This window comes from Odocoileus virginianus, unplaced genomic scaffold (assembly GCF_023699985.2).
Source record: "Odocoileus virginianus isolate 20LAN1187 ecotype Illinois unplaced genomic scaffold, Ovbor_1.2 Unplaced_Contig_1, whole genome shotgun sequence".
NCBI classification, from domain to species: Eukaryota; Metazoa; Chordata; class Mammalia; order Artiodactyla; family Cervidae; genus Odocoileus; species Odocoileus virginianus.
The window spans coordinates 4,718,519-4,790,607 of record NW_027224318.1 but is presented as its reverse complement, the minus strand read 5'-3'; the positions used below and the strand labels follow the sequence as shown (position 1 = coordinate 4,790,607).

The window sequence follows — 72,089 nt, the reverse complement described above, 5'->3', positions numbered from 1 at the left end:
CATCTGTGAAAGGTAGAGTTTGGAGCACGTTTCCGTCTTTCTTACTTGCTTATTGTGGGGAAAGATCAGAAACAGTGTTTTGGACACATGGAGATGTCTATTAGAAATCCTGGTGGAGGTTATATTGAGTAGGAACACAAATCTGAAGCTCGAGGGAGAAGTCTGGGAGTCATGGCCATGAGACTAGGTGAGACTACCTGAAAAAAGGGTGGAAGTAGAGAAGAGCTTTAAGGACTGAGTCCAGAGGCCCCAATGCATCAGAGATAGGACATAGCCCACAGAGACTAAGGATTAGTGAAGCTGGAGGAAAAGCTAGACAGTGAGGTGTCCTGAAAGCTGAGGAAGGAAGCGTATTGAGGAGGGAGTGATCCACTGTCTTCAGTGCTACTGATGGGTCAAGGACAATTGTGACTGAGAATTGACCTATGGATTGGGAATGTGAAGCTTATTGGTGACTTCACTGGAGCAGGTGTTATAAATGGTGGAGACAAGAGCCTGGTTGGAGTAGCTCTAAGGAGAAATTGGAGACAGGAAGCAGAGACAACTCAATGGTGTTTGCTGTGACTGGGAAGAAAGAAATAGGTAGTAGATGGCAGACGATCCCTTAGCCCCCTCCTCTGTAAAAAGGGATTGATAATATCGTCTATCTCTTAGCAGGGCTTCCCCAGTGGCTCAGAGGTAAAGAATCTGTCTGCAATGCAGGAGCCACAGGAGATGCTGGTTTGATCCCTGGGTCAGGAAGATCCCCTGGAGGAGGACATGGCAACCACTCCAGTATTCTTGCCTGGAGAATCCCATGGACAGAGGAGCCTGGAGAGCTGCAGTCCATGGGGGTCACAAAGAGTCAGACATGACTGAAGTGATTTAGCACACACACATTGCGTAACAATAAGGACAAAATTAAAGATGATTCAATACAAATTTTTGAGTACTGTGATAGTATGTGCAACATGTCTATCACAAAATCAGCACACAATAAAAGGTAGTTATTATTATTACATTGTTTATCCATTAAACCTTATAACATTAAAATAGAATTAAAAGTATATTCCAATATCTTTTTTTCATTTATTTTTATTAGTTGAAGGCTAATTACTTTATAACATTGCAGTGGTTTTTGTCATACATTGAAATGAATTAGCCATGGATTTACATGTATTCCCCATCCTGGTACCCCCTCTCACCTCCCTCCAATACCTTTTTAAATAATACAGACTTTAGTGTCCTAAACCAACAGATGAGTCTTTGTGTGGGGAAACAAACAAAAAAAATCTTAGAATAAGTTTTGTTGTAATGCACATCAAACCACATCTCACAAGATGACCTCCAAAGAACACATTGGCTGAGTTTTCATCACATTTGTGTTCCCTAGGATGTGGTAATTATATGTAACTACCAGAGGCCTAGGAAAAAAGCTTCTTTCAAAAACACAATCTTCTCTCAAAATGGAACAAGCATCTCCATTAGCAAGCATATTTCTTGAGTGTGACAAGGCCATAAAGTTGGCCTCCATTTTCCCTGTATATACATTATATTCTTCCTCTCTCAGCCCCTAATTGCCAAGTTAAATGTCACAGAAATAAACTGACATCTGAGAATTTTCTCCTGTCCAAGTCAATACTCCTTCTAAAACCTTGTTAAGATAGTGAACAGACAATATTACATAAGCTACAAGTTGGGAAGCCTGAGCAGACCCGAAGAAAATTTAGCTGTGAAATAAAATAAAACTTAAAATGAAGTTGAAGGACTTCCCTGGTGGTCCAGTGGTTAAGACTCTGCACTTCCCCTGCAGGGGGCACGGATTTCATCCCTGGTCGAGGAATTAAGATCCCACGTGTGTGCACATGGTGCAACCAAAAAAAAAAGTTAAGCTGACAAGTATGTATTAGTATATACAATAGTTAGCATGCCACATGCTAATTAGGCATAAGTGGTGAGCTATTAGCATGAGTGATTCAAATTAGTTATTCTTCCACACAGCCAAGCCTGATTACATCTTTCCTCTTTGCTAATTTCCCAGGCACTAATATTTCTATTAATGGTGAAGATGTTCTCCAAAACATTACATTCTATTCTATTGTGCTTGTTTACTTGTTAATTCCTTTCTGTTTCCATGAAAAGGTGTTCCTTTCTAAGAAACACATTTCTATCACCTCCTGAGAGATCTATCTCCAGTACCAAGGACCTGCTAATTAATTGATCTAATTACTTCCTCTCAGCCCATATCCTTTTCAACCTTTTGTAGTGTTCCGAAGTATTGACGACCCCTCCATGCTGAAATTTTGTCTTGCCTCAGCTTCCTTGGCACCATCTTGTCCTGGCTCTTTTCCCACAGTCATTCTCTCCTCAGTCTTTCCTTCTTGTGTTGTGAATTCTCCCTGAGAGAGAGAATTCTCTCTATGGTTTTGTTAGTAACAATATGCTTATAGATTTCATGTCTGTACCTCTAGCCTAAACCTCTCTATTGAACTCCAGCCCTATTTCCAATTTTCACTGAAACGAACATCTGCACCTAAATGACTCCTAGACACCAAGTCAACATGTTCACGCCCCAACTCATCTTCACCCCATCTCCCCAAATGAGAAATCTAAGAGTCATTCTCGTGTCTTGCCAATGTCTGGCCACCCACATTCAATTTGTTCCCTAGTTCTGAAATGCCTCTGGAGTCCTTACTTCCCTCTTTTTCTCCAGGTGAACCATGAACTTGATTCAGTGTCTCTGCATCTTTTACATGAAGTCTCTCCTCCCCCTCCCAGCCCCACCAACTCTACTGGCTTCAACCACATGAAACTACATAGCCATCCCTGAAAGTCCAATCATGTCTTACATTAAAGAGGAGAGACTAACTTACTTCTATTTCTCAAGCATATTTCTTATATTGTAGAAAGTGCCATCTGTGTTCAACCTACAGTATATGCAGGCTCCAAGCCAATTATGCCACATTACTGAATATTCAGTGCAAGGAAACTCTGGGGCTGCTGGGCTGCGATCTGCTTTGTTGTATTAACAGGGCCCAGATGAGCCCCTTTGGGTCCCTGGCTTGCTGGCCTGAGACCCCCTCCCTCTGCACTACTCTGGCAGTATTATGCAGATTATGAAAGATTAATGACCAGATTTCATTCAGGGGACTACTACTGCCTTATTCTGTGCGGTGAAGATCTGTAAAAGGAAAATGCCCATTTTCTCACCCAAAGCAAAATGGAACCCCACGGTGAGCTGGAAAATGCCAGCCTAATTCCTGGTAGCAGCCTTTCCCCGTGCCCTCCACTCAATCCATTTGGAGAGAATGGGTTTGATTGCAGTTTGCTCAGCTCATTGTCAAGGGGCATTCAGATTTGACAAAAGTGTATTTTAAGAATATCTTTGTCTCATTGTCACATTTCTCTTTCAGACAAGAAATACTAGCATAGTACAGTATTTCTTAGATCTTTCCCTCGTTTCTCCAGCCATAGCCCCTGTGCAGATCTTAATCACATTATTCCTGGGCAATTACCAGGTCTCCCCACCTCCCATGTTAGTCTACATGATTCTTCTTTCCAAAGCCATTCATTTATTTACCCAGTCTGCCTGTTGGTTCATCAGTCATTGAACAAGCATTCATTAACAGTTATGCCCTGGCCACTGTGCTAGGCCCTGAAATAAGGGAAGGGGAGGAGGATATAAACTAAACCAGACCCCCGCAGAAGGCCCTTGATTCAATGCAGGAGAGAGACATCTCTGCCTGCAGAGACACTGTTCTCCTCTCTGTGTGAGTAACTAATTTTTCGTGTTTCAACTCAACACTCAAATATCACAGGCAGAGGGGTTTGCTGCTCCTCTGCACTTCCCCCAGCACTTTGTTAACATCTTCACTGGCAGTGCCTGTTGTAGTGGATTGGATATTTTCTTTTATCTCGAGACTGTGACCTCCTTGAGAACAGGGATTATGAGCTTTAGATGAGTAGGGCTTAATGCATCAGAGATGGTTCAAATAACGCCAAAGGAAGTAGTACAAGAAGAGTTCAAGTTTTTTCCACACTGAGTTCCAAGCAGAGTGCCATCTTCTTTATTCTGAGTGCCCTCTTCTGCAACTAGACAAACCTGTTTTCCAGTCCAATGAATAAGCATTGATTGTCCTGTCTCCAACTTCAAGGAATCCTGTTCTTAGCCTGGCTCCTGTTTGTAGCCCGGTGTTTCTCAAACTCTAATGTCCACCCAAATCAGTTAGACATCTTATGATAATGCAAACTCAGTCAGGAAGTCTGGAAGACCTGCCTGAGATTTTGCAAGTCTAACAAGCTCCCAGGTGAAACCCATGCTGCTGGTCCAAGGACCAGACTTTGAGTAGCAAAGATTCTAGCCAGCTTTCCCTATTCTTAAACTTGCTAGTTGCTTAAATTGGGACCATTCCACATGGCTGTGTAGAAATGCCCAGCATAAGGCCCCCAGTGGAGGAGGATAATGAGGTTTCAAGCTAAACTGTGCTCATCAGACCCTGCATCCTGGCACTGGTCACATTGGTGGCAGGAAGGGGTACCCTCCACCACTTTCCCCCTTTTTCTATTTCCCACAGAGGCTCTGTAAGCTCCATGTACCTCCAGGACTGCATCCATCAGAAAGGAGCATCTTTTTTTCTAATTCACACAAAACTGCCCTATGGTCTAGCAGCCTCGGCCATGAGTGACATCTCACCTCACCCCTGTATCTTTTGCTCCTTTCTGACTGATCACTCAGGTTGCTGATTCTGTATACAATTTGACTTTGCTCTACTCCTTTCATAGGTGCCCTGCATTTGTTGATATGTGAGAAGTGACAAGATGTTAAAGAGCACTGTACTCTTCCTCACAGGACTTCCTCTCTAGCCCCAGATCCTTTTTTACTCACCTCAGACAAGGCACATAAATCTTCTGAGCCTGGGTTTCATCATCTATCAAATGAGCATTGGTAAGACCTAGTGTACTGGCTTCTATCGGTTATTGTGAGGATAAAAAGTGATAACCTAGGGGAAAGCCCTTTGTAAATTGTAAGGTTCTGTACAAATTTTAAGGATTATTATGAAAGGGTTAGGTGGCATATCTTTAAATCCGTTTGTAATTCTCCTCAGCTCAGAAGTACAATGCCTTGCACTGTGTTGGAGTCGGAGCCTACTACTGGTCCACCAGCTGACTCCAGAAGAGCGCCCTCTGCAGACTCTCTCTAAAAAGCCCAGAGACCTTGGCGCGTGCGCTGTGGGCCAGCTTTGGAAGGCGCTGTAACTTAAGTCCATCAGCTTGCCGAGTCAGCAGGAAGATAACATCTTTCACGCAATCACATTGGTTTCACAAGAATTAGTCAGTACGGAAACACCAAAATAAAGACACCAAATTCCAGAAAGTTGCTTTTAAAGGTAATCTTTCAGTGATCATTTTTTTTTTTCAGATATGGAAGGTTGACTCACTTGTTTATATGCTAAAAAGAACCCCTTATTTTGATTTCTGAATACTTTCTCTCCTAGTAGTCAAACTTATTATGGAATAAAACATTTTGATAATTGCTTTTTAATATGATGAAAGGTTGGAACCTTTTCCAATGACAAGGAAATGAGAGAATATAATGGAATGATGTCTTGTAATTTTTATAACTTCCAAATAGCAATGAGAGAGTCGTTCATTTATTCACTGAAGTTTCCTTCCAGAATCACAGAATTACTCCTACACAGCAATTAGGAGGGGGAGATGAATGTTTAAGCGTTAGCTGTAACTTGTCTTTCTGGGGAGGAGGGGACTAGGTTTAAGCTGTTGGCAATGGGAAAAGTTAATTAACAAATAGAAAATGTTAGTTATTACTTCCCTATGTTGTGAGAAGGTTTTCCAAATTGAGAAGTTAAATAAACCATCACTGTAATTTTCAATGGTTTTCTTTTTAAAAAGGAACTCAAGGTAAATAATATAAATGATCATATTTTCAGTGTTAATATTTGTTTTAAAAACATGATTCTTTGGAGGAAGGTTTCTTATCTATCACTTGTCAAAGTCCATGACTGGGTGGCTCAGTGGGAGGAGCACAGAGACCAGAGCCAACAATTCCACATGTTCGGAACCTTGTAGACCCCTCAACTTCCCTTCCCTCCTTCTCAAGGTCATAGCCAAACCTGCCACTGTGGGTCACCACTCACAAAGGGCAATGGCTAAGAGAGTGGGAGGGTTTCAAACAGAGCCATCCTCACTCCTGGAGAAACAGAGTTGATAACTTACTCTTGGGGCCATGTTTTCTTTAGACAATGAGAGATTTGTAGCCCCTTGTGTATTATTTCCTTGACTGCCAAGAAAGCCAGTTACTGTACCTTTAATTCTACAGTAACTAAAGGTAACTTTCTACCTTAAGGTCCCAGTCCATTCCTGTTCCTCCTTTCCTGATGGAGTTGCTGATTTTTCTTCCTATCTTTCTTTAATTTATTTATTTTTAGCCATACCATGCGTCATGTGGGATCTTACTTCCCTGACCAGGAATCAAACTTGTGTGCTCCGCATTGGTGGCATGGAGTCTTAACCACTGGACCATCAGAGACGTCCCCTTATCTTTCCTCTTGCTTACTTGGGAATATGTTCTCTCTCTGTCTCTGTCTCTCTGTGTCTTTCTCTCTCTCTTACAGTAGGCCTCTTTAAATCTTCTTTAGAAGGTGGTGGCTGTTAGATTTAAGGACAACTGACTCACTTAACAGCATATCCCAGTGGGCAAAGGTTACTTCACATTTTATCTTGAATCTTTTTTTTTTTGACACTTCTCTTCTTTGTCTCTCCTTGACATTTGTTTTCTCACCTATGTACTTTACTGGTTAGTGCTGAGAAAAGAATAACAAAAAATTAACGAGAAAGGACGTGTGTGTTAGTATCCTGTGTCTTTGAGCTCTTCTAAGAGGGTTACTGTTTTGCTAAAAGTTGTGTGCTTCTGTCAAGAGTGAAAAAGCAGAAAATGGGATTTTTGAAGATGGATTTTTATTTCTTACTGCTTTAAACCAAGAGACTAGCTGCTACCACAAAAGTTGCTCACTTTCTGTTCTCTTCAGCAATGTTCTAACTTTGTATTTGTCCTAATGTAAATATATGTGACTTTCAAGCCATGTCAAGTCCTTTTGGGAAAAAAGATGGAGTATAGGTAAAGTGGGGTGTCTTTTTGTTTTTGTTTTGCCTTGCCAGCTGGCTTAGTATTTTGTATGCTGTAGTTTGTCTCTGGTGTTCATTCATTAACTCCTCATTCATCAGTCATTCATTCATTCCATAAACACTTTGTGCCAGCTCCTTTGCCAGGCCCTGAGGACACAAAGATAAACAGGACAAAGATTAAAAATTCCCTGTCCTCAAGAAACTAGGTATAAGAAAGAAACAAAACTGCTCTCATAGAGCTTACACATTAGTGAGAGATGCAGACATGTTCACAAATAACTACAATATGACACAGAATTTATGTGCTATGAAGGGTACAGGTAAAACTGATAGCATAGAGGATGCAGTGACTAATTTTAACTTGAGGAGGATGAGGAAGGCTTCATGGAGGAGGTGACTTTTAAGTAGATCCTTGAAAGATGAATTGATTTCTGTGGGCCAAGGTGTACAAGAAAGGTATTCCAGGCTGAGGGAACAACCTATGAGAAATCTCAGAGGTACGGAAGAACTTCTGGGATTCATATTGTTAGGTGGGGGGAGGATGGTGACAGAGGAGCCTGGAAAGAAGTGGGAGCACTCAGAATGCTAAGCTAAGGTGTTTGTAAGGACCACTCAGCACTCCTGGGCCTTCTCAACCTGCTCCCAATCTTCTTTTCGTTCTGCTCTCATCCTTGTGTCCCATTTTCCACCCCACTTTTGCTTATGGGAGTATAGTGACTACGCTAGTTTCCCTAGCTTGAGTCTCAGTTCTCACAAGTTGAACTGGTGCTTCTGCCTCTTCCTACTCTTGGGAGCTTTGGGTAATTCCCTGTCTTAGCTTCGAGTCCTTGGGATCCAAATCCAACCACCTTTGTCCTGGTTAATTCTCCTCTCCCAGGCCAAACTTCCCTACACTCAAAAGGAGGGCCAGGGAGCAATGTGATCAGATAGGAATTTATCTAACAGCATGGGACTGTGAGCTGATGACTAGTTTCCTATGCAGCCTAGCTAGATGCTGGGACGGGGGAGCAGGGCTGGGGAGTTTTTGCACCAAAGATCACCCTGAGAGGCAGAATAAGATTGCAATTCATTTGATATTTTAGGAAACTGAGTTTTGAAACCTCAAGATTCTAAATTTACATAAGGGCAAATATCACACCAGTGTGGCACCAGTGAGTGGTGCATGGAAAAGAAAAAAGGAAAATATGGGTGATTGAGAGGAAGTAAAGATGGCCTTATTTTCACCTGAAATATAGTTATTTCATGGGTTTTTCAATTATATTTGGGGTGGGAGAAAGTTTGGAGAAACATTATTGATATCTTCAGGCATTTCCATGTAATAGTTTGTATTCATCCATTCCTGTTTTCCTTCACTTTCTTTTCTTTTTTCCCAGGTTAGCAGAGTGAACAGCCTGTAGTGTGGGTTTAGGAAAGGAAATCTGTATTTGAATTCAGGCTCTGCCACATATTAGATGTGTGACCTCAATCAAGCCATTTAATCTCTTAGGGCCTTAACTTCTTCTTCTATAATATGGAAATAACAAATAGTACTTATTTTATAGGGATGTTGTGAATAAGATAATAAATTAAATAAGATAATGTATATAAGGCATTCAGCAACAATGCCTGACAGAAAGTATTCAATAAGTATTTATTTTTGTTGTTGCTATTGTCATCATTATCCTTGAGTAAGAAGAGTTGGGCTACAGCTTGCAAGAACCTGGGTTTGGTCTTCATTGAAAGAAGGAGATAGTCTTCATTGTATCAGGAAAAAGGAGAGGGCATGTACAGATGAAAGCAGAACTGTGGATTTGGTGATGAGACCATTCATTCACTGAACACACACCAGGCACTGTTCTGGGCTCTATCTCAGGATAATGTGAAATAGACAAAGTCCCTCCTTTCCTGTCATGGAGTTTTTGTTCTAAGGGAGAAGACATATAATGAAGAATTAAAAGCACAGAATATATAATAGAATTTCAGAAAAAGATAACTGTTAGGAGGAAGCATAAAATAGGTTAAGAGGTCACTGAGTAGTTGTGTGTGAGGGGGAATTGAAGTAGTTATTTTTCCAAGTTAACCCAAAAAATGTCCTTTGTGAGGAAAAGAAACCTAAAAGAATGTGAGAAACTTTCAGAGAAATGGAACAATGAGCAAAAAAACCCTGGGGAAGAACCATGCTAGGAGCACTGATGAAAAAGATAGGAGTCAGAGCTGGAAAGGTGCACATGGGAAGTTTATGATCACCCTTACAGACCTTGGGAAAGACTGTGGATTACATTCTAATAGCAATGAGAAGCCTTTTCTTTGATAAAGGATCACTCTGGCTGTTCTGTAGGTAATGGATTGCAGAAGAGCAAGATAAGAAGCAGGGAAACTAGGTAGGAGGTAGTGAGATATGATTGTACCTTGGACTGGGATGGTGCTGTAGAAAGTGAGAAGGAGGTTGGTTGGCTATGACTTGGATAGTAGAGTTGAGTGGCCTTGTTGATGGATTGAGGTGAAAGCAAGAGAGTAACCCAGGATGACTCTTCAGCTTTTGGGCTGAACAAATGGATAAATGGTGATACTATTAACTAAGATGAGAATAACTAGGAGAAGAATAGATTTTAGTAGAAAAATCTAGAGTTGTTTTTTTTTTTAATGTTAAATTCAAGCTCTATATTAGACAACCAAGTGGAAATGAAGAGAGATGAGTCTGGAGCCCAAGGGAGAAGTCATAACTGGAGACATCAATTTAGGAGTCATCAACTGATGGCTGGCACTTGAAGCTATGGGCACTGATACAACATTAGACAGAGAAGAAAAATAATCTGAGGAATGAGCTCTGGAGTACTCCAAAACTTAGGAGTTGAACGGATGTGGAGGAACTAGCAAGAGAGACTGAAATGAAGGGGTTACCAAGATAGGAAGAAAACCAGAAGTGTGTGGTTTCCAGAAAGTCAAGTATAACAAGAGGGAGGGAGCCATTGTGCCAAAAGTGTCTGTGATGCTGGCTAAGATGAGGGCTCAGAAGTGAGCTATTAAGTCACGTGAAGGTCATTGGTGAGATTATTAAGAGAAATTTTGGTGGACCAGTGGAGGTGAAATCCTGATTTAAGTGAATTCAAGAGAGAATGGGAGGAAAGTAACTGAAGACAGTGAAATTCTATAACTCTTGAGTTTTGGTGTAAAGAGGAGAAGAGAAAAACAGTGACAGCTTGAAGGATATTTGACTTTTCTATGATGAATGATACAACACATTTTTGTATGCTGATGGTAATAATCCAGTACAAGAAGAATATTGATGATGCAGAGGGTGGGGGTGTATATGTGGAGCTGTATTCTCCAGTAGACAAGGGAGGATGGGATCCAGTGTACAGGTAGAGAGCTTGGCCTCTTGTTTATGTGTAACTTAATTACAAGGGTAGAGGTAGGTAAGTTGGTAGATTTGGTGGTAGAAACATATAAAACTTTTTATCATATCTATTTACTCATGAAATAAAAAGAAAAGTTACCTTTCAAGAGGTAAAGCAGTAACGAGAGTTTTGGAGGTTTAAGAGGAGAAGCTGTGAAATAATCGTCTGGGAGAGTAGAAGAGTGGCTTGACTAGAGATATGTATACAATAAGACAGACAGCCAGAACTAAGGGCCCACTTGAGGTCTTGGCAAAAATATTAAGTGAGACCACTTAATATGGTTGCATACTTTTCTCCAGACAGCTTTAGCTGCTCAGGAGCCAGCTCAGAATAGGTGGAAAATTGGGTTTAACCACCACTGAGGTTTTGACAGGCAAGAATGATGGTGGGAGAAAGGCATCAGTCCTTTGAGGATATATGCAAGGGGGTAACCGTAGTATTGGATTGCAGAGTCTAAGCTGGAGAGTGAAGCCATGAGAGTTTCAGTTGGTTGGTGAAAAAGTGGTAGGGTTAATGGATTGGAGGTCTAGATAGGAGTCAAAGAATGGTTGGCATAGGGGGACTAGAAAAAGTGAGCTGGAAGGGTTGGAGGTGGCAATCAGAGAGATGCTTGTAAGTCAAAATTTTGCATTTGCTGAATATTTGGATAATGACAAAAGTCAAATGACAAAAGGCTGAAGTGGAATGGAGGGAAAGATCACAAAAAGAGAAAGGAGGTCATGGATCTGAGCAGCAGCTAGAGGGTTGGAGGGATCCTATACTGAGATGCTGAAGTCACCACAAATATCAAGAGTTTGGGCTGAGGAGATGTAATTCAGGTACTGAAGTCTTCAGTGAAAGACTAGGTATTGCGAGGGGTGGGTAATGACTAATAACTGCAAGAAGGAGGGGATTCCTGTATGGGGGTTTCTATTATCTCAGTGAAATATAAAGTGAGGTTATCTGTTGAGAATGAGGAGTATAGCAGGTTTGAGGAGAGAGGAGAGATGTGAAATCAATATTTTGAAGAGTGATAAAATGAATTTATCAGGAAAATGTACCAGAACTGCCTATGCCAATGATATTAATCGGCTTTTGATACTGGGCTTCCCTGATAGCTCAGTTGGTAGAGAATCCGCCTGCAATGCAGGAGACCCCAGTTCGATTCCTGGGTTGGGAAGATCTGCTGGAGAAGGGATAGGCTACCCACTCCAGTATTCTTGGGCTTCCCTTGTGGCTCAGCTGGTAAAGAATCCACCTGCAATGCAGGAGACCTGGGTTTGATCCCTGGGTTGGGAAGATCCCCTGGAGAAGGGAAAGGCTACTCACTCCAGTATTCTGGCCTGGAGAATTCCATGGACTGTATAGTCTGTGGGGTCCCAAAAAGTTGGACATGACAGCGACTTGCACTGCTTTCACTGGTGATCGTGAACTGAAAGTGAAGGCAGGTCTCCCAGTTCCGCAATTATCTCCAGACACATTTAGTGGCTCCAGTGCTGCGTTCAATCAGAGTTGGATTTTTGACAGGTAAATACTATCAGGGAGGAGACGGGGAGAAAAGGTAGAGAGATAGAGAAACCAGAGAGTTGAAAAGAAGTGATTATAATAGTGGTTCATGGAACCTAAGCTGGACAAGGAAGGGATGATGGGAGGAGTAAAGAACTGAGAGAAAGTGATGGCACAATAGAGTGGAGAGCTCAGTGAAGTTACAGAATTTAGCATGTCTGAATCCTAGCTTTGATTGAAACCTAAATGACTCTACCCCACCACACACACACACACACACACACACACACACACACTGTTAACTGAGCCAAATCCTTGGACCTATCCAGACAATTGGATCCATTATGTTGCAATTGATTATAAGACATTTGTATAATGGCTGATATAGTGGAATATTTTTAATTCATTGAATAGTTATATAGCTGTTGATTTTAGCTGTATAATCACAAGTACTAAAGACCCAAAGACCTTCTGGAGTCTACTGAGGAATGGTCGAATCCATTCAGGTTTTGCAAATATTGTTCCCTAAGTTCCCACCAAACTTTAGGACATGCACAAAATTTTGCTCTGAATCCTTGCACAGGTTTGCTACCAAAATTGCATGAGTTAACTCCCTGCTTGGCAGTACACTTTGTAGAGTTAGAAGTTCTTTTAGGATCTGCGCTAGAGAGCTTTTGATTGAGATCACTCTGGGTCCACATGCATTCTTGGATGACTTCAAAGTTGAGACCAAAGACACAAGAATATTCTCTCTCTCTCCCTTCTACCCTTCCTTCCCTTCTTTTTCCTATCTTCTTCCTTAGAGTGTGAGTCCTACATCATCGTGGGGACTTCTTGACTCCCCAGCCAGAGGTTAGGGCACCCTTTGCCTTCTACTTTGTCCCAGAATTTTAATCCTTGTAAAGGAAATGCAATCTCTAAATTCCTTTTGTGATTCCTCTCAAGAGGCCCAGTGGTCACTGTAGAAATAGGAATCCTTATGGTTCTAGCTGATCAGCTCAGAGTTTCTGATGTGCCTTTGCAGATTAAGTTCCTACCATTACTCTTGCTTCACTTTAAAAAAAAAATGATCAAAATACCAAGAGACTCTTTTTAAGCCAGTTCACTATAACTGTATCTTAGAAAGTTCATCGGTTAGAAAGTCCTTATAAGGAAAGTAGTGCAACAATAGTTAACACATGAACTTTGCAAATAGAATGAACCAGGCTCTGCCAATTACTAGGTGTGACCTTTGGTGAGTACCTCACTCTCCAAGTTTCAGTTTTCTCATCTTTACCATAGGGCTCATGACCACTGCAAAGAGTAAAAGAAACAACGACCCATGTAATTACAGAGCATAATGTCAGGCACACTGTAATTGCTCTACAAATGTTTTTCATTGTTATTATGGCACTCTATAGAATGCAAGTACTAGAAGAGCAGGGATTTTTTTTTCCGTTTTGTTCACCGCTGTATCTCTAGTGCCTGGAATACAGTTTGGTATATAGTAGACACACATTAATTATGTACTGATTGAATGAGTAATATGTGTATTACTTTGGCAATTTCCACAGTGTTAGGTACATGTAAATGTCTATCAGCAAGAATCTTGAAATATTATAGCCATTAAAAATCTGAGAGATCAAAACCAACATTTTTATCTTACAGATGAGGAGACTGAGGTTCAGGGAGATTGAGTGAGTTGTCCAAAGTCATAGAATCAGTTAAAAGCAGTGTGGGTGGCTAACAGCTCAGACTTCAAAGTCAAACCAGGTAAGTTCAAATACCTACTCCCACTTACAAGCTGTCTGATTTGGGCAAGTTACTTTACCTCTCTGTACCTCAGTTTTCTCATGTGTAAAGTGAGGATAATGAGTAAAATCCCTAACACATAGAGTTTTTATCAGCATTAGACAAGTTAATATACATGCCTGTGTGTGTGCTTAGCCACTCAGATGTGTCCTACTCTTTGTGACCTCTGAATGTAGCCCCCAAGGTTCCTCTGTCCATGGGATTCTGCAGGCAAGAAGACTGGAGTGGGAGCCATTCCCTTCTCCAGGGACCTTCTTGACCCAAGGATCAAACCCAGGTCTCCTGCATTGCAGGCGGATTCTTTACTGTCTGAGCCACCAGGGAAGCCCAATAGATATGCCTCAGTTCAATTCAGTTCAGTTCAGTCACTCAGTCGTGTCCGACTCTTTGCGACCCCATGGATCACAGCACACCAGGCCTCCCTGTCCATCACCAACTCCCGGAGTTTACTCAAACTCATGTCCATTGAGTCAGTGATGCCATCCAACCATCTCATCCTCTGTCGTCCCCTTCTCCTCCCATCTTCAATCTTTCCCAGCATCAGGGTCTTTTCAAATGAGATATGCCTGGTATATGATAAATGCATTGTGTATTAGCTATTATCATTTATTAGTTATAGAGCTAGAAGTCTCCCTACTTTCAGTCCAAGGGGTTTCCTAACACATTGGTTGGTTGAGTTAGGAATGAATTTCTTCAGGTTTCTAGAAAGTGTATAATTGCTTCTGTGAAAGGCAAAGCAGATTAACCTGCCTCAGAGCTTCATCCTGTCTGGTGGCTTTTCACTGTAACATTTAGATTGCAAATGCACCATTGTTTACCTTGTCATCTGGAATGGGAATATGTACTTTTCTTGGTGCTGAAAGTGTGTCTTGTACAAACATTATTCAGGGTCTTCATCATCTTTTAATTCCTAGTGTCTGGCACATATTCAAGTTTGGTTAAATATTAGTTATATGTTGAAGCAATGTACCCTCCTTTAGATCTTTTGTCATATGATCATGCAGAAATAGCAGGAGTCAGAGAAGTTTTCTCTAAAGGACCAAATAGTAAATATTTTGGGCTTGAGTGTCATACAGTCTCTGCCATAACTACTCAACTTTGCTGTGAAAGCAGCCAGAGGCATAAACAAACAGGTATCTCTGTGTTCTCATAAAGCATTATTTGCAAAAACAAGTGACTGGTCTTGGGCCGTAGTTTGCCAGCTCCTGGTTTCTAGAGTAGCAAGAGATTTAGAGACTGAAATGGATAAAAGTGATGGATCTGTTACAAGCATGTACTCAGATAAAATTTAAGCATTTAATTTTCATTAAACAAGTGAACAAAGGTTTAAACCATAAGCAAATTCATTTGAATTCTAAGCTTTTCTATTGGATGTTGTCTGGACCTGTTTTATCCCTGTTGGTAAGCGAACCAACTAGCAAAGACCAAAATAAAATTAACAAGGTACAAATTAGTATGGGGGCCACGAGTGAACTTGAGCAAACTCTGGGAGATAGTGGAGGACAGGGAAGCCTAACATGCTGCAGTCCATGGGGTCACAAAGAGTCAGACACGATTTAGTGACTGAACAAGAACAACAACACGAGTACAGTGACTCAAAGCTGGGGTTTCTATTCTTCGGGGTTCTTATGCCTGATTCTTTTTGAGAACCAGTAGTTGTCGACCATATGACTTAGGGCATGGCTGGCCAGGGGCTCAGAGGGATAGTTAAGCACGACTGCGGAGTCCTGTTCATCCTCTGCCTGTTACTTCGACTCCAAAACTTGCACAACAAAGTCTCTACTCTAGCTTTTTAAAATGTGGCCGACAACAATAGGGAGAAGGGACTTAGTCATTCATTTGACAACCTACTGAACGTCTATTCTATGACAATGCTTATGAGAATCTACAGAAGGCAGCTAAAAAGATGAAAAGATACATGATTCCAGCCTTTACAGTGCTCCCAAGCCAGTGGGGGAGACAGAACCGCCAATAAGCAATAACACTTGAACTAGAGTGTGATATTGTTAGTGTCATCGGAAGGCATTGACTTGACTACTCCCAGAGTTTTAAAATCATATAGTATGTTATTTGGATGCTAAAGATTTACATGGGACTTTGAGGATGTTCAGACCCAGTAGTTAGTATAAGCAAAATTAATTGCTATTATAACACTTAATTTTATATGCATATGGATGAACTTTCAATCAAATCTCATCCCTAAAAACAATACACTCAGGGAAGAAAGAATTTTTCTCATTTGGTTACTTTATGAAGTGACTATTAAAAAATCCCAATTTGTTTGACATTTGTCTGGAAGGATAACAAACCAAAACAGACCTGAAAAGAAACAAGAGTCCTTCATTGTCTCATGATCAATACTAAACTGCATAGAACAGGGTGCAGAAAATAAGGAAGAAATACCCCTCATTATAAATATGTCATGACTAAATCCTATCTGACATATTTGGCATTGGAGAATAATTGGAAATTCTATTTATGGTCCTATTTACACTTCTGTTGTCAAAATTAATGATTCATATTAAGTGAGAAGTTTTGCCTATATTCATCACCATCAGTGCCTATGACTAAATTAAAATGTGTTTATATTTCCACAAACCTTGATTTTCATTGCAAAGTCCCAGACTCAAATTTTACTATTCATGACCAATGGCCTCAAAAGTCTTCCCTAAATTGACAAATCCTTACCTTTCAAAATAAACATTCATTTTTGATAAGTTTTATTAACTACTGAACAGATAGAAATGTCTAGCATACATCTAAGGAATGACAATGAAACAAACCCTGAATATCCACCATCAAGAAACAGGAAATGGGTACATTTTTAAAAATTAAATTTTCCTTTGTATAAGTAACGCTATAATTCAGAATTTACAAGAGGGTATACATACACTGAAAATTCTATCATTTTCATTTATGTAAAGTCCTTCCTTATTCTTTTTATGACTGCAGAGTATTCTATTTATAGATGCAGTATCATTTATTTACCCAGTCACCTATTGATTTGTATTTTGCTTGTTTATAATATGTTGCTTTTATTTTAAAAATGCTGTGATGACTAACCTTGTGTGTAAATCATTTAACACATATATGAGTATATCTGCAGAATAAATTCCTAGAAGTGAAACGGTTTGGTCAAAAGGTATACATATTTTATTTTCTGTTTTTTAAGGCATGATTATTTTTATACAGAGAAAATGTATGCTTCTATCAGCAATGCACAAGAGTGCTTATTTCCCCGCACTTTCAAGAATGAACTGTGTCATTAAGCTTTGTCAGTGTTACAGGTGGCAAAAATTATATCATGGTGTTTACATTTGCATTTCTCTTATTATTACTGAAGCTGAGCATCTTCTTTTTTTCTGTATGATTCCAGTTATATTAAGTTCTCCAAGAGGTGAAACTAATCCATGATGATAGAAATCAAAATAAAGGTCTGGGGCAGAGATAGACTGGAAAGAAGTATAAGAAGTATAAGAAATTTTTCCAGGGCAATGAAAATATTCTCTATTTTGATAGGTGGTGGGTATGAATGCTACTTCAATTTAGGGGGAAAAAAGATAAGCACTTAAGTACTGTGCACAGTGTCTGCTTTGTAGCAGGTGCGTGTTAAGGACTGCTGAATGAAATGCCAATGCCCTTAGCGATGAAGATGAGGGAGGATGGATTCGTGCTGGACTTCTCACAGGTTCCACTGCCTCCCAAGGGCAAGAACTGGCCCATGACCCAGGGTTGCACTTAGGACCCCTCTGAGTATCTTTTCATATGCCAATAGCCATTTTTATTTGCTCTTCTGTAAACTGTGCATTCGTCTTCACCTATTTTTCTAAGGCTTGTTGGTCTTTTTTCCTATTGATTTGTGAAAGCTATTCATTTGGGGAACTTTGCTCTTTATCTGATATTAATTTTTGTCCCCAGTTCATTTATCTCTTAACTTCATTTAGGTGGTTTTGCCATACATAAATTCTTTATTATTGTGTAGTCTAATGTATCCATCTTTTTTATGGTTGGGAGTTTTCTGAGAAAGTCTATATTGAGAAAGTCCTCTCCAAGAGTGAAAAACAACAGACACTGAAACAGAACTATAATTCTTGACTCTTCCTGCTATCCATTGCAAATACTATTTTACCTGTAGCATCTCTACAACTGACCTCAAGCACTGAAATGGAATGGCTTGGGTATAAAGAATTCTGCATGTTGATACTTCAGAAACCCAGGTGCTATGGAAATTTGACCCAGTTCTGTTGTTTAAAAAACACTCATCAATTGTCTATTATGAGTAAAACACTGTGCCAGGCAACTTGTGGGATACAAAGAGGGGAAAAATGGGTCCTTCCCTATAAAAAGCTTGTGATACAGTGTGGGAGATAGATTTGGTTAGAAATATGAATCATCAATGTTCTTCTTTTTAAAATTTATTTTATTGAAGTATAGTTGTTTTACACTGTTGTGTTAATTTCTGCTGTGTAGCAAAGTGATTTAGTTATGCATTCTTTTTCATATTCCTCTCCATTATAGTTCCCTGTGCTATACAGTAGGACCTTGTTGTTTATCCATCCTATATATAATAGTTTGCATCTGTTAATCCCAAACTCCCAATCCATCCCTCCTCCATCACCACCAGCCCCTTGGCAACCACAAATCTGCTGTCTATGTCTGTGAGTCTGTTCCTGTTTTGAAAATAAGTTTATCTGGGATGATTGATATTCTTATCATGTAGAGCAGGGTCAGCAAGCTTCATTTGTAAAGGGCCAGCTAGGAAATATTTTCAGTTTACAACTATTCAATTCTGTCTGAACAATGAGAGTATCTACGTTCCAATGAAAGCCCATTTATGGATACTGAAGTGTGAATTTCATGTAATTTTTATGTTGCAAAATATTATTCTATTATTTTTTACTTTTTATTCAAGCTATAAAAAAAGTAAAGTGACTGAGTGAAGTCGCTCAGTCGTGTCTGGCTCTTTACGACACCATGGGCTATAGCCTACCACACTCCTCCATCTATAGGATTCTCCAGGCAAGAGTACTGGAGTGGGTTGCCATTTCCTTCTCCAGAGGACCTTCCCGACCCAGGGACTGAACCCGGGTCTCCTGCATTGTAGGCAGACGCTTTATAGCCACCAGGGAAGTCCTAAAATAAGTAAAGACAAAAACACTTAGCTCAAGGACCATACGAAAACAAATGGGAGGCCATATTCTACCCCCTGGTCATAGTGAACCAACCCCTGATGTAGAGGGACAACTGTGAAATTCTATACTAGGAGGAAAGATGATTTGGGGAAACCTGTCAATTATTGAAACCCTCAAAAATAACTCTGTGTGGTATAAACCATTAGGTATAATGAGTTTCCCATATGGCGCTAGTGGTAAAGAACCCACCTGCCAATGCAGAAGACATAAGAGACCTGGGTTCGATCCCTGGGTTGGGAAGATCCCCTGGAGAAGGGCATGGCAACCCACTCCAGTATTCTTGCCTGGAGAATCCCATGGACAGAGGAGCCTGGCAGGCTATGGTCCATAGGAACACAAAGAGTTGGGCACAACTGAAGTGACTTAGCATGCATGCATGCATTACTTTAAGGTATAATGTAAGCTACAAGGATACATTGTACAACACAAGGAATATAGCCAACATTTTATAGTAACTATAAATGAAGTATAACCTTTAAAAACTGTGAATCACTATGTTGTACACCTCCAACCTATATAATGTTGTACAGCAATTATAATTCAATAAAATAATAATAATTTTTAAAACTCTAAGTTCATCCCTTTAAGCTTTGCAAAAGGAATCTGGAAGCAATGAATGGAGAAACAGTGGATATGTGACCTGCTGCTCAGCTAAACTCTGCTTCAAGCTGGAGAGGATGGAGTTCTCTGAATCGAATTCACCGATTCCTTCCGTTAAACTGCCTTTCACCTAATATTTCTGTCAGAGAGTCTAGAAACTATGGTGATTGATGCCATAGAAACACACAGCGAGAGAGCAGGGTGATGAGCTTGTGGATTGTGGCATGGCTGAGAGGCAAAAAGCTTTTTAGCTGCCAATCTCTAGGTAAAGTAATAGAATAAAATACAATGCAGCTAGCATCAGAGGAGCTTTGCTGTTTACAAAGCACTCTTCATGTATATTATCACCTTTAATTTTACACAGAATTCACAATAACCCTGTGAGGTCATTATTTTGTTGATTTTTACGGATGAGAATCTGACTTCTTTCTTATGGCCCTATTCAGATTGCCCTAAGCATAAGGACCAGATGTTTCTCAATACTAAAGGTAAGACCACAATTAGTAAATACATATTTTCCTCCATTTACAATGGGGTTGCATCCCGATAAGCCCATTATCAGTTCAAAAAAATCAGTAAGTCCAAAATGCATTTAATGTACCTAACCTACAGAGCATCATAGCCTAGCCTACCTTAAACATGCTCAGAACATTATGTTAGCCTGCAGATGGGTAAAATCATCTAACACAAAGCCTCTTTTATAATAAAATGTGGAGTAGCTCCTGTAATTCATTGAATTCTAGGAATTCCCTGGTTATCCAGTGGTTGGAACTCTGCACTTTCACAGCCGAGGGTGCAGGTTCAATTTCTGTTTGGGGAAATAAGATCCAATAAGCTACTCGAGGTGGTGCCCCCTAGAAAATAATAAAATGATTTTTTTCAAATGTATTGAATAGTATCCTGAAAGTGAAAAACAGAATGGTTGTCAGGGTACAGAGTGGCCGTAAGTATATTGGTTGTTTACGCTCTTGATCATGCGGCTAGAGAGTTGTGGTGGCTGCCCCTGCTCAGCATCACAGAGAGTCTCCTGCCACATGTCCCTAACCCGGCAAGAGATTGAACTCCAAATTTGAAGTAAGATTTCTACTGAATGCACATCGCTTTTGCACCTTCCTAAAGTTGAACCATTGTAAGTTGGGGGTCATCTGTGATGGTGAAGATGATGATAGTCAAAGCCTGCAGGTCATGGGATGTTGGTTGTGTTCCAGACACTAAGGCAACTGACATATGTCTCATTTTAGCCTCACAACTGACATATGCCTCAATTTGGCGTCATTATGGCATTGTGCTTTTCATCACACACTTTTGGAGTCAGATAGATCCATATTCAAGCCTTTGTTCTGCCACTTAAAGCCCTGTGACCTGGGGCAAGTTACAGGATTTCTCCAATTTGCAGTTTCCTGATCTATAAAAGGTAGGTGACATGATGCTACCCATTTCTTCTGGCTAGAGCATGAATCAAATCGGATAATGAATGTAAAATGCTTAGCACAGTAGCTCACACATACTAAGTGCTTGATAAATTTTTATTATTACTACACAGAGCTTATAATAACTCTGATGATCCTGCAAAGATGATGAAGATAATTTAATGGAATCCACACACCTGGTATTCAGACGATTAACAAAGCTTTGAAATCATTATAGACTCACAGGAAGTTGCCAAAATAGTAGAAAGATCTGCACACGCTGCCCTCAGCTTCCCCCAACAGCAACATATTATAGAACTGTAGTACAATATCAAAATCAGAAAATTGACATTGGTATAACATTGTTAACTAAAGACTTTATTCATTTTCCACAATTTTTAAAACTGCAGTCACTTATGTATGTATAGCTCTTTGTAACTTTATCCGAAGTATAGGTTTGTATAACCACCACCACAATCAAGACACAGAACTGTTTCCATTACCACGAAGTAACTCACTGGTGCTCTGTTTTTGGATTTGCACCTCACCCCCATCCCTCTCCCATGGCAACCACTAATCTGTTCTGTATCTCTGAAGTTTTGTCATTTTAAAGTATTGTATAAATGGAGTCATACGGTATATAACCTTTTGAGAATAATTTTTTTCACTAAGCATGATGTCATTGAGATCCATCCAAATTGTTACATGTGTCAATAGCTCATTTCTTTCTTTCTTTCTTTTTTACTGTATTCCACCATATACCAGAGTTTGTGTAACCATCATTCACTGGAGAATATTTGAATTATTCCCAGTGTTTGGCTATTGCAAGTAAAACTGCTATGAACAGTAGTGAACACTTTTTTGTGTGGACATAAGTTTCCATTTCTTTATGCCCAAGAGTCTGATTGCTGGGTTGTGTGGTAAGTGTACATTTAAAATGATAAGACACTGCCAAACTTTTTTCCAGAGTGTCTGTACCATTTTATATTCCCACCAGTGGTTACATGAGTGATACAGTTTTTCCACATCCTCACCAAGTATTATCACTATTTTTTTCTTTCTTTTTTTATTTTTTATTTTTTCCCCAATTATTTTTATTAGTTGGAGGCTAATTACTTTACAATATTGTGAGTGGTTTTGCCATACATTGACATGAATCAGCCATGGATTTACATGTGTTCCCCATCCTGAACCCCCCTCCCACTTCCCTCCCCATCCCATTCCTCTGAGTCATCCCAGTGCACCAGCCCCAAGCATTTGTCTCATGCATCCAACCTGGAGTGGCTATCTGTTTCACACTTGATAATATATATGTTTCGATGCTGTTCTCTCAGATCATCCCACCCTCACCTTCTCCCATAGAGTCCAAAAGTCTGTTCTATACATCTGTGTCTCTTTTTCTGTCTTGCATATAGGGTTATTGTTACCATCTTTTTAAATTCCATATATATGCATTAGTATACTGTATTGGTGTTTATCTTTCTGGCTTACTTCACTCTGTATAATGGGCTCCAGTTTCATCCATCTCATTAGAACTGATTCAAATGTATTCTTTTTAATGGCTGAGTAATATTCCATTGTGTATATGTACCACAGCTTTCTTATCCATTCGTCTGCTGATGGGCATCTAGGTTGCTTCCATGTCCTGGCTATTATAAACAGTGCTGCGATGAACATTGGGGTACACGTGTCTCTTTCAGATCTGGTTTCCTTGGTGTGTATGCCCAGGAGTGGTATTGCTGGGTCATATGGCAGTTCTATTTCCAGTTTTTTAAGGAATCTCCACACTGTTCTCCATAGTGGCTGTACTAGTTTGCATTCCCACCAACAGTGTAAGAGGGTTCCCTTTTCTCCACACCCTCTCCAGCATTTATTGCTTATAGACTTTTGGATAGCAGCCATCCTGACTGGTGTGTAATGGTACCTCATTGAGGTTTTGATTTGCATTTCTGTGATAATGAGTGATGTTGAGCATCTTTTCATGTACCACTAATTTTTAACTGTTCTAATAGGTGTGTAGTAACAACTCTTGGTGGTTCTAATTTGCATTTCCCCAGTAGCTAATGATATTTAACATTTGTTCCTATGCTTATTTGCCACACATATTCTGTTTGGTGAAATATCTGCTGATGTTTTTTACCTGTTTTATGATTGGATCGATTCGTGTTTTTACTGTTGAGTTTTGAGAGTTCTTTTTATATTATGAATACAGAGCTTTTGTTAAATATATGATTTAAGTTGTGGGTTTAATTGTGTTCCCGCCAAAACCCCAGTACCTATGACAGTGAGCTTATTTGGAAATAGGATCTTTGCAGATATAATCAAGTTAAAATGAGGTCATGCTGGAGGAGGACAGACCCTAATCCAATGACTAATGTCCTTATAAAAAGAGGAAAATTTGGGCACAGACACTTAAGGAGAACACCGTGTGGCAAAGAAAGTTGGAATTAGAGCAATGCATCTGCAACCAAGGAACAACAAGGATTGCCAGCAGCCATGAGAAATTAGGAAGAGGCAAGGAAGAATTCTTTGCTTATAGTCTTCAGAGAAAGGCTGATACCTTGATATTTGAGTTCTGGCCTGCAGAACTGTGAGGGAATATTTTTCTGCTGTTTTAAATCACCAAATTTATGATGATTTGTTATGGCAGCCCCAGGAAGTGAATCCATCTTATAAGTTCTCCCAGTCTCTACCTGATCTTTTCACTCTCTTAATGGATCTTTCCAGGGAAAAGTTTTAATTTTTATGATGTTTAATTTATTAATTTCAAAAAATTTTATGGATCAAGGTTTTGGCATCGTGTCCTAAGAACTCTTTCTCTAGCCCTAGATATCAAAGATTTTGTCCTACGATTTCTTCTGAATTTTTAAAATTAATTTTGTTTTTATTTAAATCTGTTATCATTTGAAGTTAATTTTTGTAAATGGTGTGAGGTTTAGGTTGAGGGTCATTTTGGTTTTATATATGGATGTCTAATTATTCTAGCATCCTTTATTGGAAATGGTTTTCTTTCTCTATTGGATCACTTTTGGGTCTTCATAAAAAATCAATTGAACCTATTTGCATTCATCTAGTCTAGGATCCTTATTCTAGTCCATCAATCTATAAGTCTATTGTTCACACACTGTGACCCAACTATTTTTTTGATAGTCAAGATGCAAGGTTGCATAGATCTAGTGGCACATATTCAAGGAGGAACTATCAGAACTATTGATATACTGCCTTGATTACTGTAGGTATATAGTTAAGTCTTAAAATTAGGTAGAATAATCCCTTCCACTTTATCCTTTTTCAGAACTGATTTAGCTATTCTAGTTCCTTTGCCTTTCCATATATATTTTGGAATAATCTTGTCTACAGGTATAAAACATCTTGCTGGGATTTTTGACAGGAATTGCATTTAAATCTATAGATCAATTTGGGAAGAATTGACATCTTTACTATGTTGAGTCTTCCAATCCATGAACAAGGTGTGTCTCTCCATTTATTTAAACCTTTGATTTCTTGCATCAGCATTTTAAAATTTTCAGCACAGATATCCTATACTCATTTTGTTAGATTTATACCTAAGTGTTACGCTTCCTTCGGAGTGATTAAAAAAATGGCTGTATTGTTAATTTCCTTCCACATGTTTGTTGCTACTTTGGAGAAGGAAATGGCAACCCATTCTAGTATTCTTGCCTGGGAAATTCCATGGACAGAGGAGCCTGGCGGACTACAGTCCACGGGGTCACAAAAGAGTCAGACGTGACTGAGCGACTAAACAACAACAATTGTTAATTTCCTTCCACATGTTTGTTGCCGTTATGCAGGAATGCAATGGAATCTTGTGTGTTGCTCTTGTATCCTGCATCCTTGCTAGCTCATTAATTTTACTAGTTTTTTTTTTACTAGCTTTACTATTTCTTGGTATTTTTTATATACTGTGACCAAACTATTTTTTTTAAATAATCAAGATGTGAACTTTCACTGATCTAGTGTAACATATTCAAGGAGGAAGTATCAGAACTATTGATATACCAGCTCAGAGTTATAACTCTACCTCCTCTTCACTCACTGAAGTCTTCTGAGGGTGCAGCACATATGAAAATTCTTAGTTACAATAATTTACTAAGTTAACATTAACTTACTAATATAGACAAAAGACTTGTCTCACATGTATGCAATCCTAAGCTAGACTATGTCTTAGCAGCTGAGCTCAGTTCCACTAATCAGTCTGGGGAGCCATGTTCATTTCCTTCCTTCCTTCATTCATTCATTCAACAAATAATTGCTGAGAACTTACTTCCCTGGTGGCTCAGTGGTAAAGAATCCACCTGCAATGCAAGAGACCCGGGTTTGATCCCTGGGTCAGGAAGATCCCCTGAAGAAGGGCATGGCAACTCACTCCGGTATTCTTGCCTGGAGAATCCCATGAACAGAGGAGCCTGGTGGGCTACAGTCCATGGGGTCACAAAGAGTTGGACACGACTGAGCGACTAACACTTTCACTACTTTGCATAAAGTCACTGGAATAGATGCTATGAACCCAGAAATAAACAAGATACATATATTCTCAAATGTATTTGCCAAACAACGTCTTGAGCTCAAAGTCGAAATTTTATAAAAGGATGTTTATGCTGCTTCTGTTTATTCTGCTTCCCTGGTACCTCAGCTGGTAAAGGGACCGCCTGCAATGCATGAGAGCCTGGTTCAATTCCTGGGCCAGGAATATCATCTGGAGAAGGGATAGGCTACCCACTCCAGTATTCTTGGGCTTCCCTTGTAGCTCAACTGGTAAAGAATCTGCCTGCCATGAAGGAGACCTGGGTTCAATCCTTGGGTTGGGAAGATCCCCTGGAAAAGGGAAAGGCTACCCACTCCAGTATTCTGGCCTGGAGAATCTCATGGACTCGAAAAGAGTCAGAAACAACTGAGCAACTTTCACTTTCACATGCTGCTTCTAGTTTGCTGAAGATTGAATTATTCACTCAATTAAGCAGTGAGTTCCCAAAGTGTTTTATGATGTGGCGTTTCCTTTAGGAAAAGCATGAGTAAGAACATTGTAGTAATAGTTCTATTGTCATAAAGCTATATCTTTTTTTTTTAGATTTTATTTTATTTTTTTCTATTTTTTCCATTTATTTTTATTAGTTGGAGGCTAATTACTTTACAATATTGTAGTGGGTTTTGCCATACATTGACATGAATCAGCCATGGATTTACATGTGTTCCCCATCCTGAACCCCCCTCCCACCTCCCTCCCCATCCCATCCCTAATGCTATATCTTTAAAAGCAAAAAGAAAAGGGAACAACCACCCACATTGTAGTTTGATCAATGTGGTCATTTACCATTCATTCCAAGGGTCTTCAGGCCTCCCTTCTTGCCAGGTGATGATAATTTGACCTTAAGTTCCAGACTTAGCAACATCTCCAGGCCCTAATATTGGTCTCAGCCCTTGTCACACATTAGGAATCAGCTTGTGAGATTTTTATAATACAGGTTTAGGGAGTCAGTTTCTCTGGCAGTCCAGTGGTTAAGACTCTGTGCTCCCAATGCAGGGAACAGGTTCAATCCCTGGTCAGGGAACTAAGATGCAGTGCGGTGCAGCCAAAATAAAAAAGTACAGATTTTAGGGATCCAGACCAGACAAACTGATTCAGAGCCTCTGGGCCTGAGGCCTAGGCACAGGTGTCTCTTAACAGCTCTTGAGATGATGCTGTGGTGGTGTGAGAGCTAAGAATCAGTGTATATCTAACACGAACTGCTGACTACGGTTGTATAAGTCAAGTCTTTGTAGATCAAGTTGTATACTTATATTTTATTAAAGTTCCACTTACTATGTTCCAGATACTGTATTAAACACTTAACACACATAATTTTGCTTTATCCTCATGAAGTATTTGAGGTGGCTTGAAGGATATCTGGGAAAGGAAAGTTTTAGCTTTCTTCCCATCTCCATCATATTTCTGAATAGCAACTCCAAATAATTATATGAACATAAAAGGGTTAGTTGCTCAGTCATGTCCGATTCTTTGCAACCCTGTGGACTGTAGCCCGCCAGGCTCCTCTGTCCATGGAATTCTCCAGGCAAGAATACTGGAGTGAGTTGCCATTTCCCTTCTCCAGGGGATCTTCCTGATCCAGGGGATCAAACCCAGGTCTCCTGCATTGCAGGCGGATTCTTTACCAGCTGAGCCATCAGGAAAGCCCAAGAAAAGGCCCAGAGAGGTTGCGTAGGTGGGACCAGGGTACCAGTGTTTCCCTTTCTGTTCCCACCATCCCACAAAATACTTCTAGAAGTCCCTAAACATGGCCATCCTCTGGCCAACCAGCCTGAGCTGTCTGCCAGCCCAGCACATGTGGCAAGGATCGCTACTGATGCAAAATTTTCTACCACAAATCACGACCACACTGCTCCCTTCCACATAGCTTAAGCTGAAACATGATAGAAATGCTATGAGTAATTCCAGGCACCTGCTTCTGCACAGGCAGGAACACAGCTGCTGTGGCCCAGAAAAGGGATCTCCCACACTCGCTGGTTCAAGGCCAGAATGTGTTCTCACTGATTCTGCCACACTCTAGAGGAGCGATATCAGAGTTCCCAGGCTGAGTGTTCACACTGAGCCTCTCTCTCATAGGGGTAACTCTTGGGAAGGAGTACTAACGTGGACAGGGCAGCAAATTTGTCCCTGCTATTGCCACCATTTTTTTTTTTTTTTTTTTTTGCCTAACACCAAATTTCCTTGTCTGGGCCATCCAACCACGTCTCCCTCTGGGCTTCCTCCCAACCATCTAGTAAGGAGAGGATGTCTCTTGATCCGTGGCCCTTCATCAGTGCACAACTGCTTCTGTTGGAAATAGATCAGACTCTGAAAAAACTGAAAAGCTGAAGCTATTTCCAGTTCCGTTCAATCTCAGAGGACAGGGGTCTGCAGAGACCCCAGGCACATGGCAGCAGAAGCTTGTGAGTGAAGCTCCAAGACCTTACAGGGTACGAACATTTCCTCCACTGTTAACTTGCTTTCTCTGGACCAGAGCTCCCTTTCATTCTCCCTTGGGGCTGTCTTCTACCCAACAAGCAAGGGGAAGCTGACTTTTGACCTATCCCCTAATGATCAGTGCCCACCTGCTTCTATTGGAAAGAGATCCGACTCTGGGAAAATGGAAAAGCTGAAGGTGTTTCCTGGCTCCCGGCTCTGTAAAGACACAAATCCAGCTCCTACCAATGCAGGAGACACAAGAGACTTGAGTTCGATCCCTGGGTGGGGAAGATCCCCTGAAGGAGGAAATGGCAACCCACTCCAGTGTTCTTGCCTGGGAAATCCCATGGACAGAGGAGCCTGGCGGGCTATAGTCCATGGGGTCGCAGAGTCAGACACGACTGAGTGACTGCACACACAGCAGTGAGGTGAGACAGACAGCTCCACACGCCAGCCTGTGAGAAATGGAGTCGGGACCCTAAAGGACCCTAGAGTGGCTGTGTTGGCAAATCTTGTTTCAGGCTCTTCAACTTCTCCCCCTTCCATACTGGGGACTATTGTTACCAGAAAATCTTTTGAAAGTCTTCCAAGAGATCATCTTTGAGAATATGTAAGTAATTTTGCTTATTGATGTGCGCTCAAACTTGTGGTGTTTGTGTGAGAGAGAGAGATGTATAAAACAGTTCATTTCATTACCCTGGCATAAATATTACTAATGCAGGCTTGTTACATACTCTTAAAGACAGGAAACGTGGAGGTGTTGTGGAGAGTCTTGCTTTGGCAGCATTTTTGTCATCTTGCTTCGCTTAACCAACCTCAGGTTAATCTGGGGATGTTTACTCCCCAACCTCATAGCCACCATGAACCCCTACTTCGCTAAGGGCTATGAGACTCAGAGATTTGGTGTAAGTCCACACCCTCACCCAAATAGGCAGCCTGGAACACGGAACCTTCTCTCCACCTCACACCACTTGAAGTGGGCCTGCCCAGTGCCTCTGAGGATCTGTCAGGGGTGTCTGAATTCCAAACAGGGAGGAAGAATGAGAACTTTGGTCTGTCTAACAAACTGCATGGGAAATTCAGCTCCTGGGTGAGGTGGGCTCTGGAGGGGAAAGGCCAGATGTGCCAGGATCTCCCAGAGTCCTCGCTACCCCTGCTGGTGCCGAGATCACATGCTCTCCCCTCCCCTGCTATGGCAGGATCTGGTCCCCTTGCTCTTTCTTACTCTTGCCAAGTGAGGCAGGGAGCTATTTTGCACAGCGCTCTGCTGGAAAGAAAGTGGATAGTGTGGAACAGAGGAAGAGCATCTCAGAAGCAACAAAAGAAAGAAAACGTGAACTGAAGCACCGTCCTGTATTTACAAAGCCATGGTGGTCTGTCTTGCTTGCCAGGAGTTCACGGTCTACCTTTTATTATTATTTATGTGCCTCTCCAGAACTTCAAATTATCATTATTACTCACAACTATTAGCTCCTCTTTATGTTTATGTTCCAAGGGTTGATATTTGCTTTGTCTTATGACATGGGACATTCTGTTATGCAGGTTCTCTGCACTTTAATGCTCAGTAGTAAAGATGACATGGACCTGGTCCCAAGAGACAGATGGTCTCGTCGTAAACCCTGCCCAGGAAAGTCACTAGATTCTTGTACCAGATGCTAACGCACTTCCTCTGGCCTGTGAGAGGGGCAGTGTGGATCCTGTCACATTCTCAGACTGTGACATCCTCCTATCTCCATTTCTGGGACCATAGGATGCTCACCTATGTATTCAGTTCCAACTCTCAGTTCATACCTCGGCAAAGGGGTATGTATGGAGCTTGAGCCAGGTGTTGGGGGCTCAGCTTCAAGCTACCTTTTTCACTTTCAAGGACTCTAGAACCAGCTACCTGGATTCAGCAACCTCCTCATATACAAATGAGGGAGAATTGAATCAGTCAACCGAGAGTGGCAAGTGGGACCACCTTGATGTGAATAGTCATGAAGTCCATTTCAAGAGTCAAGATTAGGTTGCCAAAAATTTAGGGGACCAGATCAAACAAATAAAGAGAGGACTGATTCATGTATATAGGGAGACAACCCTAGAGATTCTCGGGTAGATTTAAGGAACCGTTAGAATCCTTTCTAGAAAAACATGAGTGCGCATGTGGGGGGGGGGTGGTGTCAGTGCCATTGTAATCTGGATATTGGAAGATGAGAGACTTTTTTTATTGAGGTATCATTGATCTACCACATTATGTTAGCTTCAAGAATATAACATAATGGTTTGATATTTGGATATATTATGAAATGATCACCACAATACCTTGAGATAATGTCCGTCACTATGCATACATTTTTTTCTTGTAATGAGAAGTTTTAAGATTTAAGAAGATCTTATTTTTAATGTGCATGCTTATCCTACCCTGTGATTCTGGCAGCACCTCACAGATCAGTTGTGCTCCTTGGAAATGGACTGCTATGCTCGGTGGGGCAGAGAGGTGGGGCACCCATTGGAGCAGCCACAGGACTGATGGTAATATATTAATCATGAACATGATTAATGTTCGTGAGCACAGGGAGGACACTAGAAAAGACCTTGAAGGGTTAAAAAATTGCCACCGGCTCTAGGACAATCTAAGTCCCAAACGATAGCTAAGACCCCCATCCTTAGGGGCTGCAGGAAATACTTGAGGTGCAGGACTTTGCAAGAAGCTAAACCTCCTGTGTGACAAGTGTCTGAACGTGCCTGAGAAATTCAGGTGTCCTGGTGGTGTCTTTACCTCCTCTCCCTCATCATGTTCCTTGAGGACAAGTGGTTTGTGCTACTCATTCCTGTGTCTCCTCAAACAGGAGCCCTAGTCCTGGCAGAAGGCTGCAGAGTGGAGTCTGGTACTGGGTGTAGCTGCAGTGGTACCAACCAGAGCAGCCTCAAATCCTCTGCATCACCATCCCTCGGGCGGGAAACGGCATACTCATCTCTATCCCCCAACAGCACCCAGCCTGGGACTTCCTATTTTTTTTTCTCATTTGTCAGCTTTCTTGAGGTACAATTTACATACCATGAACTCACTTATTTCCAGTGTACAATTTGAGTTTTAATAAAGGTATGTGTGCACGGGCTAAGTCATTTCAGTCGTGTCTGACTCTGTGCAAAGCTATGGACTGCTGCCCGCCAGGCTCTGCTGTCCATGGGATTCTCCAGGCAAGAATCCAGGGGATCTTCCCTACCCAGGGATCAAACCCATGTCTCTTAAGTCTAATCTGCCTTGGCAAGCAGGTTGTTTACCACTTAGCACCACCTGAGAAGCCCTAATAAAGGTATGCCATTACACAAACATCATCACACCACATCATTACAAACACTTCCATTAGCCTCAGTTTTTTCCTTGGACTCCTTAGCAGTCATCCTTGCCCCAGCCTCCAGACTCAGGCAAACACTAATGTGCCTTTTCTCATCATAGCTTTGTCTTCTCTAAAAATTTCATATAAAGAATCATACAGAATACTGTTCTTCCCCGGTGGCACCAGTGGTAAAGAATCTGCCTGCTTATGAAGGAAACCTAAGAGACACGGGTTCAAACCCTGAGTCAGGAAGATCCCTTGGAGAAGGGAATGGCAACCCACTCCAGTATTCTTGCCTGGAGAATCCCACGGACAGAGGAGCCTGATGGGCTACAGTCCATGGGTCACGAAAGAGTAGGACATGACTGAAGTGACTTCACACACACACACACACACACACACACACACACGGAATATCTAGTGTCTTTTATTGAGTATGTTTGCGATTCATCTCTGTTGTCACATATGTTAATAGTTTATTCTTATTTGGGATCAGTGGCCACTCTGAACTCATGAAAAGTTAGGTCCTAATTTGTAAGAAAACTAACTCTCCCAAGTTATTCCAATCCTACGGTAAAGGTCAAGGAGGGAATAGTCAAATGCATTTAATATACAATTTCCAATTTGTAAGAGTCACCATTTTTATGCGAACGATTCCCTCTACAGACGATAGATCATGAAAGGGTTTCGTGTTGCTAACTAAATAGCTACAAAATGATAATTTCTGTCTCATAAAAAGTAAAATTGATAATCGATAAATTGGATTTGAAAATAATATTGTTGTTTTAAAATTTCTGATTAGTATTCCACGATATGGATAAGTCACATTATGTTTACCTGATTGCTAACTGATGGACATTTAGTTGATTCCAACTGATGGACTGGAAACTGATGTTTCCAGTTTGATTTTATGAAAAATGCTTCCATGTACATTTGCATTCAAGTCTTTGTGTGGACATATGTTTTCATTTATTTGGGTAGATATACCTAGGAGTGGAATTGCGGGGCCATATGGTAAGTGTCTGGCCTTTATTGACTTGACACGTGATTAAGGGTATGTGAGAGAATTCTAGGAAAAAGGAGAAGGTTATTGAGAGGCAGAAATGCACTGAGAGATAAACTCATTACTTCATAATTTGTACCTCAATATTTAGGAAGCCTAGGACTTCCCTGGCAGTCTACTGGTTAAGATTGTGCTTCCAATGCAAGGGGCACAGGTTCGATCCCTGGTCAGGGAACTAAGATTCCACATGCTGTACAGTGTGACCGAAATTATATGTGTGTGTGTGTGTATTTGTGTGTATATATGTATATGTATATACATATATGTATACGTGTGTGTGTGTGTGTATACTCAGGAGATGTAAGAAATGGGAGTTCGATCCCTGGGTCAGGAAGATCCCCTAGAGGAGGGCATGGCAACCCACTCCAGTATTCTTGCCTGGAGAATTCCATGGACAGAGGAGCCTGGCAGGCTACAGTCCATAGGGTCACAAAGAGTCAGACATGACTGAAGTGACTTAGCATGCACATATAATATATATGTATATATATGAAGCCTAAACATTTTGTATAATGCAAAACTTCCTCCATCTATTATAATTGGAGAATTTCACACTGACCACAGCAAAGAATATGAGGCACGTGTGGGCGGACAAGTATCATATCCTTTTGCTTTTTCAGACTGTTCATGGGGTTCTCAGGCAAGAATACTGAAGTGGTTTGCCATTCCCTTCTCCAGTGGACCACTTTTTGTCAGAACTCTCCACCATGACCCATCCATCTTGGGTGGCCCTACAAGGCATGGCTCATAGTTTCACTGAGTTAGACAAGGCTGTGGCCCATGTGATCAGTTTGATTAGTTTTCTGTGATTGTGGTTTTCATTCTGTCTGCCCTCTAATGGATAAGAGGTTTGTGGAAGCTTCCTGATGGGAGAGACTGACTGTGGGGGAATCTGGGTCTTGTTCTGATGGGTGGGGCCATGCTCAGTAAATCTTTAATCCAATTTTCTGTTGATGGGTGGGGCTGTGTTCCCTCCCTGTTGTTTGGCCTGAGGCCAAACTATGGTAGGGGTTCAGTTCAGTTCAGTTCAGTTCAGTTGCTCAGTCGTGTCCGACTCTTTGCAACCCCATGGACTGCAGCACACCAGGCCTCCCTGTCCATCACCAACTCCCAGAGTTTACTCAAACTCATGTCCATTGAGTCAGTGATGCCATCCAACCATCTCATCCTCTGTCATCCCCTTCTCCTCCCACCTTCAATCTTTCCCAGCATCAGGGTCTTTTCAAATGAGTCAGCTCTTCACATCAGGTGGCCAAAGTATTGGAGCTTCAACTTCAGCATCAGTCCCTTCCAATGAATATTCAGGGCTGATTTCCTTTAGGATGGACTGGTTGGATCTCCTTGCAGTCCAAGGGACTCTCAAGAGTCTTCTCCAACACCACAGTTCAAAAGCATCAATTCTTTGGTGCTCAGTTTTCTTTATAGTCCAACTCACATCCATACATGACTACTGGAAAAACCATAGCCTTGACTAGACAGACCTTTGTTGGCAAAGTAATGTCTCTGCTTTTTAATATGCTGTCTAGGTTGGTCATAACTTTTCTCCCAAGGAGTAAGCATCTTTTAATTTCATGACTGCAGTGATTTTGGGCTCCAAATGGTAGGGGTAATGGCAGTAATGGCAACCTCCTTCAAAAGGACTTATGCCCACACTGTTGTATTCAGTGCCCCTGACCCCACAGCAGGCCACTGTTGACCCATGCCTCTGCTGGAGACTCCTGGACACTCACAGGCAAGTCTGGAATCAAGATTGCCAGGAGAAATAACAATAACCTCAGATATGCAGATAACACCACCCTTATGGCAGAAAGCAAAGAGGAACTAAAGAGCCTCTTGATGAAAGTGAAAAAGGAGAGTGGAAAAAGCTGGCATAAAACTCAACATTCAGAAAACGAAGATCATGGCATCTGGTCCCATCACTTCATGGCAAATAGATGGGGAAACAATGGAAACAGTGACAGACTTTATTTTCTTGGGCTCTAAAATCACTGCAGATGGTGACTGCAGCCATGAAAATTAAAAGACACTTGCTCCTTGGAAGAAAAGCTATGACCAACCTAGACAGCATATTAAAAAGCAGAAACATTACTTGCCAACAAAGGTCTATAGAGTCAAAGCTATGGTTTTTCCAGTAGTCATGTATGGATGTGAGAGTTGGACTATAAAGAAAGCTGAGCACTGAAGAATTGATGCTTTTGAACTGTGGTATTAGAGAAGACTCTTGAGAGTCCCTTGGACAGCAAGGAGATCAAACCAGTCCATCCTAAAGGAGATCAGTCCTGAATATTCATTGGAAGGACTGATGCTGAGGCTGAAGCCAATACTTTGGCCACATGATATGAAGAACTCATTTGAAAAGACCCTGATGCTGGGAAAGAATGAAGGCAGGAGGAGAAGGGGACGATGGAGGGTGAGATGGTTAGATGAAAAGACCCTGATGCTGGGAAAGAATGAAGGCAGGAGGAGAAGGGGACGACAGAGGGTGAGATGGTTAGATGAAAAGACCCTGATGCTGGGAAAGACTGAAGGCACAGAGGAGAAGGGGACGACAGAGGGTGAGATGGTTAGACGGCATCACTGACTTGATGGACATGAGTGTGAGCAAACTCCAGGAGTTGGTGATGGACAAGGAAGCCTGTCTTGCTGCAGTCCATGGGGTTATATAGAGTCAGACATGACTGAGTGACTGAAATGACTGAACTGACTGGGTGGACAAGTAAGGGCAAAGAAAGGCATCAAAATCTGAATAGCCTACATGGTTGTTCACTTTTCAGGAGCCACTATGTTTAACCATGACAAGAATTTGCTTTAACAAAAAATTCCACTTAAAGATTCGGGTGGAATTTCTGCTCTTTGTAGAGCCCACCATTTCATAATTTGTATTTTTTTTAACCTGTCTCTGAAGAGGCCACTCTGGATAGTAGTCTTCCCTTGAAATATAAAATTAGACTGATTATGTTTTGGAGCAAGAAATTATGAAGGAGATCAGAGAACTCTGTGATGACAGGAATCCCTATTACATAGATCCAAATACACCCACAAGTCAAATTTGTCCTCTTTAAGTTGATCTAACCCAGTTAATTAATAACAAAGAAATCTATCCTGTTTCCCAGCCCAAGAGCTTTAAAAAAGTGGGGAGGAGAACCTCTGTTGTTGGAGACTTACAGATTGAGAGTTCTAGTTATTCATTTTTCACTTCTCAAATATGCAGACAGAATTTGAGCTTGAGTCAGGCCAAAATCTAAACCATTTCATCTTTCTCCCATTGGAAGATCACCCCTAGAATCCTGAGTAATTTGAGTACAGGTACCCGATGGTTCACTAGATGTCGTTTACCTAGGGCTGAGATACTTAGGATTTTTTTTTAACTTTAACCCACTCCAGTATTCTTGCCTAGAAAATCCCATGGATGGAGAAGCCTGGTAGGCTACAGTCCATGGGGTCGCAAAGAATCAGACACGACTGAGCGACTTCACTTTGACTTTTTAAAAATTTATTTATTTTTTAATTGAAAGATAATTGCTTTCCAGAATTTTGTTGTTTTCTGTCAAACATCAACATGAATCAGCCATAGGTATACATATGTTCCCTCCCATAGGGAGGATTTTTGAAGTATCCATCACATCACAGAATTCCTTCTTATTTTTATAAAATTTATTTATGTTTTCTTTTTTAACTTTTTATTTTATATTGGAGTATAGTTGATTAACAATGTTGTGTTAGTTTCAGGTGTACAGCAAAGTGATTCAGTTATGCATATACCATACATATATATATATATACCATGTATCTATTCTTTTTCAAATTCTTTTCCCATTTAGGTTGTTATATAATATTGAGCAGAGTTCCTGTGCTATACAGTAGGTCCTTGTTTGTTATCCATTAAAAAAAAATTATTTGGCTATGTCAGGTCTTAGTTTTGGCACGTGGGATATTCCTTGCATGAAGCAGGATCTTTTCATTGTGGCACATGGATTTTTATTTATTTTATTTTTGGCTGTGCTAGGTCTTCATTGCTTTGTGCAGGCTTTCTCTAATTGTGTTGAGCGGGGCTTGTCTTGTTGCAGAGCACAGGTTCTAGGCGCACGGGCTTCAGTAGTTGCAGCAAGTGAGCCCAGGAGTTGTGGCACACGAGATTAGTTGCTCCAGAGCATGTGGGATCTTCCCAGACCAGTGATTGAACCCTTGTCCCCTGTATTGTCAGGCAGATTCTTACACACCAAACCACCAGGGAAGTCCAGAATTCCTCTTTCTTTAATAAACACCCACAGAAATCTTTCTTTGATCTCAACTGGTCAACTGGATTATTTTAATTTTTATCACATTAAGTGATTCTCAGAGTGTGGTCTCCTACCAGCAGAATCAGTTATCACCCAGGAACCTGTTAGAAACACAGATGCTCAGGCTCCACGCCAGATCAATCAAATTAGAAACTCTGGATATGAGACCCAGCAATTTGTGTTTTGACATGCCTTCCTGGTGATTCTGAAACAAACCAAAATGTGAGAGCCCCTTTCCTGTTTAACGATGGCTGAGGACATTAGAGCAAGTTTGCAGCCTCTCTTGAGCAACTGTCTTCTAATCCCTCTCACCGCCACTTTAGAGGTAGAGTAGATTTCTTCAGCACCCTTAGATTCCCAGTTCCATGGAGATTTTTTTTTAAAGATTTTCCTAACATTAACTGAATTTGAGTGAAACCATGAAAACTAACTTTAGAAAATCGGTAATTTATTTGTTCAATGTGTAAATGGCAACCCACTCCAGTATTCTTGCCTGGAGAATCCGATGAACCAGGAGCCTGATGAGCTACAGTTGAGGGGGTCGCAAAGACTCAGACACAACTGAGCGACTAAACAACAAATCTACAAGATTTTGAAAACCTTGGATGATAATATTGACCTATTGTGTACTAAAGACAAACAAAAAGGGACTTAATCATTTTGTTCAGGCTAAGTGCCTTGCAACTTGAACTACAAACAATTAACTAGACATGGTTATGCTTTGTGGGCGAATTACAGGGTAAAGTTCAACTCAGTCACTCGGTTGTGTTCGACTCTTTGCGACTCCATGGACTGTAGCATGCCAGGCCTCCCTGTCCATCACCAACTCCTGGAGTTTACTCAAACTTATGTCCATTGAGTCAGTGATGCCATCCAACCATCTCATCCTCTGTCATCCCCTTCTTCTCCTGCCTTCAATCTTTCCCAGCATCAGGGTCTTTTCAAAGGAGTCAGTTCTTCACATCAGGTGGCCAAAGTATTGGAGTTTCAGCTTCAACATCAGTCCTGTCCAATGAATATTCAGGACTGATTTCCTTTAGGATTGACTGGTTGGATCTCCTTGCAGTCCAAGGGACTCTCAAGAGTCTTCTCCAACACCATAGTTCAAAAGCATCAATTCTTCAGCACTCAGCTTTCTTTACCGTCCAACTCTCACATCCATACATGAGACTGGAAAAACCATAGCCTTGACAAGATGGACCTTTGTTAGCAAAGTAATGTCTCTGCTTTTTAATATGCTGTCTAGGTTGGTCATAACTTTTTTTCCAAGGAGTAAGCATCTTTTAACTTCATGGCTGCAGTCACCATCTGCAGTGATTTTGGAGCCCCCCAAAATAAAGTCTGTCACTGTTTCCACTATTTCCCCATCTATTTGCCATGAAGTGATGGGACCAAATGCCATGATCTTTGTTTTTTGAATGTTGAGTTTTAAGCCAGCTTTTTCACTCTCCTCTTTCACTTTCATCAAGAGGCTCTTTAGTTCCTCTTCACCTTCTACCGTAAGAGTGGTGCTATCTGCATATCTGAGGTTATTGAAATGTCTCCTGGCAATCTTGATTCCAGCTTTTGCTTCATCCAGTCCAGTGTTTCTCATGATGTACTCTGTATATAAGTTAAATAAGCAGGGTGACGATATACAGCCTTGACATACTCCTTTCCTGATTTGGAACCAGTCTGTTTTTCCATGTCCAGTTCTAACTGTTGCTTCCTGACCTGCATACAGGTTTCTCAAGAGCGGGTCAGGTGGTCTGGTATTCCCATCTCTTTCAGAATTTTCCAGTTTGTTGTGATCCACACAGTCAATTTTCCACAGTTTGTTGTGATCCACACAGATGGGTCATGATAGAGAGTTCTGACAATATGTGCTGCACTGGAGAAGGGAATAGTAAACCATTTCAGTATTTTTGCCTTGAGAACCACATGAAGAGTATGAAAAGGCAAAAAGATAGGACACTGAAAGATGAACTCCCCAGGTCGGTAGGTGCCCAATATGCTACTGGAGATCAGTTAGGAGAAATAACTCCAGAAAGAATGAAGAGATGGAGCCAAAGCAAAAACAACACCCAGTTGTGGATGTGACTGGTGATGGAAGCAAGGTCTGATGCTGTAAAGAACGGAATGTGTAGGTCCATGAATCAAGGCAAATTGGAAGTGGTCAAACAGGAGATGGCAAGAGTGAATGTCGACATTTTAGGAATCAGAGAACTAAAATGGACTGGAATGGGTGAATTTAACTCAGATGACCATTACACCTACTACTGTGGGCAAGAATCCCTTAGAAGAAATGGAGTAGCCCTCATAGTCAACAAAAGAGTCTGAAATGCAGTACTTGGATGCAGTCTCAAAAACAACAGAATGATCTCTGTTCGTTTCCAAGGCAAACCATTCAATATCACAGTAATCCAAGTCTATGCCCCGACCAGTAATGCTGAAGAAGCTGAAGTTGAACGGTTCTGTGAAGACCTACAAGATCTTCTAGAACTAACACCCAAAAAAGATGTCCTTTTCACTTATAGGGGACTGGAATGAAAAAGTAGAAAGTCAAGAAATACCTGGAGTAACAGGCAAATTTGGCCTTGGAGTACAGAATGAAGCAGGGCAAAGGCTAATAGAGTTTTGCCAAGAGAAAGCACTGGTCATAGCAAACACTCTCTTCCAACAATACAAGAGAAGACTCTACACATGGACATCACCAGATGATCAACACCAAAATCAGATTAATTATATTCTTTGCAGTCAAAGATGGAGAAGCTCTATACAGTCAGCAAAAACAAGACCGGGAGCTGACTGTGGTTCAGATCATGAACTCCTTATTGCCAAATTCAGACTTAAATTGAAGAAAGTAGGGAAAACCACTAGACCATTCAGGTATGACCTAAATCAAATCCCTAATGATTATACAGTGGAAGTGAGAAATAGATTTAAGGGACTAGATCTGATAGAGTGCCTGATGAACTATGGATGGAGGTTCATGACATTGTACAGGAGACAGGGATCAAGACCATCCCCAAGAAAAAGAAATGCAAAAAAGCAAAATGGCTGTCTGAGGAGGCCTTACAAACAGCTGTGAAAAGAAGAGAAGCAAAAAGCAAAGAAGAAAAGGAAAGATACACCCATTTGAATGCAGAGTTCCAAAGAATAGCAAGGAGAGATAAGAAAGCCTTCCTCAGCAATCAGTGCAAAGAAATAGAGGAAAACAACAGAATGGGAAAGACTAGAGATCTCTTCAAGAAAATTAGAGATACCAAGGGAACATTTCATGCAAAGATGGGCTCATAAAGGACAGAAATGGTATGGACCTAACAGAAGCAGAAGCTATTAAGAAGAGGTGGCAAGAATACACAGAAGAACTATACAAAAAAGATCTTCACAACCCAGATAATCACGATGGTGTGATCACTCACCTAGAGCCAGATGTCCTGGAATGTGAAGTCAAGTGGGCCTTAGGAAGCATCACTACAAACAAAGCTAGTGGAGGTGATGGAATTCCAGTTGAGCTATTTCAAATCCTAAAAAGATGATGCTGTGAAAGTGCTGCACTCAATATGCCAGCAAATTTGGAAAACTCAGCAGTGGCCACAGGACTGGAAAAGGTCAGTTTTCATTCCAATCCCCAAAAAAGGCAATGCCAAAGAATGCTCAAACTACTGCACAATTGCATTCATCTCACATGCTAGTAAAGTAATGCTCAAAATTCTCCAAGCCAGGCTTCAACAATACATGAACTGTGAACTTCCAGATGTTCAAGCTGGTTTTAGAAAAGACAGAGGAACCAGAGATCAAATTGCCAACATCTGCTGGATCATCAAAAAAGCAAGAGAGTTCCAGAAAAACATCTATTTCTGCTTTATTGACTATGCCAAAGCCTTTGACTGTGTGGATCACAATAAACTGTGGAAAATTCTGAAAGAGATGGGAATACCAGACCACCTGATCTGCCTCTTGAGAAACCTGTATGCAGGTCAGGAAGCAACAGTTAGAACTGGACATGGAACAACAGACTGGTTTCAAATCCAGGAAAAGGAGTACATCAAGGCTGTATATTGTCACCCTGCTTATTTAACTTATATGCAGAGTACATCATGAGAAACACTGGACTGGATGAAGCACAAGCTGGAATCAAGATTGCCAGGAGAAATATCAATAACCTCAGATATGCAGATGGCACCACCCTTATGGCAGAAATTGAAGAGGAACTAAAGAGCCTCTTGATGAAAGTGAAAGAGGAGAGTGAAAAAGTTGGCTTAAAACTCAACATTCAGAAAACAAAGATCATGGCATCTGGTCCCATCACTTCATGGCAAATAGATGGGGAAATAGTGGAAACAGTGACAGACTTTATTTTGGGGGGCTCCAAAATCACTGCAGATGATGACTGCAGCCATGAAATTAAAAGATGCTTACTCCTTGGAAAAAAAGTTATGACCAACCTAGACAGCATATTAAAAAGCAGAGACATTACTTTGCTAACAAAGGTCCATCTTGTCAAGGCTATGGTTTTTCCAGTCTCATGTATGGATGTGAGAGTTGGACGGTGAAGAAAGCTGAGTGCTGAAGAATTGATGCTTTTGAACTATGGTGTTGGAGAAGACTCTTGAGAGTCCCTTGGACTGCAAGGAGATCCAACCAGCCAATCCTAAAGGAAATCAATCCTGAATATTCATTGGAAGTACTGATGCTGAAGCTGAAACTCCAATACTTTGGCCACCTGATGCGAAGAGCTGACTCACTTGAAAAGACCCTGATGCTGGGAAAGATTGAAGGCAGGAGAAGAAGGGCATGACAGAGGATGAGATGGTTGGATGGCATCACTGACTCAATGAACATGAGTTTGAGTAAACTCCAGGAGTTGGTGATGGACAGGGAGGCCTGGTGTGCTGCAGTCCATGGGGTGGCAAAGAGTCGGACACGACTGAGTGACTGAACTGAACTGAACTGAACACAGTCAAAGGCTTTGGCATAGTCAATAAAGCATAAGTAAATGCATTTAGAGTATCTATCATGATTTGTTTGTTAGCCTGGAGATCTCTTATTCTTTAGTTAACAAAACAGATGGAAAACGTAAGTCCACAAGGTGAATGAGAGAATATGGTTCATGGTCAGGAGCTGAGGGTTTTTCAGCACTTGTCACTGATTTTTGATCTTCAGAATCCAGAGGGTTTTCATGTTTACTCTGCTACAGAATGCTTGTGTGACCTTGCATGAGAAACTGTCCCCCTCTGAACCTCATTTTTGCCTCTGAAAAAAATGGAGGATTTGATGTCATCGTCTCTAAGATCACTTCCATCTCTGATCTGCTTGGAGTCTGGAATTCTAGAGAGCCCAAAACACCAGCAGCACCCGGGACATCCCTGCTCTCTCCTGACCTCTTCAGACCAGAGGGCAGAGGAAGGAGGGAAGACACAGTGGTGGCTGCAGCCCAAGGCAAGTGTGCCTGAGATCTTTGGAATTCAGCTAATTTTAAAACTCACACACAAGGGTTTGTTTCTTACTGAACAGTGCTGTGCAGCCATCAGCTGAGGTGTGGACTGGGGGATACTGTTTGCTCGCTGCTAAACGCTACATAGGAATCCCAATGAGATTTTATCATTAGCTTTGTGAGAACAAGATGTGGACAGTATAGAGAACTGTTTTCTTTTTTTCTTTATTTATTTTTTAATTGTTGGAAAATGGCTTTACAATTTTGTGTTGGTTTTTTGCCATATAATAAGTCATATATATGTATATATAATCATGACATTCATGTTGTTGTATGGCAGAAACCAACACACACACATATATATATACACATACGAAAGGGTGAAGGTGAAAGGGTCAGTCACTCAGTCGTGTCCAACTCTTTGTGACCCCATGGACTGTAGCTCACCAGGCTCCTCTGTCCATGGGATTCTCCAGGCAAGAATACTGGAGTGGATTGCCATTCCCTTCTCCAGGGGATCTTCCCGACCCAGGGATCAAACCTGGGTCTCCTGCATTGCAGGCAGATTCTTTACCATCTGAGCCACCAGATATAACCCTTCCCTCCAGAGCCTCCCTCCCTTCTCCCCATCCCACCCACCTAGGTCATAACAGAGCACCAGGCTGGGCTCCCTGCATTATTTATCAATCTCCCACTATTTTACACATGATAGTGTGTATATGCTGATGCTACTTTCTCAATTCCTCCCACCCTCACCTTCCCCAGCTGTGTCCACAAGTCCGTTCTCTACTAGGTTCATCAGTACCACTTTTCTAGATTCCATATATATGTGTTAATATACAATACTTGTTTTTCTCTTTCTGACTGACTTCACTCTGTATAAGAGGCTCTAGTTTCATCTACCTCACTACAGCTGACTCAAATTCATTCCTTTTTATAGCTGAGTATTATTCCCTTCAGAATGGGAGAAAATAATTGTAAAAACAACTGACAAAGGGTTAACTTCCAAAATGTATAAGCAGCACGTACAGCTCAATGTCAGAAAAACAAAAAACCCAATCAAAAAACAGGCAGAATACCTAAACATATTTCTCCAAAGAAGACATACAGATGGCCAATAAACACATGAAAAGATGCTCAACATCGCTCATTATTAGAGAAATGCAAATCAAAACTACAATGAGGTACCACCTCACACCAGTCAGAATGGCCGTCATCAAAAAATCTACAAACAATAAATGTGGGAGAGGAAACAGAGAAAAGGGAACTCTCTAGCACTGTTGGTGGGAATGTAGACTGATACAACCACTGTGGAGAATATTTTGGAGATCCTTTAAAAAACTAGGAATAAACCTGCCATGCTCCATGCTAAACCACTTCAGTTGTGTCCAACTCTTTGCAACCCCATGGACTATAGCCCACCAGGGTCCTCTGTCCATGGGATTCTCCAGGCAAGAATACTGGAGTGGGTTGCCATGCCCTCCTCCAAGGGATCTTCCCAACCCAGGGATCGAATCCGGGTCTTCTTATGTCTCTTGCATTGACAGGTGGATTCTTTACCACCAGTGCCACCTGAGAAGTCCAAACCTACCATATGACCCAGCAATCCCACTACTGGGCATATACCTGAGAAAACCACAATTCTAAAAGACACATGTACCCCAGTGTTCATTGCAGCAATATTTACAATAGCCAGGACATGGAAGCAACCTAGATGTCCATCAACAGATGAATGATACAATGGAGAGCCATTTTCTGTAGAGCAGATCTTAAAGGGGCAGCCCAGTGCCTGAAATTACTTATGGGTATGTACATCAAAGTTCAGGGTTTTGGGTTTATCCAAACATCCCTCCTCCTTATTCCCATCAAAAAACAGTTATTTTGGGTAATTCAGGCTGTGAGGATAATTTCATAAGGGGGTGGAGAATAGGTGTGGTTTAGGTTGTTTAAATTAACCAGATAATTGATTTGATTCAACCAATTCACTTTCCCTGTAGAATTTATCGTGCTTATTATTCTGTCGGTATAAAAGCAATCTTTGTTTGCTGCTTCTGTTCATTGGATAACCAAATATATTATTGTCTTTACAAAAAGTTTCTTCTAGCTGAGAGATTACCCTCTGAGTTTGATCATTTCAGAGAATATTTCTGAGCAGGTTAATATTATCCAATGCCTTTAAACTGCTGGCCTCCCACTCCCAAACAACCCCCCACCCCTCATATACACACAGAAATCACATACATTTTCTGTAACAAGGGGCATTTCTTGGTACCAAGAGGATTGCTTTTATTTTCTGCTTCCTTGGGTTAATGTAAATATTATCTACATGCCCATAATTTCTAGAATAGCCTGAGGCATTCCCTCACTTGAAAAGAATGGTTTTCACTCTTACAAGTCCTTTTGCGTCAGAACCTTGAGCGGTGTTCTCCATTATTTTATTTTGCAACTAGGCAGGCTCCTTTTAACCATTTCTAAAGGGAGAAACCCTAAACAACATTTACAAAAACGCATGGCATTAAAAACAGCAAGTCAAACAGTAAATGGTGTTTTATTAGGACATTTAGAGACAAAGCAACTGGTGGTTTGCCTGGATTTGACATCTCTTAAAGATTGCTTTGATATTGTGTAGCAGGGCCCTGGTAATATGCAGGATTGGGAATTACCATGCATCAGAGTCAGGTGATAAGCCCAGGTCACCTGAATTATCCCTCCTTGGTTGTGACATGATTTGTTTCTTCAGCACCTCTCTGATATTAAACCTGGAGGAGTGGATTCAAGTTTGTGCTTCAGGGGACATACATGTTTATTTCCTGTAAAAGAGGGCACACTGGACCACCTGCTGAATGCAGAGAAAAGGATGAAAATTGCCGAAATCCATGCAGATCTTCGTGGCTAGATATGGAAGCAGAGTGATTCTAGTAAACAGTAAGTATTATTTAATAACACCTGGGTAGTCCTAAGACTCCCCAACAGGAAAGAATAAGCAACTGCAGAGCATTTCCCATACCCCCCTCCTTCTGTCATGGAAACGTCAATAAAACTCCTCCACCTCCCACCCTCTAGTGCCAGATCGGTAAGCATTTAGCCAAGCATGCTGGGAGACACAGAACAACTGAAGGAAAGGAGTATCTGAGTGTCTTGGATTTGCCTGCCACTCTGCTCTGTTCCTCTGCCATCTCATTACTAGACGTAGGCATTCGACGTGACAGTCAACTACATTTGAACTGAGCAGAAGAAATATTCAAGGCATAAGCTTTAGAAGAAATGTCTCAAAGGCAGCCTCAGTCACCTAATCAGACTTTAATTTCAACCACAAATGACACAGAATCATTGAGCTCCGTCGTCCCTAATGATTCTACAAATAAAAGAAGGACCGGAGACAACTCTCCAGGAATAGAAGCATTATGTGCCATCTATATCACTTATGCCGTGATCATTTCAGTGGGCATCCTTGGAAACGCTATTCTCATCAAAGTCTTTTTCAAGACCAAATCCATGCAAACAGTTCCCAATATTTTCATCACCAGCCTGGCTTTTGGAGATCTTTTACTTCTGCTAACTTGTGTGCCAGTCGATGCAACCCACTACCTGGCAGAGGGATGGCTGTTCGGAAGAATTGGATGTAAGGTGCTGTCTTTCATCAGGCTCACTTCTGTCGGTGTATCAGTGTTCACGTTAACAATTCTCAGTGCTGACAGGTGGGTTTCTTTTCTCAGTTCTATTTGCCAGGATGTGAAATTAGACAAAAAGAAAGGAAAGCTTATATGTAGCGTTCACTGGCTACTCTGTTGCTTTTCTCCCACTCTGTAACCTGGATGTAAGATTGGAAAATCGGGAGGCATTTTAAATAAAAGTTGATATGAGAATGTTAAGATTTCTGTGTTAGCATCGGAGGAGAGATTGAAACTGTGTGCTTCAGGGGTCGTTTATTTTCTTTGAACTGTAATTGTTTGTTTGAAAGAATACCGAACGGTCTCCCCCCTCCCCTCAGTTTATTAAGGCAAATTGTTCCAGGTGAAAAAGAAAAACAATTTATGCTTTATGCATTAGTGCAGCCTAGTGGTGCAATATTGTCAACATTAAAACATCAGCATAGGTGTGAAATTGACCGCATATAAATCACTGTCTACCGGAAGAATGGTAAAAAAGATACATGCATCTAATTTACTTGAAATGAATCAAATTAATTAATGGTGAAGAACCGGTGAGGCTTTCGGCTTCCTGGTAACTCAGTATAATGTCGTGACTTAATTGTATTTGTTTTTTTCTATAGGCGTTCAATGACATTCTCGTTTCCAGAGACATAAATTAATCCCAGTTGACTTTTAGAGCTGTATGAATGAAGCGTGTGAGAACCTCTGGCAGTCAGGGTGTTTGGACTCTGTTAGGATATTTTCAGCCTAAGTACTGTGTTTTTCTGTGCGCCTATTGTAGAATAATAACTGTGAAAGCATAAAAAAATTGAGGCTCCAAATGTTTAAAATGATGCTTTAAAAAGCCTGCAAGAAGCCGGTAACTAATCAAGTCTGGCAGTACCAGAAGGAAAAGCTTCTTCAGATTCCAGGATCTGAGAGGAAGAAAAGCTTTCCTTGTGTCTTTTATGAAATTTTTTCTTTGACTGGTTTTATATTCTGTTTGAGGACAGATTTACTTAAAGGCTCTATAGATTTTGAGATAGATTTGTCAGAATAAGGAGGCATCTTTGCATGGGAATAGGGTTTTTCGATTTCACCCTTGTCTTGCCCTGAAACTACCTACAGATTGGCTTGGGCAAGAAATTAGCATTTGAACAGGGAAGAAATTAACCCTCTCCTCTTTTCTGCATAAACTCATAGAATTCTTTTCTAGTAAGGTTGATGACTGCTCAATGAAAGAAAGGAGAATTAGATTTAATATCAGTCACTTACTTAAAAATGAAGTCTTCTAGAACACTTAAGGTAATACACAGGTAATTACTCTCCATCACACACAAAATCATGCCTAAAAAGATTTATTTGCTCTAAATAGAGGATCTACAGGAAAATCATATAAATTGCAAATCTGGAATATCTCAACAGTGAATAAAAGGGAAAAGTGATTAGCATAAATAAAAATTATTGGGATGTATTATGTGTATTTGAAATCCTAGCCAATTTCAGCTGGTTGATGTTGACTTGGTTATATACATATGGATAGGAGGTACGACTGGATGATCACTAAGGTCACTTCTAATTTTTAAATTCTGTCATTTTGATATTGATTTTGCCTTTTGCTGTGATTATGTGTTTCTAGATACAAGGCAGTTGTGAGGCCCCTGGAGCGTCAGCCCCCCAATGCCATCCTGAAGACCTGTGCCAAAGCTGGCTGCATCTGGATCCTGTCTATGATCATTGCTCTACCGGAGGCTATATTTTCAAATGTATATACTTTTCAAGATCCTGACAAAAATGTAACATTTAAAGCATGTGCCTCTTACCCTGTTTCTGAAAGGCTCCTGCAAGAGATACATTCTCTGCTGTCCTTCTTAGTATTCTACATTATTCCACTCTCGATCATCTCTGTCTATTACTCTTTGATTGCTAGAACTCTTTACAAAAGCACCTTGAACATACCTACTGAGGAACACAGTCATGCCCGCAAGCAGGTATGTATTCATCAGGATTCATGCATGTATTTAGAAGGGAAAATGCCTCCTTTCGCACCTTTGGATAATAAATACAATAGCAGTATCTTATTTTTGCTATGATCATGGGCTCTGGAGTCTGTCAGACCCAGGATTTCATTCCATACCAGCTGAACAATCTTGAGCAAGCTACTTAACCTCTCTGAGCCTCACTTTCCTCATGTATAAAGTGAAAATGAGGACTGGATGATATATATGAAATGCTTAACATAGTTCCTACTGCATAGTGAATGTTCAGTAAATGGTAGGACCGCTATTATTAGAAAAGGGGCAGCTGAAGTTTGGGGTAAGTCAAAAATCACCCCGTAGAACCACGAGGAACATCACACAAGGTGAGACTATAAAGTGAAGCATCTTTTGTTTTAGAAAGTATAACAGAATGATAGGAAAACGCAGGGTGGTAGAACTGGCAAGAAGCCATAACATTATTCAATGCAAACCACTTCCACACAGATGAGCAGACTTTGGGGGGGGGGCAGGTCTCGAGGGACCCAGTGCCAGTGGCAAGAGAACACAGTGACTCACAGTAGCTTGATTAAGACCCTTGCAAGACCCAGGTGTGCTCGCCTCTCATAAATATGAATGGAATAAAAAGAATATTGGCAAAACATTGTTCCACTTAATTAAAAAAAAAAAACCCAACAGGATTTCTATCTTTCTTGGGTAGGAGATGATTTCATTCACCTCTTGACCAGTACATGGAGAACTCAATGTTTTTTTTTTTTCAAGCTAATCCTTTCAGTTGGTTCAATAGTGGTGCTTAGGAGGCTAAAGTTGTATTTTATTTATTCATTCACCATTTTATAAAGTTGCATTTGCATGCCCACGTGAACAGTTTTCTTTGCTCTATCTGTGACTACAGGCAATGTCTTCACTTCATTTAGGTCATTTCTCTTATTAAGAGGTGTAGTTAGGATTATTTTCATATATGAAGGATGGCACATTGGTTTTTATTCCTCTGGCTATATGGGTAGATTTCCTATACATTAAAAACAATTTTAGGAAAAAAAATAAAATAAAAACAATTTTAGGTACAAGTTTGTCAACTTTCACAATCCCCATAAGACTGTTCAAACTTAGTCTGCCTCTGCTGATGCAGTTAAAAGTTTTGTACAGCATTTATTTCTTAATAAAATTAAATCTTCAATGGTTCCACAACACTCCTTGAGATAGTTAGAGACACCCTAGAGTATCTCAAAACCAGGGATAGGAGTCTGAATTAGAGCTAATCAGAGACCAACATTACAGGATACTATGTCAATTCACCTGCTGTATTCTCTAGCCACAGGCTGCCTTCCCACACTTGCATGTGCAAAGAGACACCAGCCTGTTAACTATAAATTTCTCAGTTAATCTAGAAAATGGCTTTTTAAATCTCTTCCAGCTCAGTGTTTTCTTTTTGTGGGTATTTTGTTTGTTTTGTCAATGGGTTCTTGGTTTCTGGTTGTTGTTGCTGCCATTTTTCTTCTCTCTCTAGATTGAATCCCGGAAGCGAATTGCCAGAACAGTTCTGGTACTGGTGGCTCTCTTTGCTCTCTGCTGGTTGCCGAACCATCTTCTGTATCTCTACCACTCATTCACTTCTCAAACCTATACGGACTCCTCTACCGTTCACTTAATTGTCACCACCATCTCCCGGATTCTGGCTTTCAGCAATTCTTGTGTAAACCCCTTTGCTCTTTACTGGCTGAGCAATACCTTCCAGCAGCATTTTAAAGCTCAGTTATGCTGTTGCAAGGCAGGGGTGCCTGACCCTCCTGCCGCTAATACCCCTCTTGACAACCTAGCAGTGACGGGAAGGGTCCCGGGTGCTGCAAGCACTCAGATGTCTGAAATTAGTGTGTCCCTGTTCACTGGCTGCAGTGTGAAGAAGGAAGATGACAGAGTCTAGCTTTTCAATTAAAAATGGTAGTTTTTCCTCCCAGAGTGTCTATTCAACTCTGAGCTATGTGTAGGTATATGGTGTCAGGACTTTCAATGGTTTGTAAATTGCGGTGAAATCTTAGGAGGGAAGGATCAGACAAATCATAGTTTTCATCAATGTAAGCATTAACATTACTGGGCTTTCTAAATAAAATGGAGCCTCACTAGCTATAGTGACACATTTGTCTATGTCAGAGGCCAAATAGGAGGTGAAGTGAAATACACATGGCACTTAAAAACCTAATATGTTTCCATCACATCTCTGATGCTTATAATTTCTCATATACTCTTGTGATTTACATAAAACTGTTTGTGTTTATTATGTGGTGTAAATCTAGAGATTATACTTTGCATATGAAACAGGGATCAAAGAGAAGTAAAACATCTCTTCTGCAATTTTCTTTAAAAAATGAAGTCCTAAAAAATAAAATTTCACACAATTTGTTCTTGACTACCCTTTTCCATTAATCTCTGTTCCACTGGAACTAAAGTTGTGCACTGGCAATGACAGCGTTGAGGGGTCATTGTTAAGTAAGGATCTGGGACTGGGTGTTTGCCTTACTAGGTCAGCACTTACTGACTTAAGGTAGTTCTGGAGTTACACCTCCCATTAACTGATAATTGGGCAAAGTTATCTTTCACAGATACTGTGAAGAACCTATCTCCTTCATAGGCAGAATCACTGGCCATGTTTAGTGTCATTTGAGGGCTCCAAAGAAGGATCCCTGTCAAAAAGTCTGTGAGGTTGTCACTATCTGAAATTCATCTTTTAAGAAACTTCATTTCTTTCTGGTAAGCAGTGCCCTCTTTCTAAAAAATGCAGAAGTACCACGTGAAATCCCTAACACCTGGGTGTTTAGTTGTTATCAGATCATCTTTCTGCTTGACTATCTTAACGCTGATGTGTGCCTAAGTCCTCTAATAAGAGTGTGACCTAACTAATCTCTGCTCTTGGAAATCAGATGGAAGGTTCTGATTTTCTATCCTCTGTTCCTACTTGCTAACACTATAAAGTTGTAATAAATGTTATTTCAAAAACTTGTCAATAGATGTGTCAGTTTTAGATCTGTGGTTTCAGAAAATGTTTTTCTGGGGCAAATTAAAGCCTTTAACTGTCAATAGTTAAATTCGTATTTTAAAAAACTTGACTTTGGGGTGTGCTTTTGATAGCTTTGAGCTTTCCTTAAATGGCTTGTGTAACTGTGAATTTTTGCTTAAAGATGTGGCTTGTAAAGGGGATATAATATTAACACTAGAGTTTGCATTTAAGCAAAATTGGTTTACTTAAAGTAAGGGGTGTTAGAATTGTCTTAATATTGTTTTGAGTTGGATGTTGTAATAAGTGGGGAGAAAAATAAATATGAAATAAAGTTTTCAATGACTTTGTGTAACTTTATATTCTAAAAGCAGTACTTCTAACTGAATATCACTGAGAACCCATTTTAACTCCAAAGGGTATTTTCAAGTCCCCAAACTCCAAAATATCTTACTATTTTCCTTACTCTGGGTAAAAATTACACCTTTCCTTTCCTAAGGATAACATTTTAGAAATAACTTGACAAAAGTACCAGATAATAAAAGCTAAGCAAGCTTTTTAGCAGTTGATAAAACTAGAGCTCGAAAAACTTTGATTTTTTCATCCTGAGTAATCCCTAGGTAAATTAGGGATCTGATAGAAACTGATTTAATTGGGGTTAAAATTCATGGCTTTGTTTTTTGTTTTGGACGGGGTGGTCTTTAAAAAAAAAACAGATTATCCTTGTCAGAGCTAACCCTACAAGAAATCCACAGTTTGTTTCACACTGACTATTGTGTTCAGAAAAGTTATATGGAATATTTCTTTTATTTTCTTTTCGGACAGGGTCCCAAATTGGGGGTGGGGTGGGGGAAGGACGCATGAAAAATAAATTTTGTATACTTCTCAATTTTGCTCAGAGTCTGCCCTGACCCAAGACTTAGAATAATGGACCATAATAATTTTTTCCTGCCACAAAGCAGGAAAACAAAGTCACAAACTTAGATTAAGATTTTGTCATTAAGGTTGACAGTACCACAAAACATTGAACACTGGCATTCCTACTGACAATAGCAAATTTGGGTTTAAATAATTTCTGCAATTATAACCATCTTAAGTCAGGGGGTCCATCACTTTTTTTGTCACAAGAAGTTACTTTTATTTGCACTAAATCTTGGGATTACAGAAAGTGGGGAGAGAAAAAGCCCCCAACAGAGTGAGCCTGAATGGGCCATTAAAAAAAAACCCTCTAGTTTGGTATAACTCAGTCATTTTCCAGAAAGATTTCCTAGGCCAGGTAGGTGACTTCTCTGGCCAGGTAGTCTCTGCTTCTGTAGGTTAATGAATTTTTATACACCAAGAAGCTGGTGGCCTATTATGCCAGGAATACTGCACAGATCACCCTTCACAGAGAACAAGAGAAGGATGAAGAGGATAGTCAGGGAGAAGCCAGCTGACTGGGTTCTGGGTTCCTGGGTCCAGCAGCCCCTTGTATAGCCCTGTCTACATTCCAGTCCTGGAGTTTCAGGAGGTACCTGCTATCTCTATAATAACAAAGGACCCACCCCTCCCCGCTTTTGCTTGTTACCTGGACTATTTCTTGCAAAAAAATCTTGCAGGGGTGAGGTGGGGTGGGGGTGGGAACAGGTTATAAAGAGATACTTCCAGATTAACTCAGTTACTAGGGGTTTAATTCTAGGAATCCACAAGGAAATAAAAACAGGAACCAGGTCTCACAGGGACAAAAGCATTCTTTAAAACAGTAACAACGAAACTGTGGGGCCCAATGGCCAAACAGGATGCTATCGTAGATACAAGCATGTTTAGCTCCCAACTCCACTACAGTGGTGACTCAATGACCCTCTATCACTGCCTAAGCTTCTCTCACTCAGACAGAACTTGGCCACAGAAGACTACTCTGACCATGCCCCCATTCCGTACTCATGCCTCTTTCTGGGAGAGGCTTTCTGGCTCAGTGAGACAAACTCAGTCTAGAATGCGGGGTTACCCTACCAAGTCACCTCACAGGCCTCCAACTGGATCACACAGGAGCTAAACATAAACTTTTGGCCACCTGCTCAGAAGGGCCTGTGGATACAGCAGGAGCTCAGAGAGTCACGTGCAGCAGGGCTGCTTAGTATATTATCACCTGTGCTGTGAACCTACTCAGGAATGAAATGGAAGCCCAATAACACATTGCTGAAAACAGCTATATACTATTTTTGGATCCTAAAAGAAATATTTAGCAAAACTTATATGAGCCTAATAAAACTCATGTTATCTATACTATAAATATGCATGCAAGTTCTATTACATGCACTTTTTCCCTAAAAAAAATCAAAAAACGACGTTAGTGGGCCAGTAAAGGTGGTGTGAGCGGCGAAGAACTGATACTTTTGAACTGTGGTGTTGGAGAAGACTCTTGAGAGTCCCTTGGACTGCAAGAAGATCCAACCAGTCCATCCTAAAGGAGATCAGTCCTGGGTGTTCATTGGAAGGACTGATGCTGAAGCTGAAACTCCAATACTTTGGCCACCTCATGCGAAGAGCTGACTCATTGGAAAAGACCCTGATGCTGGGAGGGATTGGGGGCAGGAGGAGAAGGGGACGACAGAGGATGAGATGGCTGGATGGCATCACCGACTCGATGGACATGAGTTTGAGTAAACTCCAGGAGTTGGTGATGGACAGGGAGGCCTGGCGTGCTGCAATTCATGGGGTCGCAAAGAGTCGGACATGACTGAGCGACTGAACTGAACGGTGGTGTGTACACTGGTTGTTACAGTGTAACATATTTGTAACATATCAGATTTGGAGCTTGAGCAAGTCTGAATCATGGAGAACAAGGGACAGGCAACTGTTGCCCTTCCTTTCCAGAGTCATCTCCAGCCTGAGGAAGGTACCGCAAAGATAAAGGAAGGAGCAGAAGCTTGGAGAGAAGGTTGGTCCTTCCACTCACCATTCGTTCGTTCATTCATTCACTCACCAGACACATACACTATACACCAGACCCTGTACTAGGAGCTCGGGCTAACCCGGCTCTCCTAGGGAAATCTTCACGAAACAAGTTAAAGACTTGTTTCCCACGCGGAGGAGGGGCCTCCGGGAGAAGGAGGCGCATCTTTCTGTCGCAGCGCGACCTGTCCCGCCCGCCCCGTCCACTCCCCCAAGATGGCGGCCGCTTCGACGCCTGCTTCGGCGCTGGCCGAGTGGGAATCTTCCCACGCCTTTGGGCTACCGGCTCGCTGCGGAACCCGCGGAGCCCAACGTTCCCAAGAGGCCGCAGGCCTTGCGTTCCCCGCGGCCCCCGCGCCAGGACAGCCCGGCTGAGCATCACCGCTCAGCAGCAGCGCAGCCCCCAGAGCCCCGCCCCCGGGGCCCCACGCCGCTGGCCCGCGTCGGCCCCTATTGACGCCACTGGGGGCGTGTCGGCGCGACCCGCGACGTCGCGACGCGCCAGCAATGGCGACTGTGTCATCCTGAGCGGGCCTCGGGTTTCCAAAGTGGTTTCCAAACGTTGACGCGGGAGCCGCAGCTGCCTCAGACCCGATCGGCGGCGGCGGCGCGCCTGCGCGCTCCCGCCTCGACCCGGATCGAGCGGCGGCTGCGAGGCCCGGCGGGGCGAATCAGGTGGGCGGTGGCGCGGCGGGGCCGGAACCTGCGACGCGCGCGCGCGCGCGGCGGGCGGGCAGCGGGCGGAGCGGGGGGCGGTGCGGCCGGCGAGTGGCCCTGACTTCCCGGGGGCTGCTGGGGCGCCGCGGGGAGGCGGGCCGGGGGGCGGTGGGGAGCGGGCTGAGTGTGGCCAACCTCCTTTTCTCTGTTCCCCTCCAGCATCAGCTTGGCCTCTTCGCTTGACCGGACCTTGCCTCTAGGCTAAGTAGGCAACATGAGCGGCAACAACTTGGATGCAAACGATGAGCTTGATGAGCAGTTGCGAATGCAAGAGTTGTACGGAGATACCAAGGATGACGACACAGAGAAAGATCCCGGTGGAGAAACCGATTCTTTCGGGCAGCAGCCGACTGACACCCCGTACGAGTGGGACCTTGACAAGAAGGCTTGGTTCCCCAAGGTAAGAGTCGCTCGGGCGCCGCTGCACAGCGGGCCCACCTGGCCAGCCTCGCGGGGCGCTCCTTTCACGTTTTCTTTGCTGAGGTCCTGGGTTAGAGCCCCTCTGGCTAGTGACGTTTCTTTTTGTTGTATCTGTGGCAGAACCGACGTGTAAAGGAATGGAAATCTTTAGGGAGATGTCTTCAATGTAATGTAATTCTTAAGTCCTTTTTATGCCTTATTAATTTTATCTATAACGGTTGCAGTTGGTTTTTGTCAGTGACTGCTTTTTATTGCAAAGAGGAAAAACACCAAGAGCAAATTCAATCGATATTAGTCTCGGGTAGTCTCAATCTTACTTATCCTGGGAATTCAGATGGTTAACTGAAGTGGTAGGTGCAAAATGCAAGTTCTTGAGTTGAAAGAAATTGATAAATTGGTAAATTTTTACTGGTTGAACTTTGAATCTTTTTTTTCTTCCCTACTAAAGTTGGTCCTAGACACGTATATTTGAACCATATCACTACAGGAATATGACAGGAGGAGCACAGAATTTGGATGGAAAAGATCTGTGCGTATTTATTTAGAGTACCTGTAAATTGTTAAGCATTCTGTTTAAGCTTGGAAGTAAAATGACCGATGTTAAACTTGGTTCTGTAAACTTTTTGGTCAGAGTACCCTGTTAATCAAAGTCTCGTGGTACAGGTGGAAAACAGGATACTTACCACCCACCAATAGACTTGCAAGCCAGTGATGCAAACCGTGTCTGCATTGTGTAATTTGAGTGTTATTTTTTTAATTATTTATTTCAACTATTTTTTTCCCCATTTTTTGTGTGTATGTTCCAATCCCTCTGAATTGTTAAACGTAACATTTCACTTGGGTACTGGTGGTGCCAGCTAAAGTGCAGATTTGGTTTCTTCAGCCTTCTGAGTACTTCAGCAGTCATCTGCTAGTAGAGTCATTTTTGGCTCTATCTTTTTATGTTATGGAACCCATACCACTTCAAACTTCTAAGTTTTAAATTTTCCTCATTCCTATGTGTTCCTCACATTGACTGGTATGAAGATATAACTACGTTTGTTTCATTGTGCAATTGTGTCTTTTTCTTTAAGAGCCAGGAGGATGGATGTGAGTTGGATTTGTTCTTGATTTGTTTTGACATTAAATGATAATGTGATTTAATTTGTAATGGTGTTAAAATAGCATTTAATTTTGTAATTGTTAGCCCCATCCTTTATACATCAAATCAGAGTTCTAGTCTTTGTGTTCTCTGCCTACAGGTATTTAAATATTTAGAGTGCATACACTTATGTTCATCTGTGTAATAAAAGAAAATTTGATTCTGTTGTTAGATTATTAGTTGACTGTTGGTTTTTATTCTGTTTATTGTTATCAGGTACTTCCTTTGATATATATATTTGTAGTCTTAGTCAAGTAGACTACAGAGATAGTAATTTACAATTGAAACAACTAGGACAGGTGCCAACATCACTTGAAATGCCTTTAATAGTATCTCAGACTTTTGTGTTGATAATCCGGGTACCCATGTCTTAATTTTTTTATTCTCTTTTGCAGTTTTCTATGTAGGTGACTATTCTTCATATATGCTTTAATTACTGTTACCCACAGAAACACTCAAATGTGACATTGTATAACTGAATATACTGTTATTTAACACAGTGTAGACTTTTCCCAGTAGGAAATCATTTTTTAATTTCTGTGTGTGTGTGCACTAAACTTCTTATTTAGATCACTGAAGATTTCATTGCTACATATCAGGCCAATTATGGCTTTTCTAACGATGGTGCATCTAGTTCTACTGCGAGTGTCCAAGATGTCAGTGCTAGGACTGCAGAAGAACCTCCGCAAAGACAACCTCCTGAACCCAGTGATCTGAAAAAGAAGGGAGAAAAGAGAAAGGCTGAATCAGGCAAGTAGATTTAGCTTGAAAAACATGAATATAAAAGTTAAAAAATATGAGCATGTGTATATGTATTTACTTTTTGGAGAGTTAGAACTTCGACAGAATCATAAGATGGGTATTTTTAATTATTATTATTATTTGGGTTCATGTGTTGACTCTCCCACTAACCTGTAGGCATCAAGCAGATTGTTTCAATTCAGTTCAGTTCTCAGTTTCTTCCTTTGCAGGACAGAATTCTTATTAGGAGATTATTTAAAGTTCTGTTTATATGGTTGGTTTTTTTTTTTTTTTTTGTACTTCTAAGTAAATTAAACAAGTCAATTTTGCTTCAGCTTGGCCAGGTTTGACACAGTAGATTGGAGTCAGAAGCAACCTATGCCAAGCTTATAGTCAGAGCAATGGTAAGGTTTTTTTCTTAAGGTAGTATCAGATGCATAAAGAACCAAGATAAGCTAGCCATCTTTTTTCAGACAGGGCTCTGAAGTGAATTACTTGTCCAAAGATCCAAATACTTTGAAAACTAGCCAGTGATTTGATTAAGTCTGTCTTATTCTAAGGGTAAGAAAAAGTTTCTGGAAGTTTTGAGAAACTGCCACACTGTCAGGATTTCATAATGGGACTCTTACCTTTTCTTGCATGTGTTTTATTTATTTACTTGATTTTTATTTTTAGGATGGTTTCATGTTGAAGAAGACAGAAATACAAATGTTTATGTGTCTGGTATGTATACCTTTTAACCACATTTAGAATAGAAAATATTTGATTTTGAGGTTTTTCACAAAGTTATTTTTAGATTTCCATTTCCCTGAATTCTATTTTGTATCATTGTGTCATTTATTTGTTCAGCCATTTACACTAGTGAGGAATATGTTGTTTTTTTTTTATAAAACTAAGAAAAAGTACATGTATATAACTTTGCATGCCATCCTTTCTGATGGCTTTAGGTAACTCAGCAGTTTGCCCCTTCAGATTCATTGATACAAGGCCTAATCAAAGCATGATTTTAATGTATATTTGAATACATTAAAACATGAAATTTCTTCAAGTCTACAGATGTGAGATTTTTACACACTTTTAGAAAACCAAAATTTTGGTGCACTCATCACTCATCCAAATTACAGATTTTGAATTAGTAGAAACTTAAGTAACCCTCACCTTTGTTATAAATGCCTTTATAATTTTTTTCCTTAACATCACAGGTTTGCCTCCAGATATTACAGTGGATGAATTTATACAGCTCATGTCGAAGTTTGGCATTATTATGAGAGATCCTCAAACAGAAGAATTTAAGGTCAAGCTTTACAAAGATAATCAAGGAAATCTTAAAGGAGATGGACTTTGCTGTTATTTGAAGGTTAGTTATGTGGTCATGTAAGTTTCTTCTATCTCCATTTCAGCTCAGGAACCAGGGCTATAATTTTGTATAGTTGATAACCAAGGGTGAGGGCTATTCAAAACAGGATGGGAAGAAAACTCTTGATTCTGATTGTGCTTGTGTGTGTCGCATTGATAAAGTTACTTACTTGCTCTTGTAAGAAACTATGTTACCAAGTCAAGGTATTACGCAAGTCATAGGATAGAGGTGCTTCTTTTGTCTTAAAAGAATTCTTGCTACAAATATATCTTTAGGAGTGTATGGATGTAATCAACACAGAACACATTCAAAAAATCCACAAAGAAAAAGTCTGTGTAACATTTTATTCTCCCATTGGAATGAGTTAGACCAGGGTTTGGCAAACTTCTGCCCACTGCCTATCTTTGTGAATGAAGTTTTATTGTAACACGCCCACATTGATTCATTTATACATTTGTCTATACCTCCTTTCACATTTCAGCAGCAAAGTTGAATAGTTGTAACACAGACCACATGACCCACATAGCCTAAAATATTTACTCATCAGCCCTTTACAAAAGAAGTTTTCTGACCCCTGAATTAAACCATAAAGGAAGTGATAATTTAGGCTTAGTGCTTTGAAATATATTTTGAATGAGAGAGAAGAGAGTGTGGTATTAACAGACATTTGCAGAACTTTATGTATTCATGGTACCATAAATTGCACAAGGGAAAGTTCAGTGTCAAGGCAGCCATTATTTTTGGAACACCTGTCACCTTAGGAGCATGTGTTACTATGCATTATTGCAGGGTACAAAAGAAACGGGCACAATGATGGCATATTACATATGTCTTGGAACCTGAAAATAATTACAAAGTGAAATCAAAGTGTTAAAACAACAGTACCAACGTCACGAGTGTGTTGCGAGTATACAGCATTTCAGTGAAATCAGAGGAGGCTAAGAGTAAGCTGACAGCATTGGGAAAGATAGGTTTTTGACCTTGTTCTTGAACATGATGGGGATCATACAAGACTATGACCATTATAGGAAGATATTTATGTAATTTTCAAATGTAAGGAGCTTGAACACTTAGTAAGTTCTTCAGGGTTTACTAAAAATCTGTGAAGAGTCTTAGGGGATTTCATTGGGTTTTAAATTTTTTAAAGAGAAAAACAGGGTTTATATATAAACTTTATATATAAAATTATGACCCATGAAAGTACAAGATTATCAAACCAGTGAATTGAGTTCCAGAATAACATAGTTAATTGTTCTAGGATCCATATTTGATTGTGTGGCTGAATTCAGCTGTCCTTTTGAGTTTTCCTCAGATCTTTGAATCAGTGCGGAGCTGACAACTGCCCCCTCTATAGGACCCAGAATCCACAAATGTGTGTAATGTTCAAGCTGTCAGATAATCATCTTCCTAGTATATCACAGACCTACATTTTAATTGATGAACAAAAAAAATTAAAGGCTGACCAAGCTATTCCCAGTTTCTTCAGTCATTTAGTCTTTTAAGTAGGAAACTTTTAGAATTTTAAAATTGGAATGCACCTTAGAAATCAGGCAAGTCCATTTGCCTCATTGTACGGATGAGAGATTGAGACTCCAAAAGGCAAAACTGCAATTCCAGTAATGGTATAACTTTAATTTTGTCAAGAACTCTGCAAAGAAGGCAATTCCATTCACATTTTATAGATGAAGAAATTGGGGCTCAGGAAGCTTGAATAACTTGCTTAGCTTCATATAACTGGTTGGGGACAGTTGTGACTTAAATACAAATTTCCTGATAGGCATTCTGGAGTTCTTTATTCCCATGTAGGTAGTTACATTTACATTTTTATTTTGTGTATAGTCATCATTCATCTAAAACACTCCTAAAGTTTCATTTCAGTTTGTAAATTACTGATTGTAACTTGTTTTCACTTTACAAAGAGAGAATCTGTGGATCTGGCGTTAAAACTTTTGGATGATGATGAAATTAGAGGCTACAAATTACACGTGGAGGTGGCAAAATTTCAGTTGAAAGGAGAATATGATGCCTCAAAGAAGAAGAAGAAGTGCAAAGACTACAAGAAAAAGCTGTCTATGCAACAAAAGTTGGTTGTTTTTTTTTCCCCCCATTTTGAAAGATTTTGTATAAATGTTCTAGAGTATGTTTTTGGTAATAACTGCATAGTTTTATTTCATCAAATATGCCTGCAGATTATTTTTAAAGAATTTTCATTTACTATACACCTGAAAACAACACATTATAAATCAACTATATGTCAATATAAAGTAAAAATTTTTTAAGCTTTAATTAGATCCTCAGAAGCCTTCAGTAATCTGTGTAATAGGCTGTTTGGCAGTGATGGTGTTTTTCATTTTCTGGGGTGTTCGTTTTTAATACTTAAAACTTGTTAAATACTTGTTAAATACTTAACAAGGACTTAAATAAAATAAAGCCATCTCTACAGAAAATATTGAATATCAAATTAAATAAGATGGTTCAGGTTTATATACGAGAGCCATTAGTTCATTTTTTAATGTGGATGGAATCAGCGTACCAGGAGCTAAATTTTTACATTCATACTAGTTAGTAGGAGTTAGAACTTAGAAATTATAAGCTTTATCATTTTTCGTGTACTGTGTGGTTGTATATAATATACACATGTCATCAAGTTTCTATTAATTTAATGTTTTTTGAAATATACTGGTTTTAAGAAATGAGCCAAAATGATGGGCACTTAGATCATGGTGAATTCTAATAAAGCTTCTAACACTATGCTTAAACTAATGGTAAAATGGTTATAAAAGAATTTAGTTGTGATGCCAATAGTTTTTATAGGAATAAAGTAGATACCTAAGCATTTTATAGACAAATCAGTAAGATTTAAAATTGTAACAGAGTAGTTTTATATATTTCAGTGCAGTTGTTCTTTATAATTATAAAATACCTAGAAACTAATACAATTTGAACATTTCCTTGGCCTCTAAATGTCTCTTCCTAGATAGTCATAGATACTAAATAATTACCAATTTTCCAGAAGTCTCATTGGAATGTTTGTAACCAGACAGCAGTTCTGAAAAATATACTTACTCTGGGCATTTCAGATACTGGGTCCGTCTTTCACCTGCCCATTATTTTTATTTCAGAAAACTGTGCAGTAACTGTGACTAAAATACACATTGTTTTGGAATCAAATAATAATCATTATTAAGCATTCAATAAAGGATTATATTTATAGCTTGTTTTTTCCTCTCTCCAACAAGTCTGAAATGAAATTCACAACTTCTTGTTCCTACTTTGTCACCTTAGGCAGTTGGATTGGAGACCTGAGAGACGAGCTGGCCCATCCCGAATGCGCCATGAGCGAGTTGTCATCATCAAAAACATGTTTCATCCAATGGATTTTGAGGTAGGAAGAAGTATTCTTACAGTTAGAAACACAGATATTCTTTCAAGATAACCCAAAGCTTGCCTCACCACATCTTTCTCATGTCACATCCTGCATGTTCATGAGTTGGCATGGTTGGAAAATGGAACCAAGAATCAGTTGAAGGTTTCAGATTTTCCCAGGTTTATTCCAGTGTTCTTTTAGTCATATCCCAAGTAAACCAGTCTAATACCCATACTGTGGCCCCAAATGGCAGCTGCTATATTAAAAATATAGTCTTGAAAAGATTTCTGTGAGTCACTTGTGGATGTTAAGTACAGTTCAACAATACAGGCTTACTTTGGTGGGGAGGACCAGTTTCACAATTGGAAATGAAAATCTCACTTTAGTGCTGAAAGTTTGATCCTTAAAAAACCTTAGGTTAGTGAAATACTGCTGCTGCTGCTGCTGCTAAGTCGCTTCAGCCATGTCTGACTCTGTGCAGGCCCATAGACGGCAGCCCACAGGCTCCTCCATCCCTGGGATTCTCCAGGCAAGAACACTGGAGTAGGTTGCCATTTGCCTCTCCAATGCATGCTAAGTCGCTTCAGTCATGTTTGACTGTGCGACCCCCACGGACAGCAGCCCACCAGGCTCCTCTGTCCACGGAATTCTCCAGGCAAGAATACTGGAGTAGGTTGCCATTTCCTTCTCCAAGTGAAATACAGTCCCCAACATTTGAGTAGTGGAGGTGGTTTTTCAGAATCTAATTTTTACAAAACTCTTTAGTGGCTATTAGGAGGACTTCGTAATACTTGATGTCCATGGATGATTCTAGGAACAGCAAATAAAAGTGAATAAAGGAAGCAGAGCTACCAGAGAGGATTAAGGAATATTAATTGCCATCAGGGTACCTTGTGTTACATTCTGCATCTTGTTCTTTTCTGTGTGTTTTGGCCTAGACTCATGGGATCATTCATGGAAGAACAATTCTTTATTCTCTGCCTGGATTCTGAAATTAATGATAACAAGTTACACATAAGAAAGCAATGTTCCTAATGTAAAATTCCAGACAGTTTGCATATGTTCTTGTTCCTACCAAAGCCCACTCTTGTTCCTTCTGTACACTGAGAATCAGAGTAGAAATATCATTTTTTTTCCCAATTATTTTTATTAGTTGGAGGCTAATTACTTTACAGTATTGTAGTGGTTTTTGCTATACATTGACATGAATCAGCCATGGATTTACATGTGTTCCCCATCCTGAACCCCTGTCCCCCCCCCATCCCATCCCTCTGGGTCTTCCCAGTGCACCAGCCCCGAGCACTTGTCTCATGCATCCAACCTGGACTGGCGATCTGTTTCACACTTGATAATATACATGTTTCGATGCTGTTCTCTCAGATCATCCCACCCTCGCCTTCTCCCATAGAGTCCAAAAGTCTGTTCTATACATCTGTGTCTCTTTTTCTGTCTTGCATATAGGGTTATCATTACCATCTTTCTAAATTCCATATATATGCGTTAGTATACTGTAAAAGGCTGAGAAGTGATAGCAATATCATTTTAGCCTCCTTTGAGAGAGCTCCAAAATGGTCTGTGAAGCTCCATCTCTGTAAATAGTGAGGTGATAGGATTTACTGTGCATCTGTGGAGCCTGTATCTTTTGAGGTCATTGAGAAGATACATGTGGTCTACTAGTACTGTGTGGTGTCTCTTCTGACTTGAATCCTGAAGAATCTTGAAATATGACAGAGCCAGTTTAGACTTGCAGTGATAATGAACTATGTTGTTTTTTTTTAAATGCATGTAGGGACTTTCCTGGTGGTCCAATGGTTAGGACTCTGAGCGCCCACTGCTGGGGGCCCCAAGTTCAGTCCCTGGTCAGGGAACTAAGATCCCACAAGCTGCAAGGATGGCCAAAAAAACCCCACACATGTTCACATGCACACTAAATGCTTTTTGCAGTGCTGTCCCTCCCAGCTGGGTCTTTGAAAGGCATGTATAAATGGATCATGGTATCTAGTCTACTTAATGCAACTCCAGAATTCCCTGTGATTCATCTACATTTTGTTTCCTTGGCATATAATTGTGTTTTTAGTTAGGTGACCTATTAATTTCTGTGACTCGAGACCTTAGATTCACAACATTCTATACTCCTAACACTTGAACATGAACATAAATGTAAATTTAATTTATTAAGTATGTGGGATCTCTGCAAGTTGAAGTCTGTTGAGTAATTACCTTTAACCTGTTTCTGCCTCCTGCCTTGCTCATTGAGACACTTAGGTCTAGCTATCACCCTGGGCAGACTTAATTTTTCCTAGCTTAACAAATAATCTTTCCTCCCAAAAGCACATTTATTCTTCCTTGACTTCTACAAATTCCCTCCAGTGGATGTTTTTAAGCATAGAGATTTTATGCATGTAAGTTCTTGATTGTTTAAAAAAGAAAATCTTGATTGGTTTAGTATAACTTTGGAATTATAGAGCCTTTATATTAACTGGTTTTATTTTATTCATAGCATTTATTATCTGAAATTATTGGATCTTATCTGTTAGAATATGAACTCCATGAGAGGCAGGGCTCTGTCTACCTGGTTTGCTGTTATAGTCCCAGTGCTTAGCACACGGAAGGCCCTCAACATTCATCTGAAGAAGTGAAAGAATGAAAGAAGCCCCTTTTACTCACAAGGCAGAGTGTTTTCTTTCACTCAATGAATAGAATATTCTCTCTTGAGCATCTTTGCAAATGAAGGAAAGTTTTCAGACAGCTGTGCCACAGAGGCTGGGGAGGGCAGTGGTGGGCTTCAGAGTTCTTGGGCAGAGAAACCCTTGGTACCGTCTTTGTTTGCCCATCTACCTGGGCTTGTGTGGTCTGCCGAGCTTGATGAGAGCCTGTCAGCAGTTTCTGTGTTTTTGCTCAGTGTTTCGTAGGCCTGAATGTGAAAGTGTATCAGTATAGGCCTGTCCACTGTAGTAGATTGTCCAGTGTGGTAGACTATAGCCACATGTGATTATTTAAATTTATTTATTTTATTATTATTATTTTTCCTCTTTGGCCATACCATGTAGCTTGTGGGATCTTAGATCTCTGACCAGGGGTTGAACCTTTTTTTTTTTTCTAAAAAAAAAAACAAACAAACAACAAATTGAAGTTTTTGTGGCAACCCTGTGTGGAGCAAGCCTGTTAGTACCATCTTTCCAGTAGCATTTGCTCACTCTCTTTCTCTCTGTCACATTTTGGTAATTGTCACAGTAGTTTATACTTTTTTGTTATTACTCTATTTGTTATGGTGATTTGTGATCAGTAATCTTTGTTACTATGATGACTTGGTGGAGGTTCAGGTGATGGTTAGCATTTTTTAGCAGTATTTTTTTAATTAAGGCATATCTTTTTTTAGATATGTTGCTTTTGTACACTTAATAGACTACAGTATAGTGTAACATAACTGGAAAACCAAAAAAGTTTGTGTGACTTGCCTTATTGCAATATTTGCTTTATTGTGCTGTTCTGGAACCGAACCTGCAGTATCTCCAAGGTATGCCTGTATGTCTTTATTCCAAACAGCCGATTAGTGTTAGAAGCAAAATGCCTGGAAATACCTTTTGGTATCAGGGTGAACAGTGAAGGCTAGTATTTTAAATGTAACTTTAAGGGGTTTTCAGTGTTTAATTCAAAGCCGTATTTAAAAAAAAAAATCATGCCTGGCAAATTTGAATACTGAGAGATGGAAAACCAAAACTCAGATGCAGAGGTGGATTTCTCATTGTGTATAACAGGGCTGTCCAAAAGAAGTCTAATCTGAGCCATATATGTAACTTAAATTTTTCTAGCAGCCACAGTATAAATACAACATGAAACGGGAAGTAAATTTTTTTTTTCTTTTTTTTTTCTTTTTATTTTTTTTCCATTTATTTTTATTAGTTGGAGGCTAATTACTTTACATCATTGCAGTGGTTTTTGTCATACATTGAAGGAAGTAAATTTTAATAATGAATTTTCTTGAATCCAATATATCCAAATATTATGATTTTAGTGTATACCATAAAAATGTTAATAAGCTATGTTTCATTGTTTTTTTCCCCCTTTGGTACTAAATTTTCAAAATCTGATATTTACTTCACATCTACAGCCCACATCAATTTGGACAAGCCACGTTTCAAGGGTTCAGTAGCCACATGGGGTTATTGGCGACTGTCTTGAATAGGTTTAGATTGGAAAGGAATGAGAAATACAGTTTTTTTCCTGGGAAAACAAAGCACCACCCTGGAAAAAAATTATGAGTGTCGAACGCAGAAGGTTTCAGCTTAACTGTCTTGAGTTTAGTCTCAGGTCTGTTGCTTGCAAAGAGCTGTCTTTGGAAAATTTTCATGCTTAGCTCAGTTAAAGATACTTAACCAGGGGAAGGGGTTATTATCTTTAAGTCTCATGATACTATAGCAGTAGAGACACATTTGTTTTTCAAGCTGGTAAAAATGAAAACAGAAGTCTGGGAAGTCTTTGGCTGAAATTTTATGTTCTTTTAGGAAGAGCACTGAGACTTTGATAAAGAAATAAAGACAGGGACTTCCCTGGTGGTCCAGTGGTTAAGAATCCGCCTTCCAATGCAGGGACACTGGTTCAGTCCCTGGTTGGGGAACTGAAATCCCACACGCCACCAGGCAACTAAGCCTGCATGCTGCAACTAAAACCTGATGCAGCCAAAAATAAAAATTAAAAAGTTCTTAAAAAAGAAAGACAGTAATGCACCCCTCCCTCTACTGTGGAATCATGCTTAAATTTGTCAAATATTTTGAAACAGTTCTTGTTTTTAATATAATCCTGATTTCCTTTGGGAAAGAAAATAGAGTTATTAGGAACAGTTTATCAAACTGAGAAAGTTTTTTATCGACTGTTCATTGTGTGAAAAGACAGTGCTGTGTTCTGTGAGGTATTTGAAATTCAGTCAAGGGAGATTCCTGCTTGCAGAAAGCACCCAATCTGATAGGAGCTACCCGCCACACACACATCCCTAGAAGCCACCCCATGGCTTTACCAAATGAGTATGGAGTTTATGCTCCATTCCCCATTCCTCTCAGGTTTGAGAATTTTGTATAAAACAAATTGCATATTCTCCAAAGTTAGATTTTGTAAGTGGGAGAAATCCAGAGTCCTGCCAGCTATAGTTTTAGAAGCCTCAGATTTATAGGATTTCTACAGTTTTAATTTTAAATTTGATATCAGTAACTGCCTGCCAGTTGTTTATTTTTGCCTTTTGACAAACTTTAAGAAGGAGAAGCCACTTGTCATTTTTTGCTGTTCTCATTAGTTGGTGAGGATTCAAATGTTTCCTAAAAAGTGTTCAGGTCTGCTTCAATAGAAATTAGTAGATAGGATATCCTTGTATTGTTTGTATGTAGTTGAAATTCAGGTTGATAATGTAACTTTTTTACGAGCCTTTTTCATGCTTTGGAACTTGAAGAAAAATTTAATTCCCACAGGAAATCTTAAGTCCTTTTGTTGTTGGGGGAGGGGGACTCAAGACCACTAGAAGCAGCAGTGTTTGAGTATTCTTAATAGACATAGTTGCAAGAAAGCAGTAGTTAAGTTAAGTTATTGTGTGGTTAATAGCAGCTCCTTATTTGTGTGTTTCTATTGCAGTGTGGTAGGAGGCAAGATGAACAGGAATCCTTATAAGGGAGGTTTACCCTATGAGTTAAAATAGAATCTCAGAAGCACAGAGAATAATTGTAGGACACTCCGTTAATGAAGGGCTTCCCTCATAGCTCAGTTGGTAAAGAATCTGCCTGCAATGCAGGAGATCCCAGTTCAATCCCTGGGGTGGGAAGATCCCCTGGAGAAGGGAAAGGCTACCCACTCCAGTATTCTGGCCTGGAGAACTCCATGGACTGTATAGTCCACGGGGTCGCAAAGAGTCGGACAGGACTGAGCAACTTTCACTTCACTTCATTTCAGTCAATGAAAAGGATATATGTCTCCCCCTTGCAACATTTTAGTAAATAGGAATCTATGCAAAGCACAAAGCAAAGATTTTTCATCTTCACAGTCATTGTAATGCCCATGCAGAACATAAGAATTAGCAGTCTCTGACTTAACATGTGCCACAGGACTTCACCTGTTACAGCTGTTATTATTTGGGATTTTCACTGACATGCTCCTTCCAACTCTCCTTTGCCACTGCATGTTCCCATTGCTGCCTACCATACTTGTCCATCCCCCGCCTTAAAGCCAGGCAGACCAGTAGTAGTAGCAGCAGTTGTGATAGTCTAACCTCTTTCGCCTTTGATTTTTTTTAATTTTGTAGACTGCAGGCAAACATAGCTAATAACCTTAAGCAAAACTTTTGTTTGTTGGTTTGTCAGAGCAATAAATTTCATTCTCAGGATTTATAAAGGGGAAAACCCCTTTTAATTGAGTGTGTTTCTGTAGGATGATCCACTGGTGTTGAATGAAATCAGAGAAGACCTTCGAGTAGAGTGCTCAAAGTTTGGACAAATTAGGAAGCTCCTTCTCTTTGATGTAAGTTCATGGCTTGAACAAATGATTCCTAAAGCAATTTTTTTCCGTTTTAATAAGTTATTACCAAATGTCAGTATGCCTCCAAGTTTTTGTATTAATGTTTTTATGTAGTAGGTCTGCTCTCTAGTGGTGGTGGTCTGTTAGCAGCAATTAGATGAACGTGGATTACAAGCCAAGACTTTGATAGACTTGGTTATTTTCCTTTATCATCACTCTTGAGTATGTATATGGCCAGGTGAAAGTATAAAAGAGTCATCACTTATTGATTGCAAACTACAGTCACTTTACATGTTATCTCATTTAATCCTCCCAATCCCCTGAGGTAGGTGCTATTTTACCCATTTTTATTTATTTACCCATTTTACAGATGAGGGAGTTTAGAGATTGAGCACCTTGCCCAAGGTCATTTAGCTGGTAAATGGCAGAGCCAGGATTTAATCCCAAGGCTATTCAGCTTCAGAGCCCACATTCTTAACAACCATGCTGTCTGCTTCTCCTTTGATACAGTTATGAGCAGGAACATTTCCAAGTATATCATGCTTGGTTTTTGCTAGACAAAGTTAAGCTAAAGAAGTAGCTAGCTGTGTGTCACTGGCTGGAGTAAATGGAAAGAAAGACTTCATACATAAAATCTTTAGCTTAAATGATCAGAAAGAATACTACTTCCCTACTTTGCCACATGCGTATATTTCTCTTTCAGTTTTTTCATTCATTCCTTCTTTTATCTTCCTTGTTTTTTTTTAGAGACACCCCGATGGTGTGGCCTCTGTGTCCTTTAGGGATCCAGAGGAAGCTGATTATTGTATCCAAACCCTCAATGGAAGGTGGTTTGGTGGGCGTCAAATCACTGCCCAAGCATGGGATGGAACTACAGATTATCAGGTGAGTTCTGCAACTGTCAAGGGCACATGAATTCTTTCATTCCAACAGATACTGATCTAGCAGTTTTTCATGTAAGTTTTCGGTTATGTGTCATCTGTTTAATGTAACAGTACTTTTAAATAATCCTTTACATTCAGAGTATGGAAAGAAAAATGTTTCATTCTTTCAGTTTATAAGTCTGAAGTGTTGAGCTTGCTCAGAACAGCAATAGGGAAAGAACACATTAAGCTAAAGTGTTTCTCTTCTTTTCTGTCTTATGAAGTACAGAGAGTTCAATGATTAACTTTTTAATTGATGAGGTGTTTCTGCAGTGCTGTGGCATTGGGCATTTATTTAAACAATCTTAAGGTCAGCGCTAGTAAGTTAAGGTGTAAAGTTTGGAAAGTGAAGATAGGGAATTGCTTTCATTTCCCAGAAGTGATACCTTATAAAATCAGAGTACTGTCAGCAATATTAGAAATGTTCCAAGACGTTACTTCTCTTGGCCTAAAACATCTCTTAACAGCAGTTTCCATGTGTACACAGGTGGAGGAGACCACAAGAGAAAGGGAGGAAAGGCTGAGAGGATGGGAGGCTTTCCTCAGCGCTCCTGAGGCCAACAGAGGCCTGCAGCATTCAAATTCCATCCGTGCTCCAGAAAGGGCAGGGCCTGCTAGAGTTAGGCATTTTTCTGAGCACCCTGGCACATCTCAAACAAATGTTCAAGCAGCTCCAACTGAAATGGCATTTGAAGAACCTATAGATGAAAAGAAGTTTGAAAAAATGGAAGATGGGGGAGAAGTTGAAGAAGTTGCTTCTGAAAAAGATGCTAAAGAAAGTGGCCCTGAGAAAGAAGCTGAAGGTCCCCAAGAAGAATCTGAAGAGAGCTGCCTTGAAAGAGAGTCTAAGGAAGGCTGTCCCAAAAGAGAGAGTGAAGAAGACTTCCCCAAGAGAGAGTCTGGAGAAGGCAGCCCTGAGAAAGATCATGAAGAGGGTAATCCTAACAAAGAGTCAAAAGAGACTGTCCCTGAAAGAGAATCCAAAAAGAAGAAACTCAAAACAGATCCTGACAAGAATGGCCATGAGAAGGAGTCTGAAGAAGGCCCCGGCAAGGAGTCTGAGGGGGAGGCCAGCCCCCAAAAGGTGGCTTCTGAAGATGACGACTCAGAACAAGAGTCTGAAGACTGCTCGGAAAAGCAGTTTGAAGATGGCTCTAAAAAAGAGTTAGAAGAAAATGACCTTGAGAAAGGCTTTGAGGAAGATGCCTCCGACAAGGAATTTAATGAAAACATTCCAGAAAAAGAGTTAGAAGAAAATGACTCTGAAAAATCAGAATTCAAGGATGACAGCTCTGAAAAAGTGTTTGATGAAGAAGGCTCTGAGAAAGAGTTTGAAGAAGAGTCAGATGAAAAGGAAGGAGAGGAAGATGCATGTGAAAAGCTATTTGATGATGAGTCGGAAGAGAAAGAGGATGAAGAAGATGCAGAAGAAAAGGAACTTGAAGATGCTGATGAAAAGGACAAAGAAGATGATGCAGATGAAAAGGTATTTGAAGATTCGGACGGAAAAGAAAATGAAGAAGATGGAGATGTAAAGGAAGATGAAAGCATAGATGAAAAGGTATTTGAAGATGATGATTCCAACGAGAAGTTGTTTGATGACGATGTCAGTGACAAATTGTTTGAAGATTCTGACGAGACAGGGACTGTGGGTGGTTTAGGGAATGTTAAGGAGGAAGGGCCCTTGTCCACAGGCAGCAGCTTTGTTCTCAGTAGTGAGGATGATGATGACGACGACACTATTTAATCCCTTAAGCTTGCTTTTTATGGAGATTCCTTCTCCATTTTGCCTCTGCTGCAGGGTAGTTACTCATAGTGTTACATGAATGTGTGCATAGAGGTAGGGTGCCATCTGATTAATGCAGTGAAGTGTTCATGGTTACCTGTACCTAATGGTTTTAAATATGTGTTCATTGGCTGTTCAGTTCAAACTCCATAGCATAATGCAAGTTACCTTGTTCCTCCTCCTTTGTCAGATTTAAGTGCATGCAAAATAATGTTGTTTAAAGTATTCCGATTAAAGTTGGTGACATTCAGAAATAAAGAATGTTGTTGATATGCAGAAATGGAAAATTGTACTTGAGTTAAATTGCATTTTTAATTCTTGCTCTTGCTTATTTCATACTAACGTTTGGTATTTTTTAAGGACTTGAAAAATCCCTGTAGGTGTCTCCTTGCTTCCACTTTATGATGTTACCACTGATATCCCCATTTCCCCTCTCTAAACCAGAACATGTTACTAAAACTTATGAGGTAAAGAACTCTTCAGAGTTTTTCACTGCCCAGTCCTCACAAGTTACTTTTTTCTACCCTCTTCCCATGAAAATTGACTCTTAAATGTGCAAAGGTGAACTTCCCAAAGTCCACAGCTTCCATTATTGAAAAAAATGGAGGAGATTAGAATTCTACCATTTACTGTTTGGACACCTCTAGAAGTTGATTCAAGTTAGAAGACCTTTCCCCAGAAAAATCTGTGCGTACACTACACAACCTTTTGTATCCAGTTTGGGGCAGTTCATGTGCATCTCCTGGAGTTTAAGAACTTTTTTCACGCATATTTCAGATTTTTGTTTTTGGTTTTGTTCTAGAATCGTGGTGCCTAGTACTATGGAAATTGTGTAGTTCCAATAAAAATGTGGCTCTTTTCTTGATTGCGCTTTCCAAATTCAGTATTGATGAATTGACTTCTGATGTTACACTTAAGAAGTTATTCTCATAAATTAGAATTAAAATAAACTGCATTGGTGCATTTTCATTATACCGTCTGTCAGTGTAATCATTACCCTCTTCAGACAGAAAAGAGTTGTACTTCAAGCCAACTTTCTGAGAATTTTTTTGTTCATGTCTGGGATCTGTTAAAAATCTTCAGCCTTTTCACCAGGGACAAATCAGTGAAAGAGGTGAAGAAAGTTAAACAAAAATTGCAAACCAAAATAGTGTTCCTTTTAAAGATAAGCCAGAAAAAAAAAAGATAAGCCAGAAGCATTTAAACAGTTTATTGTGTTTTACTACAGTTTATAGTAATTTAGTGGAGAATTGTTTTTCTAAACAAAAAGGAAAGAATGCTTTCTTTTCTGTACACAATGGAACACATAACTACAACATACTTTAGCTCTAAGACTGTTAGAAGGAGGCCATTTTCATTCTAACTTCTTTCCCCTGCTCATTAATTTGGTTTATATCAAATACTCATACTCTTTCACATAAACATCCTGGAAGCAAAATTCACCAACAGCTGCAAAATGGTAAATAAGAAAATTAAAATGTAAGGGTGGGTGATAAGCATTGCAATGCTCAACAATTCCCTGACAATTTCTAAGGAGTAGTGCTTCTTAAAACTGTATATATGTC

At 40.3% G+C, this 72,089-nt stretch overlaps 2 protein-coding genes across 3 annotated transcripts; both read left to right on the top strand.

The window, feature by feature from the left end:
- The first annotated feature begins 45,286 nt into the window (after positions 1-45,286).
- On the top strand, positions 45,287-49,655 carry BRS3 (bombesin receptor subtype 3). Its single transcript, XM_020875468.2, has 3 exons — positions 45,287-45,720; positions 47,294-47,645; positions 49,162-49,655. Exons 1-3 carry the CDS (start codon positions 45,287-45,289, stop codon positions 49,573-49,575), a joined length of 1,200 nt encoding a protein of 399 aa, XP_020731127.1. The 3' UTR covers positions 49,576-49,655.
- A 4,838-nt stretch (positions 49,656-54,493) lies between these two features.
- Positions 54,494-71,496, top strand: HTATSF1 (HIV-1 Tat specific factor 1). 2 transcript variants are annotated; one of them, XM_020875385.2, is made up of 9 exons: positions 54,494-54,694; positions 56,425-56,605; positions 57,272-57,319; positions 57,799-57,953; positions 59,873-60,036; positions 61,239-61,338; positions 67,729-67,818; positions 68,563-68,700; positions 69,226-71,496. In XM_020875385.2, the coding sequence occupies exons 1-9, from the start codon at positions 54,509-54,511 to the stop codon at positions 70,483-70,485; spliced, it is 2,322 nt and encodes a 773-aa protein (XP_020731044.2). In that variant the 5' UTR covers positions 54,494-54,508; the 3' UTR covers positions 70,486-71,496. The 2 variants fall into 2 exon arrangements, with proteins under 2 accessions (XP_020731044.2, XP_070319376.1); XM_070463275.1 differs by lacking the exon at positions 67,729-67,818.
- The last annotated feature ends 593 nt before the right edge of the window (positions 71,497-72,089 follow it).

Excerpts from the sequence above, each read along its gene's own strand:
- BRS3 (XM_020875468.2), top strand. The coding sequence starts at position 45,287 with ATGTCTCAAAGGCAGCCTCAGTCACCTAATCAGACTTTAATTTCAACC. Across the intron at positions 45,721-47,293 it reads ACAATTCTCAGTGCTGACAG|ATACAAGGCAGTTGTGAGGC; the intron begins GTGGGTTTCTTT and ends ATGTGTTTCTAG. Across the intron at positions 47,646-49,161 it reads ACAGTCATGCCCGCAAGCAG|ATTGAATCCCGGAAGCGAAT; the intron begins GTATGTATTCAT and ends TTCTCTCTCTAG.
- HTATSF1 (XM_020875385.2), top strand. The coding sequence starts at position 54,509 with ATGAGCGGCAACAACTTGGATGCAAACGATGAGCTTGATGAGCAGTTG. Across the intron at positions 61,339-67,728 it reads TTCATCCAATGGATTTTGAG|GATGATCCACTGGTGTTGAA; the intron begins GTAGGAAGAAGT and ends GTGTTTCTGTAG. Across the intron at positions 68,701-69,225 it reads ATGGAACTACAGATTATCAG|GTGGAGGAGACCACAAGAGA; the intron begins GTGAGTTCTGCA and ends ATGTGTACACAG.